Source organism: Loxodonta africana, chromosome 3 (assembly GCF_030014295.1).
Source record: "Loxodonta africana isolate mLoxAfr1 chromosome 3, mLoxAfr1.hap2, whole genome shotgun sequence".
Taxonomy (NCBI): Eukaryota; Metazoa; Chordata; class Mammalia; order Proboscidea; family Elephantidae; genus Loxodonta; species Loxodonta africana.
This window is the reverse complement of record NC_087344.1, coordinates 52,500,009-52,572,097: the sequence shown is the minus strand read 5'-3', so window position 1 is coordinate 52,572,097 and position 72,089 is coordinate 52,500,009.

The following is a 72,089-nucleotide window of genomic DNA, read 5'->3' as shown; positions in this document are numbered from 1 at the left end:
ACTCTGGAGTTATAAAGTTTTGCTTTCCTTCCCCTCCCAAAGCCCATGGTACCTATAAACAAACATCCTGATATACAAAGATAAATGGAAATCCTAGGTTCCAAAGCTGCAGAATCCAAACAAAGAAAAGGAGGGAGGGCAGGGGGTTGGGAGAAGGCAGACTTTGACAAAATCTACACCATGCTAGCTCCGTTCTCTGATCATGATCAATATGTTCTCCAAAGTGCCTTTTAAATTACTGTCTGAGGCAATGTGCCATATTTATGTATATACATGCTTAGAGGTGACACGAGGGAGAAATGCGATTTCTATTATGAAATCATAATGTGCATTTATCTTCAGGAATAACACATTGAAATGTTGGAGTGAGAAAAGTTGAAAAGCAATGTGTCTATAAATAAAGACCGCAGACATCCTGACATTTTACGATGTGGGGAATTTCGGTGAGAACTTCTCCTTTGGTTGGATCACCCAAGGGATCGTGTTCAAACTCCAGCTTCTTGGAAGACAGCATTGGGAAGTTCAAGAGCCTGCCTCCTGGGATCCAAAGCACAGGAAGTGGATGTTGCTTTTCTGACAGAGATGCGGGAGGGTTGGGCCAGGGCCAGGAAATGCGTGCCAAAAATCACTCTAAATTCAGTTCTCGCCCTGGCAGGAGTATTTTGGGATCCTCGGAACAAGGAGTATGTAGATTTCTGCAGCCAGGTTGTGGGACATGTGTTCTTCCTTCTCCCAGGGAATAATAGCCAAATGGCGTGAAAATCCAGGCAGATTCAGGTGAAGTTTTGGGACTCTTGGGACTCGCCTATTTCTTATAATGCATGTCACACTGATACCATGCCCTTGGACAGTGCCTGCAGAGTCCAGAAGCCATTGTGGACTTGACCTTCTAGACTCATGACCTGTGCAGCACCTTCTCCAAGGACAACAGGCAATTTAAATGCTGAGAAGAGGTGCGTGTGTGCAAGTTGGGTGGGGAGGGATTCTGTCGTCCATGTCTCTGACTTAGAATAAGGCAGAACAGAAATGCTACTCACATGGATTTTCTGCCATCCACTCATTTATTTATTCATTCATCAGCTCACTTGCTCATTTGCTCTGCAACCTTTTTTTTTTTTTTTTGGAATACCTTCTAAGTGCCACGCAGTGCTAGGAGCTGGGGAGATGAGACGCTTTGATATCCTCCCTGTCCTCAGGAACCTCACGGTACTCCAGACAGACAGGTGATTGGCAATTGCCAGGAAGAGAGAGGTGGGAAAAGTGCTCTGGTGCCTGGAAAGGGAGGCACGTCTGACGCATCCTAGGGAATCAGACAAGGCTTCCTGGAGAAACTGTCTAAAGTGGTCAGGTGGGAGAAGAGAGGAGATGCCAGGCAGAGAGGAGGGAAGATGGAAGGTCCCAAAATGCAAATGGGCTATGGCTAAATGCAAAGGAACCCCAGACTTGGAGACATTAGTCAATGTTTACTCCATACCGGCGGCAAGGGTCTTTATCAACCAACTATGTACGCACATACACACTAATGTCCTTCATATGAAGTAACTCCTCGCATGCATACAGCATTCTATCAGTTACATGGGGCCAGGATTTGAACTCAGGTCTGTCTGACCCCAGTTTACATGATGACTCATATTGAAATGGGCCCAGGTTTTTGCCAAGTTCAAGAGTGGACGCAAACCAAAACCCAGACTCACTGCCGTTGAGTTGATTCCAACTCATGGCAACCTCATGTGTTACAGAGTAGAAGTAAGTGCTTCCTAGAGTTTTAGTGGCTGTAATCTTTAAGGAAGCAGACCTCTGGGGCTTTCCTCCACATTGCCACTGAATGGGATTGAACTACCAACCTTTAGGTTAGTGGATGCCACCCAGGGACCTTAAGAGACACAGAGTCATAAGGAAATAAATAACAATGGGTCCTGTATGAGGCTGTCTGGCTTCTTAAAAAGTGCATAGACTTGAGAGTCAGACCCCCAATTCAAAATCAGCCCTGCCGCTGGGTGAGCCTAGAAAATCCCAGAGCCTGCATTTCCCTGCCTGTGCAAGGAAGCTGGAAAAATGATTCCTTCTTCAGAGGGCCATTGTGGGGATGAAGAAGAGAAGGTTTGTAAGGTGCCAAGCAGGTGTCTGGCACAGAAAAGGGGCTCAAATGTGTAGTTATCATTACTACAATTACTAGTAGTATGATATTTTATGATTACTACTATTATAGATCAGGGGCATTGGTGGTTCAGTGGTAGAATTCTCGCTTTCCATACAGGAGACCCAGGTTCAATTCCCAGCCAGTGCACCCCATGCACAGACACCACCCATCTGTCAATGAAGGCTTCCTTGTTGCTATGACTCTGAACAGGTTCCAATAGAGCTTCTAGACTCAGACAGACTAGGAGGAAAGGTCTCGTGATCTACTTCTTAAAATCAGCCCATGAAAACCCTATGGATCACAATGGTCCAATCCACAGCCCATCATGGGGATGGTACACGACCAGGCAGCATTTCGTTCCATTGTGCATGGGGTGGCCATGAGTCAGGGACCAACTCTAGGACAGCTAACAACTATAACACTACTATAGCTACAGTGGAGCAGTGGTAACAGGGCTGGGCTAGAACTCAGCAGTCCCTGAGTTCTCTGGGACTCAGTTGTTCCATCTTCAAAGTCTGGGGCTGCATTTGCTGGGTGCAGTGTCCCAGCCCCTGTTATCATGCTGTCCCCACACTGAGAAGGCCCAGTGGCCAAGCCCAGGAACCCAGCTGCTAGCAACGCCACTTGGGTGCTTTCCCATCAGCCTTGCTAATCACCTGGTCTCTCCAAAGTGGAACTACACCAAAGCCAATTACCCCTGTGCCTCCAAGTGTCAGGGTCGACACTCTGCAGAGGGGACCCAGCTTCCTGGGCAAGTCCTAATCTTCTTCAGGCTGGGGCATGGCCTCTGGGGCACCAGGCTTGGCTCACAACAGTGCAGGCTCCTGATCAACAAATCCTAACTGGAATTCCATGTTCATTACACCCCAGGCCCTGTATGCCACCCCATTTTACAGAACAAGAAAATAAAGCCCAGAAAGGGAAAGTGACTTGCCCAACACCATCCTAAAATTCGAAGCAGAGTCAGGATACTGCTGTGGATTCAGACAGATGTGGGCTCTGTGGCCTAAGAGAGCTGTTTCACCTCCCTGAGTCTGTTGTCATCTGGAAAAGGGAGAGCATATGGTGGCTGCCTCCTTCAACAGTGGGAAGGATTACCTGGGACCATTCGTGGGAGGTCCTTAGTGCAGCAGCTGGTATGTACTAACTACTCAATAAACGGTAGCTGCTTCCCTTGTTGTTACTTACCTTGTTATTACTGATCCTGTTTTTTAAAAGAAACCAGCTCACTGTCTGTGAAGGCTGTTTTTGCTAATCCTGGAAGTATTAGCGTTGGAAAGAAGCAGCTCAGAGTGGATGTGAGGCCATGGGGATGGGGGCACAGGGAAGGCTGAGACCATACCACCACCACTACCAGCAACAATACCAATAATAATAACAGCAGCAAATCCTTGAGTAATTCTTGCTTAGTATACACCAGGTACTAAGGTAAATGCCATACATTTATTAACTCATTTAATCCTCCCAACAGCCGTGTGAAGTAGGGACTATTATCCCATTATACAGATGATGAGATCAAGGCTTCTGGAAGCTTTACTCGTAACCCACCCCACCCCTGGGCCAGGACCCTCTGCCTTCCACAGCATTCTTGAGCAGGGTTGATGAGCTAATGCCCCTTGAGAAAAGGGAGTTTGAGAGGACAGTGCTTGGTGCTTTTTTGAATTTGCTTTGTGTTTGAGCAGAGGTGATGAGTGGCAGAGGTGAACTTCGAAGCAGGGCTGGCATGATCCCTGCCTACGAGATGCCCCCTCTGTCAGTGAGCTTATTTACTCAATACAGGCGTCTCTTAAGGACTTGCCAAATTCCCTGTCTCTGTGAGGAAGTGAAGACAATCGGGGTGTGGTCCCTTCTTCTTGTCCTGTAGGGGAGACAGGCGAGGGGGCAGATGAGTGAAAAGTTGGGGTGGTATGCTCTGTAATAGCCGGTTCCTTCCAGAGCACCCATCCAGGAGATGGGTGGTGGGTTTGCAAAGGGGCATGCAGGGGAAAGGAGCTCCATTCACTTAAAGAGGCGCTTCCTTAGATGTTTAGGCTGGGATAAGATGCAGGCTGCCCCAAGCTACTGAGGCCAGGACAGGACTTGGGGCAGAGGCTGAGTCCCTAACAGGGCCCTTGAGTGTCCAGGGAAAGACCAGAGCAGTGTCATCTTGAGTGGAGAGAGGCAGAGTCAGGCTCTGGCGGCCTGGAGGACAATAGCCTCCCAAACCGGGAGAAAGAAAGCCAAGGAGATTGTCAGCACTGCAGAAAGACAGAGAAGCTGGAGCCTGGCAGACAAAAGCCAAGGGAGTGGGGCAGAGCGAGGAGGAGAAGAGGCCCAGGGTAGAGATAAAGCTGGGAATGAAAAGGTGGGGGAAGGAAAGAAAGGAGACGGGTTGTCAGGGTTGTGAGGCTTAGGGCTGGGCAGAGCTGCTTTGTCTGGGGACAGAAAGGGATTGGAAGAGGGGCAAAGGTGTTTTTTTTGACATCTGTACCCACTCCCAAATGTCAGACCTGCCCCATGCCTGGGAGTTCCACCTCACCTAGATTCAAACCACCTCCGCCCGCCACGTTCCCATGTCTCTCATTTTTGGAGCCCTTAAAATGCCTCTGGATGATGTGAATGGTTTGCACTCAACTACTAACCTAAAAGTTGGCTGTTCCAGCCCACCCACTGGTGCTGCAGAAGAAAGGCCTGATGATCTGCTCCATAAAGATTATAGCCAAGTAATCCCCATGGTCCCCATGGAGCAGTTCTACTCTGTGACACATGGGGCCACCATGATCAGAATCAACTCAACAATGAGTTATGATGCCCTTATGCCCTTATCTCATTCATCATCCCCAAGCAAGGTAGGAATGATTACCTCCAATTTATAGATGACAAACAGAGACTCGAGGATGTGCAGACACTCACCCAGGGCTCCACACATGAGTCTGTCCCCTAAGCCTCACCATTCCTTCTTAGGGAGAGGGGGATGACCGGGCCTCCCATCTCTTCTGGGAACTGGGGCTCACAAAAGCAGCAGCGCCTAGTCGTAGAAGGGTCAGGAGGCCTGAGTTCTGGTCAGAGTCCCTTCTCTCCTTGAGCCTCAGTTTCTGCACCTGAGCAATGGGAATCCCAGCCTGTAACCCTGAGACTCTTGGGAGACTCCAAGGAGGCAGTGGCTGTGAATGTACTTCTCAAACAGGCTACTTCAATGCTATCATCTTCATCATCACCAACAGCATCATTCCTCATCATCTGCATCTCCCAACTCCACTACTCGCACCCACCCTTCCAGCTCTGCCTATTGGTCCCCCAGGCTCTCTGAACTTGGCGCTTTTTGAGTGGTGCCTGCTAGGGGCAGGATCTCCTGCTTCTCCCACCACTCATGTAGCTTAGCCTCCTCTTCCTTATTGCCTAGAGGTCGTTACTGTTTTTATGGCACAGATTTTTTCTTTCCTTTTTTTAATGGGGATTATTTTATAACTGGGAATAGTGCAGAGCTTAGAGCTGGCCAGGCCTTGTGTTTACGAGGGCTTTCAGGAAGGTTTACGAGCCCAGAGCCCCAGCCCTTCATTCTGGCTCCACTGGTCCAGGGCAGTGGGAGGTGGGGGTAAATTGAGCTGGAAAAGCTGTTTGTGGGTTTCCTTTCACCCTTCCTGGGGTCTTAGGCTGTTCCCAGGGTAGGGATCCATCTTGACTTGTTTGTGAAGAGGAGGCCAAGGGAGCACTGGGTCCTTAACTCACATGCGGTCTTGTGTATTTCTTTCCTCTCTCTGGGACTCAGCTTTTTTATCTTTAAAGTAAGGATATATACTTTGTGGGGTCATTGTGGGGATTCACGCATAGAGCAAAGTCTGGAACACAGAATATTGAATAGACATGAATGCCTCCACTCTTGCCCTGGGAAAGATGGATGGGTGACTAGTCCTGCTTTGCAATTATAACGTTCTATGATTCCGATTCCGTAACAATAACCACCAACATTTCCTGAATGCCCACTATTGTACTTATTTCTCACGATAACCAGGTAAGGTAGGTAATATCATCATCCCCATTTTACAGAGGAGAAAACCAAGGCTCAGAGAAGTCTTGTCAGCTGCCTAAGGTCACCCAGCTAGTCAGCACCTGGGCAGTATGACTCCAGAAATCATAACCTTGGATTTGAGTCTTGATCTAGGAACTGTGGCAGGAGAAAGAAATAAGAGTCTTGGCTCTTGGTACATAGGTCGGGGCGGGGGGGGTGGGCATCTGATGTGAAGAGGGGAAGTTCATCCTAGGTTATAGCAGGGAGTTCCTAGTCCCCAGAAGAACACCCATTTCCTACCCCCCGAAGACCCCTTCCAGACTAGACAGGGCCCTAGTGTCCAAAGACCTAGAAAAGTAGATCCAAGGCTGGACATCCAGGGTGACTCTGTTTTGGAGAGGGCTTCTCAACCCATGGTGAACCCTTGACTTCCATTTTGACCAAAGACAATATTTCAGAAATGGGCTGCTGCAAAAACAGGCACGCTTCTTGTAAGATATTAGGAAGAACATCGAAATACACTGAGAAGCAGCAAAAAAAAAAAAAAAAAAAAGTGCGATGATGCTTCACAGTGTCCTCTGGAGATTTTCTAAGGGGAGACTGATCTGCAGGGGTGCCCATATGCAGACAGGGGGCTGGAGTAGATGTTCTCACAGCCCCTTCTGCCTGGACCATGAACAGAAGACACCCACTGCCAAGCCAGTGTGAGACAACCGCGTCCCTGACCTCCAGGGTCTCTTCTGCTCCATGGTCTGTATTCTGCACCCACCCTGTGGCCTCTCTCTCCCCTGCTGGCCTCCTGGCCCCTGGAACAGCTATTTAACGGGTGGTGAGGCAGCACCAATAGTACACGGTTTTGTCTGCCAGCAGGACAGCTCCGGGAGCGGATGTAGCAATGCGGCTTGTGTATCCTGCTAAGAGATATTTAATAAATATGCAAATCACTGCCTCTACCTCCTCAGGCAGGTAAGGAGTGAGGAGAGGCTGGAGTTAAGTATTAAATCTCTGCATAGCATGGAATGCTCAGCAAAGAGACAGGGACTGGAGCTGAACTTCCTGGGAAAACATCCATCTGGCATCCTGGAGTCCCTGCTTGGAGGATGAAAGAGTAGGAGAGGAGGGAGACTTAGGGGTGGAAGCTAGAAAAAAAGGAGTACAAAGGGATGATTTTATTTAGGGAATCTGAGCGCTTCACAGATTTGAAGACAGCTTATTCATCCATGCAACCATTGCCCCACCCCCTATACTACGTGGATCCACCCATCCAGCTATTCAAACACTCCCACCCATCCCATCCTCCAAACCATCAACCCACCATCCAACTTTGCATCATCCACCCACTCATCCTTTCATGCAAACATCTGTTCACTCTTCCACAACCAAACATCCAGCCATCCACCCTTGTTTCATCCATCCTTCTGTCTATCCACCCATTCGTGCATAAATGCATCATTCGTCTATCCAGCCATCCACTCCACTATTAAACTGTCATCCAGCTATGTGCCTATCTAAACATCCATCTACCATTATCTTCCTATCCATCCATCCAGCCATCATCCATCCATCCATCCATCCATCCATCCAGCCAGCCAGCCAGCCAGCCAGCCAGCCAGCCAGCCAGCCAGCCAGCCAGCCAGCCAGCCAGCCATGTATAGACCTGTTCTAGACACCGGGAATGCAGAAACAACCGGACAAGTTCTCTTCCCTTGAGAAGTCTTTGGCATATCTATGGAGTACAAGCGTGAAAGGTAGAATGTGATTGAGGTACTTAATGCCTCCTGCTAAACATGGCTTAGGGGAAGATCTTATCTAAGATTTTCTCTCTTCTGGAAATCAAGGAACTGTTCCTAGACAAGGTAGCATTTCAACTGGAACGTCATTGATTGGTTACCTTCCTGACCCCAGCCCCAAAATCGCTCAGTTTACTGCACATATAGAGTAGACATCCTTCACACTGGGGCTGGAGAGATGCGTTAGTCATGGTCTCTTTCTCCAAGATGATCTTGATCTAGTGGGTGAGACAGAACCAAAACCAAACCAAACCCACTGCCGTAGAGTTGATTCTGACTCATAGTGATGTAGAAAGAATTAAATGCATACAATAACACAGGACCAAAAGGCACTGGGGCAGTAAAGTGGAGACCTTGAATGACCTTGAGTTCCTAGGGATGGATGAGATGAGACCAGGCCTTGAGCCATGTGGGGCATGTACACCTCACCTGGTATTCAGGCCATGGCTTAGAGGTGTCTGTCTTTACATTCTGGACATACAGGTCTGGCTAAATCTTGGGGTATGCACAAACTGAACTGTAAGGGAGAGGCTGTCTGCCCATCTCAGCACTACCTATTATGCCCTTGCTTGGTTTATTAACTTGCAAGTCACCAATAGCTTACTGAGAGCCTAGGTGGAAAGAGCACTGGTTTTAGAGTCTGGCAAACTTTCATCACAATTCAGGATCTACTCTTTACTAACTGTGCCACCCCTGAGCCAACATTTCCTCCTCTGCTAAAAGTGATAGTGATGCCTCCCTTGGAAGGGGTATGGATGGGAGATGAAATGGCCCCACAGGGGAGACCACTTAGTGAGCAGTGCTTAGCACATACAATAGGTCCACAGGCAGTGCTGGTGGGTGGCTCAACTCCTGGAGTTCAGAGCCTGAGTCTGGGTGTGTTCTGTAGATGGGGTCTACACCACCCTTCCTTCTGCCTACCTGCACTTGGGACAGCAGCCATCTCCTGATGAAGTCTCAGGGTGCCCCATCCATTCTCTCTCTGATTCATTAATTCACATTGCAAATGTAGGGAAGACAGTCTTCTTTGTCCAGGGACCAGTAGGGTATCCATGCACTTCCCATCCCTCTCACCACTTGTATTGTTCTTGTCATCAGGTGTCGTCAAGTCAGCTGCGACTCACAGTGACCCCATGTATAATAGAATAAAACGTTCCCCGGTCCTGCGCCATCCTCACAATTGTTGCTGTGTTTGAGCCCATTATTGCAGACACTGTGTCAATCATCTCTTGGGGGGTCTCCCTCTGTTTTTATTGCTGACCCACTACTAAGCATAATGTCCTTCTCCAGTGATTGGTCCCTCCTGATGACATGTCCAAAGTAAGTGAGGAGAGGTCTTGCTATCCTCACTTCTAAGGAGCATTCTGATTGAACGTCCCCCAAGACCACAAGTACCAGGCACTGAAATTTCCTAAAAGCACCCTCCCTCCCTGTAGTACTCTTCTCCTTCCTCCCCCAACCTTGCAAACTGAAATGGAATTAAGATATGTTTTTTGCCATCGTCTGCTATAGACTGTGTCTCCCAGGGAATCATGGGTAATCTCGGATGCAAATTTCCTATGCAAATCCAGCTGCCAGTTAAAATTAAGAGGAAGCCCAAGGCAGAAGCAGTTGCGGACTGTAACTGGAATCTCCGTGGAGCCTTGATTTAAATCTGCAAGTGATGCTGGCAGCTTTCAGGATGGAGCTCCTCATCTAGTCCTCAATTCCGAGGTTCGGTTTCTCAAAAACACACGTTTTTGTAAAGAAGGTGCAGGCCACTTACCAGGAAGACTTGCAGCAGTTTTTCAGGCTTTTTTTTTTATATCAATCTAATAGCTCTCAACCTGGAGCAATTTTGACCCCCCCAGGGGGCATTCAGGAGTCCCTGCGTGGCCAGAATGGTTAAGCACTTGACTTACAGCTGAAAGATTAGTGGTTTGAACCCACCCATGGGGTACTTTGGGAGACAGGCCTGACAACCTGGGTTACAGCCTTGAAAACCCTATGGCGCATACATGGGGTCACCATGGGTCGGAATTGACTTGATGGCAATTAAGAACAACAACAACGAGGGGACAGTTAGCAAAGTCTGGAGACATTTTGGTTGTCACAATCTGGTGGGTGCTGCTCAACATCCTATTTTGCATAGAACAGCCCCTGCAACAGAGAATTATCCAGCTCAACATGTCAGTGGTGCCAAAGTTGAGATACCTTGTTCCAAGTGGTTCTAACCTCATATTGGGGAATCTTGCCGGAATCCACAAGGGGAAGTGTTGGTGGAAGATTAGTTAGCTAGTCAGTCGTTACTTTTAGCTTGGAAGAAGGGAGCTGAATTAGTCAAGCTCACCTCTCTCCGCAGTTCACCGCCTGCTGTCCTTGCTCTCTTACCTAGGGCACATTCTCATTTTGCATAATTCGATTTTCTCCCTGATCTTCCTTCCATTGTCCCACCCCCCACCCCACTCCACAGCCCCATTCTCAGGCCTCTAATCTATGTTCTTAGATATGGATGTTTCCTGTAAAATATATGGCATTGTTTATCCTGCAAATGTGTTTTAATTTACATAAATTGTATTGGGCTATAGATCTCATTCTGTTGCTTAATTTTTTCACTTCAACACTGAGTTTTTAAGATCTACCTGTGTTGCTCTTCAGAAATCTTGGTTGCTGCCTCTGACTGCTGTAGAGACCCCAGAGAGAGCAGCCCTCCCCTGATGATGGACAACCAGGCTGCCTCCCATGACCCACCATGCAAACAAACATGTCCCACCATGCAAACAAAGCCGTGATGCCCAGGCTCACGTGTCCTCTGGCACCAGTGTGAGGGTTTCCCTGGGGCGTCCCAGGAGTGCCACGGAATGGTAGGATTCCAGGGTGTGTGCATACCTCATTATCCTAAATACTGCCAGGTTTCCCCAGAGTGTTGGCACTGCCACCAGCAGGGCTTGAGGGACCCCTTCCCCACATTGTCGCAGACGGCATGATCCAACTTTCTATTTTTTTTCTAATCTGATTGGTATGATATTGTTTTAATTTAGGGGAGGAAGCTGGAATTTTAAAAACTATTTTCTAGGACCTAAGGGGGCACTGGTGGTTCAGTGATAAAATTCTCATCTTCCATCCCAGAGACTCTGGTTCGATTCCCAAGCAAGGCACCTCATGCACAGCTGCCATTCATCTGTCACTGGAGGCGTGTGTGTTGCTGTGATGCGGAATAGGTTTCAGAAGAACTTCCAGATTAAGGTGGATTAGGAAGAAAAGCCTGGTGATCTACTTTGGAAAATCAGCCAATGAAAACCCTGTGGGCCACAGTGGTCTGATCTGCAATCGGTCACGGCTGAACAGAGCCAGGCAGGGTTTTGTTTTGTTGTGGATGGGTTGTAATGAATTGGGGGCCAATGTGATGACAGCTAACAGCAACAAGAATATGAAGGTACCTCAAGAGTGAGCTGGTTCTGGGGACATATCGTTCTACCCATTTACGGGTAAGGCAACTGAGGTTCAGAGAGCTCTAAACGCACAAAACAGTAAGCCATTCCTTCAGTCAATCAATATTTATTGGGGGGAGGGGTCTTCTCTGAGCTAAGCATTCGTGGCAGGGTGGTCGACACCATAGACACTTTCCCTTCCCTTGTGGAGCATATATGGAAGAGTAGAGAGAGACTAAACCATCATAGAAATGATGGATTAGCCCCCACTGTGACCAGTGCTACAAAATACCACTGCTACAAAATACTAGTGCTACAAAGGACACTGTGGTCAGAGGCGTCACCTCCTCCATCAGCCTGGGAGCTCCCTGAGGTCAGGGGAGGACTTCAGCTCCTCCATCAGCCTGGGAGCTTCCTGGTGGGGGAGGGGAGGAGTTGCTTCCTCCATCAGAATGGGATCTTCCTGAAGTCAGGGGCTTTACCTCCTCTGTCTGGGAGCTCCCCGAGGTCGGGAACTCTACCCTTCCCCCCATGCCCCTTTTCAGGCTAGGGGCTCTGTAAGGGCTGGGTTTCCCCCTTTCTACAAGGAGCTTCCTGTGGGTAGAGGGCCAGACTCCTTCCACTGTACCAGCAGGGCACCATGGCCCAGTGCTCTGCCTGAGGGTCTGAACTTTGGGTGATGTCCTCACCCAAATCATTTTATAGGAAGGGGCAAATGGAGGCCAATGTTCTGTCCCCCCAAACACACTTGCACACGTGTGCCTGTTTCTACAAACAACTACTGTATTCAGTGGTTGGCCACCTTGATTTTTTTCCTGGGCAGGAAGATGCCTTCTGATGCCTTGGGATACACAGATGTTCTTTTTTTCCTCCATGTTCCAAGAGAAATCCAGAAGGCAGGGACCAGCAATGACCCAGCCTCTAAAAACAGCAGCCATCTGGGGCTCAACCCCATGCCACTTCCCCATCCCATTCCTCTTTTCCATATCAGGCAATTTCTGAGGCTATGGAAGAGAGGTTCCCCCATCCCCAGGCCTGTGCTCATGTTCCCTGTTCTCCTTCTGGAGACCCTGTCTCCCCAAGAGCCTGCTCAGTCTTCCAGCCCTCAGGCTGTCTTCCTCCGACCCCAGTTAGCTGGGAGTCTGCCTGCAGAAGCTGCTGCCTTCCCAGCTCTGGTCCCCATGCTGCATACTGATCAGTCCAGGAGCCTGAGGCCATCAAACTTCAAAGGCTATATAAAATGTGTTTAGTGATTGTGTGTGTGTGTGTGTGTGTGTGTGTGTTTTAAAGTTAGCAAACTGTATTTTCAGGGAGAGGGCCAGAGCCACAGGGAGGAGGTAAAGCAAAAACAACCTAGGGAAAAGATTGCTGCTGTTAGAAGTGGGGAGGGCAGTGGTGGGTCAGTGGCAGATTTCTCACCTCCCGTGTAGGGAGACCTGTGTTGAATTCCCAGCCAAGGCACCTCAGCCACGTCCACCACCCGACTGTCAGTGGAGACTGGCATGTTGCTATGGTGCTGAACAGGTTTCAGTGAAGCTTCCAGACTAAAATGAACTAGGAAGAAAGGCCTGGTGATCAACGTCTGGAAATCAGCCAGTGAAAGCCATATGGATCAAAACACACCAATCTGCAACGTACCATGGGTATGGCACAGGACCAGGCAGTGTTTCATTCTGTTGTACGTGGGGTTACAATGACTTAGGGGCCAACTGGACAGCAGCTAACAACAGCAACAGGGAGAAGTGGAAGGGGAGGGACCTACTTCCAAGAAAAGGAGCAAACCTGGTACACCCGGTGGGCCCTGAGATGGGGGTTCTGATCCCTGTGCATTACCAGAATGAAAGTGAGTGGTGGGGCACGGAGCGGGGGCGGGGGGGAGCGGGATGGAAGCTCTGAGCCTGCGGCAGGAACCGCAGTTGGGGCCAAAATTCACCTCCAGCCATTTACAGGCCTAGAGGTTAAGACCACAGGTCTTGGAATCAAACAGCCCAGCGCCACTGGTGACCAGCTGTGAGGACTCATGCTGGCAACTTCTGATTTCTAAGCTTTAATTTCCTCAGCTATAAAATGAGGTAAACAATGATGCTTACCCTTCAGTGTTAGGAGAATCCAGTGGGATGATGGCCAGAGAGAATTTGGTGAGTGATGGGCATTTTTACAGAATGCAGGTTGAGCTCTGGTTTCTTGGCATCCCTGTGATTTCCAAGGCAAGGATGGACCCCCCAGCCAGAGGTGTCAGGCTCTGAAATCTCTCCCCTCCCAGATGAGGTCTTAGATAAGGAGGCCTTGGACCCAGGGTCTTATGTCTTTGGATCGGCTGAGCCCCAGATGGCTGCTGAGCACCTACTCAGTGTTGTTTCAACTCAATGCCATCTTGACCAAAGCCAGTCATGGGAGGAGGCAGGCTTGTTGTCTAACTGCAGGCTATGCATTATGGGAATGAAATAAAATTTTATTGAAATCAGACTGTACCAAGCATGGTGCCAAGAGGCATTTACCATGTGCCATTGAGCCCTGGTGGCACAATGGTTAAAACCTTGGCTGCTAACCGAAAGGTCAGTGGTTCAAACACACCACCCGCTAAAGAAAAGACCTGCTGATCTGCTCCCATAAAGATTTCACCCTAGGAAACTCTATGGGGCAGTTCTGCTCTGTCTCATAGGGTCACTATGAGTTAGAATCCACTCAACACCATGCAACAACACATCTCGATTATCTTCACCACCTCCCTGAGAGGTAGCACTCTGGCTTCCATGTTTCCAGTTGAAGTAACTGATGCCGAGGGGATGGAACTAAGTGCGAGGGAGTTCCAGGCATCCTTGCTCCTCCATCTTTTTTTAAGTCCCCCCTTCTGTCTTCTCCAAGTCCTGACCCTCCTTCAAGCTTATGTCGTCCAAATCTCAAAAGGCAGCCTTGGGGTGGAGGGTTCTGGCTGAGCAATGTGGGAAGGCCGGGAGAGCCAAAGCAAAATCAGGTAGGGAGCGAAACGCTCCCCCAAAGAGCCTGCAGTCCCTGCCATCTGCCCACGCCCCTGCGCCCGGGCCAGGTGAGTTATGGCCCCATTACCCAATGCAGAAATTTCATCTCTGATAAGACTTCTTATGAGCTCCTCCATGATGAAAGGAAATGGTAATTGCATTTTTAGTGCCCTGGAAAGGTAAAGAAAAAGTTTGCTTGGCTTCCATGCGTTCAGTTGCAGGGTTTGATCTGAAGCAGGATACCACTCTGTACATCAAACAGTGCAGCCTTTGACCAGATAATAGGAAACGTTGTGTGGAATGTAAACCAAAACACAGACCAAAGCTCCTCCCTCTGCCCACAGCCCGTTACGGGTGTTTAAGGGTCCAGGCCAGGAACAGGTGGGGCGGGATGGTGTCCGATGCCTCCAGGCAGTGGGCGGGCATCCGCTCCGATGGAGCAGGGCAGTGGTGGCGGCAGAGGCTTCTGAGTCAGAAGCCATGTTGCCAGGTTAACGCTCACTGGTTACCCTTATCCCAGAGGTGGTGAAAAACAACTGAAGGCTTTTGAGCACCTAACCAAAGAAACAGAACAAAACCAATTACTGCCGAGCTGATTCTAACTCATGGTGACCCCATGTGTTGCTGAGTAGAACTGCTACATAGGGTTTTTTCAAGGCTATAATTTTTCAGAAGCAGATCACTAGGTCTTTCTTCTAAGCCATCTCTGGGTGGGTTTGAACTGCAAACTTTTTGGTTAGTAGCCCAGGGCTTAACTGTTTGTGCCAGCACTTAAAAGAAAAAAAAAAAAAGAAAACAACCCATTGCTGTTGAGTCTATTCCGACTCATAGCAACCCTACAAGAGAGAGTAGGACTGCCCCATAGGGCTTCAAGGAGTGCCTGGTGGAGTCAAACTGCTGATTTTTTAAAGATTAGCAGCCTTAGCTCTTAACCACTAGGCCACCAGGGTTTCCAACAGCACTTAAGTGGCATAAAAAAAAAAAAAGTAGAATTCAGGGACTCCTTGTCTAGAATAGATTGGTTGGATTGCCAGGTTTAGCAAATAAAAGCATAGGATGAATAATTTTTTAGTATAAGTATGCCCCATGTGATATTTGACCATGTGATATTTGGGACATATTTATATTATAAAATTGTTGGTTTTTCATCTGAAATTCAAATTTAACTAGATGTCCTGTATCTTACCTGACAACTCTAACTGAAAGGGAAAAGAAGGAATTGGAAAATTCATATTTATGCTTTCTGGTATTTTAGTTAGTATTTTTATTTACTTTACTTTCTAGTATTTTATATTCAATGTGATATTGCCCCTTGAGTTACTGTTATAACTGTATAGAAACACACACACACACATGCACTCACATTGTCTCTCTCTCACACACATATACAAATCATGAATCCTCAGAAGTAGCCATTCAATAAATATGTAGTAAATGTCTATTGTGTGGCAAAAGCTTTGCTATGCACTGGAAATGATCTAAACATGACTTCAGGGGAGTATCCAGAAATATGTGTGTGTCTATTTCTCTAGTCCAACTTCGTGTCTCTGTTTACCTTTGTAAATACACACACATTTATTATATGTGCGTATGCATGTTCTTGTATTAGTATACAAATCTATATATATATCATAAAAAGCTTTAGGAATGGGTGAGATGAGGCATACAACAACAAATACCAACAAATAACAATATGGGCTGGCCAGTTCCCAACGGCTGGGGATGAGTATTCTAAACCAGCCATTGAACCAGCACCTATCAATCACTTGCTACTTGCAATGTGTATTTGCATACATGACCTCATTCAATTCTCTCAGCGAGCCTGTGAGCTCATCAATGAGATAGTCTCAAAGAGGTTATGTGACTTGCCCAAGGTCATGCAGCTAAGAGCTAACAGAGCCTGGTCATAAGCTAAGCCCCTTGCCTGGTACATGGTGAGCACTCAACAAATGCATGGTAGCTGGCCCATGGGTGAGGACAATCTGACTTCAAAGGCCACTATCTTTCTGCTGAATTATGGAACTCCAGATGACGGTCCATTGTTCTTCCTGAGTCCTCCCTTGAATGACCCCATCACCATGTTTTATCAAGATAAGGTCTGAATTTTTAAAAAAAGTCAGCCTTTTCCTTGGACAATGCCAGCTGGCATTGCCTTGTCATGAGGGGCTGCAGCTTCGTGGGCAATAGGATTTGGATGTGTGGCTGAGAACAGCGGCTGGGTCTGCAACCCAAAGTCTGATGCTGCTGGGGGCCAGAGCAAGATAAATCAATGCAGGGAGTGGATCCTCCAGACGAGGGGCTTCCAGCCTCCCTGTTCTTGGGAGGGATGGAGAGGGATTTGGAGGCATTGGGAGAGTAGAGTGGAGGACATCCCTGAACAGCCAATTAAACCACCTTTAATGGTTTCGAAGAATATACGTACAAGTCCAAACCAATCTCAAGACTTAGTGAAGCAGAGATAACCGGGGCTTTGACCGTGGAAGATAAACTAGCAAATTCTGAAATGCTGGCAATCCTGTTTTACATTAAGGCAACTGAAAATCAGCATGAATCCAGGTCCTTCTCTTATTGCTGTCTGATGCGTGGTTACCCACGAGAATATGCCCCAGCATCGAGGAGACAGGCTGGCAGAGAGAGGGTATGGAATGAAGGAATGAATGCCTTGCCCTAGGGCTCAGACCATCACCACCAAAAGGATAGAGGATAAGCAGATTAGGAAATTCAATAAGGAAAGTGGATATTTGGGATTCAAGAGGAAAATGTGGGCTATGTGCTGATTTACTCATTGATTTGTAAAATGCAATATTAAACAATTAATTTCATAAATGCTTCTTTCACTTGTGTAGACTGGGATTATGCTGCAAGGAAAGGTTTTTCATATCAGGCTCCCCAGGAGGCTGCTATCCAGTCTTCGAGTTGGTTGCCCTTGAGTCAGACAATCGCCCAAGATCCAATCATTTCCGACCCAAGGGGCAGGTTACAGGGCATGGAAACATGTTCTTCTTGCTCTAGAAACAGCCAGAGTGGGACTCTCTGAAGGGTCTGTGGGAGAAGTCACTCTATTAAGAGGAGCTTGTGATCAAGGTGCCACGATGGAGCTGGAAGGGGCTTTCTGCCCCTGCTGTGCCTTCTTGCTTTATCTACAGCTACGAAGACGCCCCTTCTTCTCTCTGCTCCTTCTGTGTGGTTTTCTAATTCAGCAGGAGGTGCTGGAGTTAGGCTGTCTCTGTTCAAACCCTGACTCCATCACTTCCTCGCTGTGCGACCTTGCACAGGCTCTTTAACCTTGCTGTGCGTCTGCTTTCTCTTCTGCAAAATGGGCACGATTACAAGAACCACCTCCCAGGGGTTAATGAGATGACGCACACAAAGCAGTACTCTTTATGTGGAGATCTTTAAAAAATTCCCCGTCCCTAAACTGATTAAAACAGAATATCTGGGGCCTGGGACTCAGGCATCTATTTTTTTTTTCAAGCTACTTCGAGTATGCAGCTGAAGTATGTACCATGGATATAAAGTTCTTAGCAAAATGTCAGGTACAAAGTAAGGGCTCAAGAAATATGAGCTATGGGAGCCCTGGTGAAGCAGTGGTTAAGTACTTGGCTGCTAACCAAAAAGGTCAGCAGTTTGAATGCACCGGATACTTCTTGGAAACCCTAAGAGGGCAATTCTACTCTGTCCTATAGGGTCACTATGAGTCGGAATCGACTTCACGTCAGTGGGTTTATTGTTATTATTTGGAATCCCTAGGTAGTGGAGATAGTTAACATCCTCTGCTGCTAACCGAAAGGTTGGAGGTTTGAATCCACCCAAAATTACCTCAGAAGAAAAGCCTGGTGATCTACTTCCAAAAAATCAGCTATCGAAAACCCTATGGACCACAGTTCTACTCTGACATACATGGGGTTACGATGAGTTGGAATCAACTCAACGGCCACTGGTTATTATTATTATTCAGGACCTATATAGTGGAGCTCCTTGTACGCATCAGGTCCTGCATTACCCCTAAACCAGAAAACGAGACTCGTTGCTGTCAAGTGCATTCTGGCTCATGGTGACTGCACGTGCTACAGAGTAGAACTGCTCCATAGAGTTTTCTTGGCTGTAATCTTTACAGAAGCCGATTGCCAGGCTTTTCTACTGTGGCACCGCTGAATGGGTTGGAACTACTAACCTTCAGGTTAGTAGCAGAGGGCGAAACCATTCGCACCGCCTGGGAATCTTGTGCTAGGCCCTGTTGCTGTGGGCCATCAAGGCAATTGTGAATCACAGCGACCCTATAGGACAGAGCAGAACTGCCTCATAGGGTTCGCAAGGTTTCTTTATTGAAGCAGATTGCCTCATCTTTCTCCTGGAGAGCAGCCGGTGGGTTTGAACTGCTGATCTTAAGATTCTCAGGCAAGCATTTAACCACTGTGCTGCCAGGGCTCCTTGTGCTGGGCCTTAGACCTGGAGAATGCAGTGGTTAAAAAGAAAGAAAGAGATCATCGGAAGATGGCGGACTAGGCAGACGTTACCTCGGATCCCTCTTACAACAAAGACACGGAAAAACAAGTGAATCGATCACATACATAACAATCTACGAACCCTGAACAACAAACACAGATTTAGAGACGGAGAACGAACTAATACGGGGAAGCAGCGATAGTTTCCAGAGCCTGGAGCCAGAGTACCAGTCAGGTACGGCACAAGCACAGAGACCTGCTCCACCCCCCTGAACTAACCCCGGGAGAGGGACCAGCCGGTTCCACGGGCGGCGTGGGACGCAGCCGGTAGGAGAAGTCCCCGGGAGGCAGTGACTGATCTTGGAGCAGAAAGAGCAGCATCCGAGCCGGAGAACCGTCCCGCAGGGATTTGGACTGCACGCAGGTACGCCATAAACACGGAGAGTTGCTCCACCCCCTGAACTAACCCCGGGAAGGGGACCAGCCGGGTCGCGCGGGCGGCGTGGGACGCAGCCGGTAGGAGAAGTCCCCGGGAGGCAGCGACTGGTATTGGAGTGGGGAGAACAGCGTTCCAGCCGGGACACTCGGTCGCGGCACAAGCACGGGGAGCTACTCCACCCATCTGAACTAACCCCGGGAGGGGGCCCACCTGGTTCACGGGGGCGGCACGGCCACACGGCTGGAGAGACGAGAAGTCCCCGGGAGGCAGCGACTGATTTTGGAGTTGAGAGTGCACCGTCCCAGTAGGGGAGCCTTGACGCTGGGCGTGGGGCTGGAAGCGGAGGATCTGACCGTGACTCCAGCGGGCCAGACCCCCTGGGGGCAATCTCCACACAGCCAGCACACATAGGCGACGCGCCCGCGGGAATCTCAGATATAATAGTCATTCCAAGCAAGACAAGCAACTCTGGCTATATTCTGAGGTGCTACTCTCCTATCTCTCTGTTCCCTCCCCCACCCTCCCCAGGCGGCTTCATTAACATCTGAATAGCCTGAGCCAGAGGGAGAACTCTGATAGGGATCTGACTGCAGTTTTTTTTTAGCGGATTTTCTGGAAAAACTAGTTTCCCAGTGATGGCTCGGAGACAACAATCCATATCAAACCACTTAAAGAAGCAGACCGTGACAGCTTCTCCAACCCCCCAAACAAAAGAATCAAAATCTTTCCCAAATGAAGATACAATTTTGGAATTATCAGATACAGAATATAAAAAACTAATTTACAGAATGCTTAATGATATCACAAATGAAATTAGGATATCTGCAGAAAAAGCCAAGGAACACACTGATAAAACTGTTGAAGAACTCAAAAAGATTATTCAAGAACATACTGGAAAAATTAATAAGTTGCAAGAATCCATAGAGAGACAACATGTAGAAATCCAAAAGATTAACAATAAAATAACAGAATTAGACAACACACTAGGAAGTCAGAGGAGCAGACTCGAGCAATTAGAATGCAGACTGGGACATCTGGAGGACCAGGGAATCAACACCAACATAGCTGAAAAAAAATCAGATAAAAGAATTAAAAAAAATGAAGAAACCCTAAGAATTATGTGGGACTCTATCAAGAAGGATAACCTGTGGGTGATTGGAGTCCCAGAACAGGGAGGGGGGACAGAAAACACAGAGAAAATAGTTGAAGAACTTCTGACAGAAAACTTCCCTGACATCATGAAAGACGAAAGGATATCTATCCAAGATGCTCATCGAACCCCATTTAAGATTGATACAAAAAGAAAAACACCAAGACATATTATCATCAAACTCACCAAAACCAAAGATAAACAGAAAATTTTAAAAGCAGCCAGGGAGAAAAGAAAGGTTTCCTTCAAGGGAGAATCAATAAGAATATGTTCTGACTACTCAGCAGAAACCATGCAGGCAAGAAGGGAATGGGACGACATATACAGAACACTGAAGGAGAAAAACTGCCAACCAAGGATCATATATCCAGCAAAACTCTCTCTGAAATATGAAGGCGAAATTAAGATATTTACAGACAAACACAAGTTTAGAGAATTTGCAAAAACCAAACCAAAGCTACAAGAAATACTAAAGGATATTGTTTGGTCAGAGAACCAATAATATCAGATATCAGCACAACACAAGGTCACAAAACAGAACGTCCTGATATCAACTCAAATAGGGAAATCACAAAAACAAACAAATTAAGATTAATTAAAAAAAAAAATACACATAACAGGGAATCATGGAAGTCAATAGGTAAAAGATCACAATAATCAAAAAGAGGGACTAAATACAGGAGGCATTGAACTGCCATATGGAGAGTGATACAAGGCGATATAGGACAATACAAGTTAGGTTTTTACTTAGTAAAATAGGGGTATATAATGAGGTAACCACAAAAAGGTATAACAACTCTATAACTCAAGATAAAAGCCAAGAAAAACGTAACGACTCAACTAACATAAAGTCAAACACTATGAAAATGAGGATCTCACAATTTACTAAGAAAAACGCCTCAGCACAAAAAAGTATGTGGAAAAATGAAATTGTCAACAACACACATAAAAAGGCATCAAAATGACAGCACTAAAAACTTATTTATCTATAATTACCCTGAATGTAAATGGACTAAATGCACCAATAAAGAGACAGAGAGTCACAGACTGGATAAAGAAACACGATCCATCTATATGCTGCCTACAAGAGACACACCTTAGACTTAGAGACACAAACAAACTAAAACTCAAAGGATGGAAAAAAGTATATCAAGCAAACAATAAGCAAAAAAGAAGAGGAGTAGCAATATTAATTTCTGACAAAATAGACTTTAGACTTAAATCCACCACAAAGGATAAAGAAGGACACTATATAATGATAAAAGGGACAATTGATCAGGAAGACATAACCATATTAAATATTTACGCACCCAATGACAGGGCTGCAAGATACATAAATCAAATTTTATCAGAACTGAAAAGCAAGATAGATACCTCCACAATTATAGTAGGAGACTTCAACACACCACTTTCGGAGAAGGACAGGACATCCAGTAAGAAGCTCAACAGAGACACGGAAGATCTAATTACAACAATCAACCAACTTGACCTCATTGACTTATACAGAACTCTCCACCCAACTGCTGCAAAGTATACTTTTTTTTCCAGCGCACATGGAACATTCTCTAGAATAGACCACATATTAGGTCATAAAACAAACCTTTGCAGAGTCCAAAACATCGAAATATTACAAAGCATCTTCTCAGACCACAAGGCAATAAAACTAGAGATCAATAACAGAAAAACGAGGGAAAAGAAATCAAATACTTGGAAAATGAACAATACCCTCCTGAAAAAAGACTGGGTTATAGAAGACATCAAGGAGGGAATAAGGAAATTCACAGAAAGCAACGAGAATGAAAATACTTCCTATCAAAACCTCTGGGACACAGCAAAAGCAGTGCTCAGAGGCCAATTTATATCAATAAATGCACACATACAAAAAGAAGAAAGAGCCAAAATCAGAGAACTGTCCCTACAACTTGAACAAATAGAAAGTGAGCAACAAAAGAATCCATCAGGCACCAGAAGAAAACAAATAATAAAAATTAGAGCTGAACTAAATGAATTAGAGAACAGAAAAACAATCGAAAGAATTAACAAAGCCAAAAGCTGGTTCTTTGAAAAAATTAACAAAATTGATAAACCATTGGCTAGACTGACTAAAGAAATACAGGAAAGGAAACAAATAACCCGAATAAGAAATGAGAAGGACCACATCACAACAGAACCAAATGAAATTAAAAGAATCATTTCAGATTATTATGAAAAATTGTACTCTAACAAATTTGAAAACCTAGAAGAAATGGATGAATTCCTGGAAAAACACTACCTACCTAAACTAACACATTCAGAAGTAGAACAACTAAATAGACCCATAACAAAAAAAGAGATTGAAACGGTAATCAAAAAACTCCCAACAAAAAAAAGTCCTGGCCCGGACGGCTTCACTGCAGAGTTCTACCAAATTTTCAGAGAAGAGTTAACACCACTACTACTAAAGGTATTCCAAAGCATAGAAAATGACGGAATACTACCCAACTCATTCTATGAAGCCACCATCTCCCTGATACCAAAACCAGGTAAAGACATTACAAAAAAAGAAAATTATAGACCTATATCCCTCATGAACATTGATGCAAAAATCCTCAACAAAATTCTAGCCAATAGAATCCAACGACACATCAAAAAAATAATTCACCCTGATCAAGTGGGATTTATACCAGGTATGCAAGGCTGGTTTAATATCAGAAAAACCATTAATGTAATCCATCACATAAATAAATCAAAAGACAAAAACCACATGATCTTATCAATTGATGCAGAAAAGGCATTTGACAAAGTCCAACACCCATTCATGATAAAAACTCTTACCAAAATAGGAATTGAAGGAAAATTCCTCAACATAATAAAGGGCATCTATGCAAAGCCAACAGCCAATATCACTCTAAATGGAGAGAACCTGAAAGCATTTCCCTTGAGAACGGGAACCAGACAAGGATGCCCTTTATCACCGCTCTTATTCAACATCGTGTTGGAAGTCTTAGCCAGGGCAATCAGGCTAGACAAAGAAATAAAAGGTATCCGGATTGGCAAGGAAGAAGTAAAGTTATCACTATTTGCAGATGACATGATTATATACACAGAAAACCCTAAGGAATCCTCCAGAAAACTACTGAAACTAATAGAAGAGTTTGGCAGAGTCTCAGGTTATAAAATAAACATACAAAAATCACTTGGATTCCTCTACATCAACAAAAAGAACACCGAAGAGGAAATTACCAAATCAATACCATTCACAATAGCCCCCAAGAAGATAAGATACTTGGGAATAAATCTTACCAAGGATGTAAAAGACCTATACAAAGAAAACTACAAAGCTCTACTACAAGAAATTCAAAAGGACATACTTAAGTGGAAAAACATACCTTGCTCATGGATAGGAAGACTTAACATAGTAAAAATGTCTATTCTACCAAAAGCCATCTATACATTTAACGCACTCCCGATCCAAATTCCAGTGTCATATTTTAAGGGGATAGAGAAACAAATCACCAATTTCATATGGAAGGGAAAGAAGCCCCGGATAAGCAAAGCACTACTGAAAAAGAAGAAGAAAGTGGGAGGCCTCACCTTATCTGACTTCAGAACCTATTATACAGCCACAGTAGTCAAAACAGCCTGGTATTGGTACAACAACAGACACATAGACCAATGGAACAGAATTGAGAACCCAGACATAGATCCATCCACGTATGAGCAGCTGATATTTGACAAAGGACCAGTGTCAATTAACTGGGGAAAAGATAGCCTTTTTAACAAATGGTGCTGGCATAACTGGATATCCATTTGCAAAAAAATGAAACAGGACCCATACCTCACACCATGCACAAAAACTAACTCCAAGTGGATCAAAGACCTAAACATAAAGACTAAAACGATAAAGATCATGGAAGAAAAAATTGGGACAACCCTAGGAGCCCTAATACAAGGTATAAACAGAATACAAAACATTACCAAAAATGATGAAGAGAAACCCGATAACTGGGAGCTCCTAAAAATCAAACACCTATGCTCATCTAAAGACTTCACCAAAAGAGTAAAAAGACCACCTACAGATTGGGAAAGAATTTTCAGCTATGACATTTCCGACCAGCGCCTGATCTCTAAAATCTACATGATTCTGTCAAAACTCAACCACAAAAAGACAAACAACCCAATCAAGAAGTGGGCAAAGGATATGAACACACATTTCTCTAAAGAAGATATTCAGGCAGCCAACAGATACATGAGAAAATGCTCTCGATCATTAGCCATTAGAGAAATGCAAATTAAAACTACGATGAGATTCCATCTCACACCAGCAAGGCTGGCATTAATCCAAAAAACACAAAATAATAAATGTTGGAGAGGCTGCGGAGAGATTGGAACTCTCATACACTGCTGGTGGGAATGTAAAATGGTACAACCACTTTGGAAATCTATCTGGCGTTATCTTAAACAGTTAGAAATAGAACTACCATACAACCCAGAAATCCCACTCCTAGGAATATACCCTAGAGATACAAGAGCCTTCATACAAACAGATATATGCACACCCATGTTTATTGCAGCTCTGTTTACAATAGCAAAAAGTTGGAAGCAACCAAGGTGTCCATCAACGGATGAATGGGTAAATGAATTGTGGTATATTCACACAATGGAATACTACGCATCGATAAAGAACAGTGACGAATCTCTGAAACATTTCATAACATGGAGGAACCTGGAAGGCATTATGCTGAGCGAAATGAGTCAGAGGCAAAAGGACAAATATTGTATAAGACCACTATTATAAGATCTTGAGAAATAGTAAACCTGAGAAGAACACATACTTTTGTGGTTATGAGGGGGGGAGGGAGGGAGGGTGGGAGAGGGTTTTTTATTGATTAATCAGTAGATAAGAACTGCTTTAGGTGAAGGGAAAGACAACACTCAATACATGGAAGGTCAGCTCAATTGGACTGGACCAAAAGCAAAGAAGTTTCCGGGATAAAATAAATGCTTCAAAGGTCAGCGGAGCAAGCGCAGGGGTCTGGGGAACAAGGTTTGCGGGGACTTCTAAGTCAATTGGCAAAATAATTCTATTATGAAATCATTCTGCATCCCACTTTGAAATGTGGCGTCTGGGGTCTTAAATGCTAACAAGCAGCCATCTAAGATGCAGCAATTGGTCTCAACCCACCTGGAGCAAAGGAAAATGAAGAACACCAAGCTCACATGACAACTAAGAGCCCAAGAGACAGAAAGGGCCACATGAACCAGAGACCTACATCATCCTGAGACCAGAAGAACTAGTTGGTGCCCGGCCACAATCGATGACTGCCCTGACAGGGAGCTCAGCAGAGGACCCCTGAGGGAGCAGGAGATCAGTGGGATGCAGACCCCAAATTCTCATAAGAAGACCAAACTTAATGGTCTGACTGAGACTGGAGGAATCCCGGCGGCCATGCTCCCCAGACCTTCAGTTGACACAGGACAGGAACCATCCCCGTAGACAACTCATCAGAAATGAAAGGGACTGGTCAGCGGGTGGGAGAGAGATGCTGATGAAGAGTGAGCTAATTATATCAGGTGGACACTTGAGATTGTGTTGGCAACTCTTGCCTGGAGGGGGGATGGGAGGATAGAGAGAGAGGGAAGCCGGCAAAATTGTCAAGAAAGGAGAGACTGAAAGGGCTGACTCAAGACGGGGAGAGTAAGTGGGAGTAGGGAGTGAGATGTATGTAAACTTATATGTGACAGACTGATTGGATTTGTAAACGTTCACTTGAAGCTTAATAAAAGTTATTATAAAAAAAAAAGAAAATATCATCAAAAAAAAAAAAAAAAAGAAAGAAAGAAAGGAAGACATGGATCTTGCCCTCCTAGACCGCACAGCCCTGATCTGACTCTGTCTATAATGAGCCAGCTCTGCCAGGTACAATCACAAATGCTCTTATCCTCCCTCAAGTGAGATGTTACCCCCAAATCACATTTGATCATACTCCATTAAGACAATTCAGTGCCCCCAAAGATGACATGCCTTCTCCCAGAGCTCCTGGACCTTCTTAGAATTTCATTAAGGATTTTGGAAAGCCCACTGTGAATTCCCAGACCCAATGGCCACCTTAGTTCTGAATGAACATGAGCACATCTCAGATGGTTCAGGCATGGAAGAACCTGGATGACCAGTGAGTGTGGCAAAAGGTGGGCAATTGGAGGAGACATCAAGCTCCTCCTCCTGAGCTGACCATCTGTATCATTTGGAACCGGTGACAGGTGTGGAGTGGAGGAGTTGGGCTTTGGAATCCAGTTTTCACCTTTGCACCGTGCCTTCTAGCTGCGTAACCTTGGACAAACTGCTTGATATCGCTGAGCTTCATGTTCTTAGAAGGAGCACTGCTGGTTTGGCAGTTAAGTGCTCGGCTGCTAACCAAAAGTTTGGTGGTTCGAACCCACCAGCCGCTCCTGGAGAGAAAGATGTGGCCATCTGCTCCTGTAAAGATTTACAGCCTTAGAAATCCTATGGGGGCAGTTCTACTCTGTCCTATAGGGTCGCTGTGAGTCAAAATGGACTTGACAGCGTGGTGGTGCATATTCTTAATATAAGGAGAATCATACCTACAGTTCTGAGTGATTGTGGGGATTAAATGATGCACAAAGACAACACTGCAGTGTTTAGCACATAAAAGGGACTCTGTAAGTACTCCATCCTGCCAACTCCCATGTCCAACGTCCTTTCCCCACCACCTATGTGAGCCCAGCTGCTGATTTGTTGCTGTATGGCTGGTTTGATGCCCAGAGAGATGCTAATTGGAGGGTTCTTTGATGTGTTCACTAAGAAGTGTCCAGCAGGGCCTCTCCTGGCAGCTCTTTGTTGGTGGCTGGTTTTAGTGACTGTCAGAATGCCAAGGTCATCCAATTGCTTCTCCTTCAGGACTCTCTCTAGTTCAGAGTCACCATAAATCCACATGGAACTTAACCAAGTTGAGTAGTGTTCCTGGGGGCCTGTGCTCCCACTTGGGGATCATCTGGTGCAGTGATTCGGGGCACAGGCTCTTGGATTTTTGCCTTGTGCTAGCTTGTAGCCTTGGGCAAATCTTCGCATCTCTCTGGGCTTCCTTTTCCACACCCCCAAAATCATTCCAAACCCCCTGGAGATTTTGGAGAAGGGTATGCTGCCCTCCAGCTGCACTGGCCTTCTTTCTTTGCTTCAAACACATCAAGCTACCACATCCCACTTCCAGGTCTTTGCACTCACTGTTCCCTCTGCCTGGAACTCCTTCTAGGGCTCCTTTTCATGTTTCAGATTTCAACTTAAGGGCCACCTCCTCAGACAGGCCTTCTGTGGCCTCCCAGCTAAAGTAGTCCCCCATCCCATCAGCCTCTTTTCTTTTCTCCCCAGCCCTGTGCAGATCAGAACGTACCTTGTTTATGGATTTTTTATTAGCTTATTCTCTGTGTCCCCAGTGGAAACTCCTTGAAAGCAGAAACTACCTTTTTAGATTTACCACTGTATCCCCATCAGTACCTGGCACATAGTAGGTGCTCAGCAAATATTTCCGGAAAGAATAAATGAATGAATGACGGTGACTATAGTAATAATACTATCTATGGATCTCCTAGGACATGCCAGTCACTGTTCTAGGCATTAACTTATTTGCTTCTTATCTTTAAAAAGGAGGAGGCTGGGGTACAGAAAGGTTAAGTTTCATGCCCAGGGTTATGCCTGGTACAGCTAGGATTTGAACTTATGCAGTTGGGCTCCAGAGCCAGCAAGTCTGAATAAGTGAATGAGTGAGTTAGTGGATGAAGCACTTAACACAAAGCCTAGGACGCAGTAAGTTCTCTGTATCTGGTGCCGATGATTAGTATCTAAATATCGCACACTCCCTCCTACCTGCAAAAACTACTTTGCATGTCCCTGAGGGTTCCAGCGCCCCACCATTCCCCCACCATTCCATCTACGGTGTCCATGTCTCTGTGATCAAATTACAGAATATACATGTATATATTCAAAGATACAGTTGTACATTTTAAGCAGCCAGAAGCTAAATATTTAAAGGAACCATGTAAATTATTGACTCGCCTCTGCAGTGGGTTCTTTTCTCCGGTCCTCCCTGGCCTCACGCTCATCCTCCAGCCCCAGATTCTCTTCCCCGAATCTCGACACCCATCTCTCTCACTCTCCCCCCAGAAAGGCTGGGCCCTTGAAATGGGATATCCGGGCAAGGGGCAGGGGTACAGGGTCCGAGTCCCACGCAGATCTCTGTATACTCAGAACCACAAGCGATTGCTGGGGTTTTAAGGTCTGGTCTGTCTGTCTTCCTCAGGGGCTGGTGGGCACACTCTGGCTAGATGTTACCAGTTTCCATTAATCTCAATTGCAGGAACATATAATGATCACCTACTGTATACAAGAAGTCCCCGAGTGGTGCAAACAGCTCAATCGGCTGGTAACAGAAAGGTTGGAGGTGCTTCAGAAGAAAGGCCTGGCCATCTACTTCAGAAAAATCAGCCACTGAAAACACTATGGAGCACAGTTCTACTCTGACACACGAGTCGCCATGTGTCAGGGTCGACTCACCTGCAACTGGCATGATATTGTAGGTAAAGTCATCACCACCACCATCCTCATCATCAGAAACTACCATTACTGAGAACTTCCTGGGTATGTGAATCATCTAAGTCCCACACCTCCACTTGCTACGCTCTCTGATCCCATGTTAATTACTTATCCTCCCTGGGCCTTACTTTCCTTTCTGTAAATTGAGTATAATAATAGCACTTTCTTATAGGGATTGTGCAGAGGAGCAAATGAGTGTTATCTTGATCATCTTTTATAAAATTAGTCCTGAACTCTGATCCTCCTTACCTGGCCCTACTCTTATTTCCCCCATAGCATTCATGCCTTTCTAACAAACTAAAACTTGACTTATTTGTTACACATAGTATTTATTGTTTGTCTTTCCCCCACTGGGATATAAGCTCCGCAAGGCTAGAGATATTTACCTCTTTTATTCATGGAAGTATTCCAAGTATCTGGAATAATGCCCGGCCCATGGTACCATCATCTGGAGTATAGATAATCCAGGCACACAGAAAGTTCTCAGTAATGCTCGCTTCTGATGATGATGATGATGGTGATGATGACGATGATGATGGTGGTGGTGGTGGTGGTGGTACGGATGATGATGATGAAGCATTTATTGAATGAATGAAATAATGCCCCAAAGAGCACAGTAAGCACTAAGTATATGTCAGCTACCATTACGGCTATTATTTCATCAAAGCTTCACGTCACCATGCCTATAAGTCAGGTGCTGTTATTATCCCCATTTTGCAGAGGTGGAAGCCGAGGCCCAGGAAAGGCCTCAGACAGACCTTGTCATCATGAGGCTTATGATCAGGGCGATAAAGAACAGGACCCGGCTCTCTTGTAGGAAGGAACCCAAAAGGAAAGGGACAGCCTTGGAAACCAGCATTCCTAATTGCCAACTGTATGCCAGGCCCATGCTGGCAGGAGTGTACAGTTTAGCCCCAGTCCAGCTCAGTTCCATTTAACAGGTGGACACACTGAGGCTCTGATGCTTTTCAGTGACTCCCCACAGAAAGGACTGAGTCAAAGCCCCTTCCCTGGCCTCCTGAGCCTTGCAGGCCCCAGTCTTGCCCACATCACTCACCTCATTTCATGCCCCCTGGTGCTGCACCTCCTCACACCCTTCAGTCTCTCAACTCCAACCTCGCTGGTCTTGGGTCCCTGAGAGGGCCAGGCTCTCCTTCGCCACCAAGACCTTCATATTTGATCTTTCCTCTGTCCAGATGCCTGGCTAATTTCAACCCACATTTTTTCCTCTAAGAACTTACCCTGACCTCTCCAACCCCACTAGGACATGTGCCCTTATGGGCCCTGCCATGGGCTCTTAAACCCCATAGTCTCCTACTCATTGCCCTCCACACACTTCACTGTGCCAGATGAGGGTCCCTCTTTCCCAGTGTCCCTTAGTCTCCGTGGAGATTAGGAGGCGGTTCTTATACTCACTGTCCCACCCCTAGATCCCACTACAATGCCTAGCTCTTGGTAGGAACTTTCTAGGACATGGGTCAACGAACGGGATCTTGCCCGAGGTGTCTCATCTTATAACATTACCAGGAAATTCAGACTAGATTGACGTGGAAGTAAATGCCTCTGAGGTTTGGTTTCTAGAGAAGGCTTCGTGGCTGAGGAAAATTTGAAGGAAGCCCTGAAGAAGGTATATAACTTTGACAGTCTGAGATAAAGGAGAAGAGCATCTTAAGTGGACCAACAGAAAGAGTGAACGTTTAGAGGTCAGAACAGGCAGGTTTGGATTAGGAGCCAGGCCAGCTCAGCCCACGTCACAGTCTTCCCCATTTGCGGATTAGCTAGAGAGGTTGGGATCATAATGTAGAAGGCTTTGAAAGCCAAACTAAGGAAATTGCCTGTATTCTTCTAGAAAATGGGTAACTCTTGCTGTTTAATCAAAGCCGTGCTTTAGGAGCATCGCCCTGGCCAGAGTGGGACAGATCAAGGTGGAGAGTCTAAAAATAAGGACAATGTCTAGATAGCCTTACACTTTCTAGACACAGGGTGTTCTGACCTAGGACAGCAGCAGCAAACATAAGGAGGAAAGATCAGATACAAAGGAAATGTTTTGGATTAGATTTGGTGGCTGGCTGCTCGAAGTGGATAATGGCCAGAGAGACATCCACGCTGCCTTCAGGGAAGCAGCTACGTACTGAGATGCCTCAGCTTCCGGAGGGAGACAGGCATCTCGGTCCCTGTAGTCAGGGCTGCTGAAGGGTCAGTCATCTGGGAAATAGCAGAGGTCACCTCCAGCCTCGCCTCATCACCAGCGACTGCCAGGTAATGATTCAGTACAAATAAGAGGGAGGAAGAAGGCACCTTCGACGAGGACCCTGACGCGAGAAAGAATCCCAAATAAATGGGTCCTTTGATCATTGGACTGATTTCTGCAAAGGCTTGTTAGCTCCAAGAAGATCAAATGGGGAAGATAATGAGCAATTTTCAGGTAATAGGTGCAGCATATGAGATGACAACCCAATTTAGTCAGATTCTTAATCAAGTCAGAATCCCTGACTTGACGGTATTTGCGGAGCCTATTACTCCATTATGCTGAGTGCTTTGCTATCTATGGTCTCCAGATTTCCAGTCGTTAGAGGTATTTATCTCCATGCGATTTAATTAAAGTCTAGTGTTTAATGACACAATGTGAGCTAATTACTTCTTGTTGGTTGTTGAGGGTGTTTCCCCCTCTCCCCCTTTTGCAAAAAAGCAAAAATCTCATTACGTCACTTGTCAAAGGGAAGGTGAAAGATGGGGGCTGGATGGGGCTGGGGGTGAACCTGGTGACAGATTGGACATCTAGGCTTCTGAGAAAAGCAACGAGACCCTTTGTCCCTTGGACCCTTTATGCTGTGTAATGTGTTAGTATCATCAGGGGATAAGCCCTTCTCTGTAGTCCTACTGTGGATCAAGGACTCTGCACCATGCTTGGCACCTAGGAGATGCTCACTAAACATTGGCCTGTGTTATTGTTGCTGTTATTATTAGGGTGCACACTGTGATCAGCTGGTCTACCCACAGATGAGGAATGAGGATGGGCCACACCAAAGTGTAGTGTTTTATGGGTAAAATCCTAGGTCTATTGCTGGGATCCTGGTGGTTTTTTTCTGAGTCCCTGTCATCACTGGACACGTATGGAGGTGAAATCTCAGAGTTTAGCCTCATCCTGAAACACCAGGACTGGAGCAACTGACCAGCTTCTGATGAGGTGGTCCGTTCATGGCATCCACAGAGATGCAAAAAGCCTGGTCTTTGTCGTTTGACTGCCTTACCCATGCCAGCCCTGCCATTCCACAGCTGAGACCTTGGGAGAATCATTTACTCTCGCTGAGCCTCAGTTTCCTCATCTGTTCGATGGACCCTTTGAGATCCAATGAGGATTCAAAGAGAGGAAACTTGAAAACACCTTTGTCTGGCACATATTAGGGCTCCATGAACAGCAGCTTGGATGATTATTATCATCTCTGTTCACAGAAATACTTCTCCCAGGCAGGAGCCCAGCAGTTTGTGGCAGTAAGGGTTTGAGGGTCAAGGGGGCTTTCTGGGGGAAGACAAGAGCCACCATGGAGAAGAGGAGCATCCCCCACCAATAGATGATAACTGGCTAGAACCACTGGTGTATTAGACCCCAGCCCATCAAGCCACAGTGTCAGAGGAGTTCAGAACCCAGAGAAGAAACAAAAAAAATTGTGTGGTCAAAGTCCATCCAAGGCCCATTGAGCCAAGAAGGGGGTGTGCTAAGTCTTGAAAACTTTGTGGGTAACCAGGGTCCCAGGTCTGCTGGGCACCAAAGAACTTGTAGAGTGGCAGTTTCTGCTGCTGTAAGTTGGGTTCACCTTTAGATACCACCAGATAGATGGGATGGGAAGGTCTCCTTGGATGACCTATGCTCTCAGGAAGCTGGAGCAAGCAGAGGCAGGGTCTGTGGAGGTGGTAGGTCTGGATGCCCAGAGCGGCTGGGACACACTTGGTGGGCAATAGAGGACAAAGGTGAAGAGCACTGTCTTTGCAATCAAGTCGGGCTGGAGTCCTCTTTCTTCCATGTCATGGAGCAGATCACATCACCAATCCAAGTCCCATTTCCCCACACTTGTGAAGTGGGATAAGACTAGGACTTTACGCTATTGTATTGTAAGGATGAAATAATATGTGCCTGATACATAAAAAAAAAAAAAAATTTTTTTTTTTTGATACATATGAAGAGCTTAATAAATTTTTAGTTATTGTTGTTCCTAAGGGAGCAGGGCAATCGGTACACTAAGACCCTGTCTCTGGAAGCCCTGAACTGGGGCACGAAGAGAAGTGTTCAGTTGATCTTATGTGGGTTTCAAAATGTCACAGGGACTCGACATTTATTTAACTCAACCTCCTTCCTGCTGTCTTGCCCTCAGTTCCCTTGGCGAGGCCAGGTGGTTTCCCATCACAAAGAGAGACCCCTTTTGAGAGTCTTCCTTCCACTCCTGACGAATGGTGGGTGGCATTGGAGAGGGCCCAGGTGGCACTGAGGGACTGCCCTGCCCATTGTGTCCTTTGAGGAAAGGGGCCACTAGTGAGTCTTTGTGCAGAGCGGCTTTGGCCTGTGCCATGGGCATGGAGCCATTACTACCCACAGTGGCATCAGATGGGATCAGGGTCAGTGCCAGAGCCTGTAAGGGAAGCCTATGGCCTCCAAGGAGACCTTAAGAGGAGTTTCCTGCCCAGTAACGATGGAGATAAAGACCAACAGAGAAATCAGATTCTCTCTCCTAGGAGATTATTTAAATTAGCTAGTGCTGCTATAACAGAGGAAACCCTGGTGGTGTAGTGGTTAAGTGCTACGGCTGCCAACCAAAAGGTTGGCAGTTTGAATCTGCCAGGCACTCCTTAGAAACTCTATGAGGGAGTTTTACTCTGTCCTGTAGGGTCATTATGAGTCGGAATCTATTCGACGGCAACAGAACAAGGGGCTATAACACAAATATCACAAGTGGGTGGCTTTAACAAACAGAAACTTATTTTCTCACAGTTTAGGAGGCTAGAAGTCTGAATTCAGGGAGCCGGCTCTGGAGCAAGGCTCTCTCTCTCTGTCTGCTCTGGGAAGGTCCTTGTCTCTTTTCAGCTTCTGTTCCTCAGTTTCTTGTCAATATTCATGTGGCCTGGCATCTATCTTCCTCCAGCTCTACTTGCTTAATCTGCTGTTTTATGCCTCAAAAGAGATTGATTTAAAACACACCCTACACTAATGTTGCCTCATTAACATAAGAAAGAAAACCCATTCCCAAATGGGATTATAACTACAGGTACCCCCCAAAAAAAACCCAAACCCATTGCCATCAAGTGAATTCCGACTCATGGCGACCTATAGGACAGAGTGGAACTGCCTCATAGAGTTTCCAAGGAGCGCCTGGTGGATTTGAACTGCAGAACTTTTGGTTAGCAGCCGTTAGCAGTTAACCACTATGCCATCACAGGCATAGGGGTTAGGATTTACAACACATATTTTGGGGGAACTCAACTCAATCCATAACAGAGGTCTAGATGCTGGGGGTCCAAAGAATGTGGGTCACTCTAAGTTGGGGTATTCTGGACTAGTGTTGAGCATTTGTTTCTGCTTTCCAGGAGCCCAGCAAATGCCAGATTGTACGGCCATGCTAGCTCCCTGTCCGTTCTATCCTGCAGTAATCCCATCACCAAAGGTAACCTGGACAGGATTCATTCTTGAAACCTTAGAAAGCCAAACTGATACAGTCCCTGCAGGGGTTGCATATGAGACCCACTCCTGACCTCCAAGAAGCTCCTGCCTAGTAGGAGACAGACGTCGAGCACATCATTGCAATAACTTGTGATTTGTGACAAAATAAAAGCAAAGGACAGAGGAAGAGGCTGGGTTCCCCAGCTGGTAAGGGAAGGTTTCATGGGAAGATGATGTTGGAACTGAGTCTTGGATGGGTTTGTTAGAGGAAGGCAGGCTTCTGGGGAGAGGGAACACAGTGTGCAAAGGCACAGAGGGCTGAGATAGTGGTAGTTTCCAGACACTGAAAAGAAACTGTGTGACGGATCAAGCACAAGGGCCAGAGGGAGGAATGGTGGGTAATAAAATCAGAGAAAAGGATTTCAAACAAACAAACCAGTTGCCATCAAGTCCATTCCAACTCATGGCAATCATGTGTGTGTCAGAGCAGAACTATGCTCCACGGGGTTTTCAACGGCTGTAATCTTGTAGAAGTAGATCATCTGCCCTTTCTTCTAGGTGTCTCTGGGTGGACTTGAACTGCCCACCTTTCAGTTAAGTTTGAGCCACCCAGGGACTCTAAGCAAAACATGAGGGTAGATTATACCATCTTTGCAGAGGACCAGGGACTGCAGCCCTCTTGTGTGTGGTCTTTTCTTGAGCTCAGACAATGCCTAGATGCTAGACATTTAATGAAGGCCCACTCAGGTGGGATTTCTGGAGGGGGGAGGGGTGGCAGCTCGCTGGGGTGGCCCTAGGTGAACATCGCTTGCTGACCCCACCTGACACAAATTCACTCACCACCCCCAGCACCAAGACCTTGGCCTCAGGTCAACTGTGGAGAAAGCAAAATGATGGAGACCAGCTTGCCATGAACCCCAGAGATTCCAGGAGTGTGCTCACCTTTCCTCCTGCAGGAGAGAGACCTGGAAAATCACCAAGCAACAGCTAAAGAAAGTGGAGAAGAAGGAGAGGCCTTTGGATCCAAGGGGCTCTGGGACTCAAAAGCAGCAGCTTGAAAGGTTTTATGGAAGTTTCTTCAAGGAAACAGGTATCTTCACTGACACTTGCCAAGGCATTTTCTCCCACAACAAGCTTCTTTATTCAACCAAACAAAGAAACCGTCACACACAGAGGAGTGAGGAGAGCTGTCAGATGCTGTTCTGGGGAGAAATGAAAGAGGTTTTTGCGGAAGCTAAAGCACATAAAAGCTCAAGGTCAAGACAGAGGCCCCCCTTCCGGCTGTTCTGCAGTGTGCAGGGCATTCAAGATGGCTGCCCCACCGAATGCTCCCTCTCTCAGGGCTGTGGAGGCATTGGCCTCCAGAAGGGTAAGGTTGCCTGGGCAAAGGCTGTCTCCCCCTTGAGCTTCAACAGTCCACACAGCCATCCTTGTGGTCTCTGCAGTTCAGTATCTGTTCTCTGAGAAATGAAATGAGAATGTTTCCCTCCCAAACTCGTGTCTTTCCAGACTGGAATGGGAGTGGGAAGGCAAAGAAACAACTACAGCCCCCTCAGAGAAGCATCACGGAGTCGGCCACATTGAGGACTAGTCCTGAGACTGAATGACCTCTGTCCATCTCACTGTTCTTCACATTCCCACCTCTCAGTCTCTGCCTTCTTCTTCCCTCTGCCTCTTTGCATAGGAATCATCCAGAAAAGCAGTGCCACTGGTTTGCATCTTTCTGTGGCCTCCAGGCGGATCCCCACGATAATAAAAACAATAAAGATGATAAGAAACATCTGTGGAGGGTTTTACCATTTACAAACTCTTTCAATTCCTTGTATCATTTGTCCCTACAAAACATTTCAGGGTTATTCTCCTTCCCTTATTTCCCTGGGTGGTGCAAATGGCTAAGCACTGGACTACTAACCGAAAGGTTGGCAGTTCAAATCAACCCAGAGGCTCCCTGGAACACAGGCCTGGTGATCTGCTCCGAAAAGTTCACAGCCTTGAAAACCCTATGGAGCAGTTCTATTCTGTACATGGGGTTCATCATGAGTCAGAATCAACTCAAGGACAACAAACAACAAAAACAATCCCCTTTTTGCAGATAAGGGAATGGAGCCTCAGGTGATTGAACAACTTGCCTAAGGACACACCATTGGTCAGAATCGAGCCAATACTTCAACCCTGAACTGTTACAAATTTCTGATTCTTCCCATATCCATGCACACAGTGCAGTGGCTTTATTGCCAAGTTCTAACATCAGGGTAAGGAGTTCTGGTGGCACAGTGGTTAAGCGCTCAGCAGATAACCGTAAGGTCGGTGGTCCTAACCCACCAGCCACTCTGGAAGAAAGATATGGCAGTCTGCTTCTGAAAAGATGACAGCCTTGGAAACCCTATGGGGCCGTTCTACGCTGTCCTGTAGAGTCGCTAGGAGTCGGAATCATGGGTTAGGGTAACATCAGAGAGAAAGTCCGAGGCTGGCCTGAGTTTTGGCTGGAGGAAGAGAGAACTCACGAGAAGACACCCCCCCTTAGGTTGCTCCTCTACTTATCTCAGTTTGACCATTAAACGTTCTATGGAGTGTGGCACCTGCTTCCATCACAGCTTTAACAAGTATCAATTCAACATGGAGATTTAGGAGGTGTTAAAAAGGCTTCTCTTACCCCTTTCTAAGCTAGTTAAGAGCTCTTGAATCGGAGAGACTCAAGACTAAACTTTGTTCCCCCCTCTTACTGTGTGATCTTGGGCAAGTCCCTTGACCTCTCTGAGCCTCAAGTTCCCACTGCAAAATGGAGATACTAATGCTGTCTACTACAGAAGGATGGTGTGAGGATTCCATATGATAATATATATAAAGCTTTTAGCCCAGTGCCTGGCACATAATAAATGCCCAATAAATGGTAGTTATTATGGGGGAGTCCCTGGGTGATGCAAAGTGCTTGGCTATTAATCAATAGGTTGGAGGGTTGAGTCCGCCCACAGGTGTCTTAAAAGAAAGGCCTGGTGATCTGCTTCCAGAAAATCAGCCACTGAAAACCCTATGGAGCAGAGTTCTGCTCTGACGTACGTGGGGTTGCCGTAAGTCAGAATCAACTCAAAAGGAACTGGTTCTGGTTTATCGTCATTGGAATAATGATGTTAACAGTGATGATTACACTGGTTAACTATTGCTCCAGATCAAAGAACCACAACATTTCTGGGGCATACAACAGCAGGCATTTAATTAGCTCATGGCTGAGGATTGGCTGAGGACTCGCTGACCTAGGCTGGGCTCCTCTGGAGCTGCACTGCTCCAGGAGGCTCTCAGCCTCTTCCTGGGCCCAGCAGGCTCATGCGATGGCAGAGACCAAGGAGCACAAGCTGAACTGCACAAATGGCACTTCAAGTCTCTGCTAGTGTCACATCTGCTTACCTCCCATTGGCCAAAGCAAGGCACATGACTGAGCCTCAACTCAAGAGGTAGAGACGTATGCTCACACACAAAACGAAGGCATTGCAAAGATGCGTGCCAAAGAATGGGGATGTATAATGGTCTTATTACCAGAGAGTCAGTGAAGAGACAGACCCATAATCCAATCTTCCCCAATGAACAGCTCAAATGGGCTTTCTTTCACACATACCAATCAAGTACAGAATTAAGACTATGATTATAGCGGAACCAGCTTCTTGTCTTCCTTGCCACAATGATTTCTCCTAATAAATTGTGTGCCTTCCAGTCAGGTGGATATACAGAAGGTTTCTTCTGTCTGTACGTGTAATTCAGGTACTGTTGGGCAAGTATGCATGTATAGTCATATGTGCATGCCTTGTAAATATGATGTCAGCTTTGATGTATATGTGCAGACCACCTGGAGACCAAATGACCAGGATAAGAAGGCCATTTGGAACATAGCCATATAAAGAACAACTAAAAGACCAATGGAGATTCGCAAAAACTGCTGGTGAGTGTACGAATTAGGTTCTATCACTTTGGAAAGTAGCTTGGCATTGTCTGATAAAGTCGAAGTTACCCACATCCTATGATTTGAGAGAAACCCTTGGACATATGACCAAGGTACGTGTACCAGAATATTCATAGCAAAATGGTGTATCATAAGCAAAACATAGACACAACCCATGTCCATCAGCAACAGAATGAATAAGTAAATGGTAATCAGTCATATAATGGAATACTATACAGCAGTGAACTATAGCTATAAGCAACAACATGGATGAATCTTGTAAAAGAAATATGAATCACAAAAAGCAAGGCACAAACGATCACCACATTATTACTTCATTTATGTAAAGCTCATGACAGGCAAAACTATATTGTTTAGGCATGGATACGTAAATAATGACACTACAAAGAAAAGCCAGGAAATGATACCATAAAAGCCAGGATGGTGGATACAGCTGCGCAACAGGGAGGGATCATTGGTAGGGACCACAAGGACATCTGGAGATGGCAAAGGTCTAGCTCCTGGCCTGGAAGGAGTTATATGGGACTCAGGTTAGAGTTATTTATTGAAAAGAGCCTTGATAACTTGTGTACTTTTCTATACACAAGATTATGTACTTTTGCACAATAAGAAGGTGTGTTCTTATGATCGGCTAGAAGAAGTAAGGGTGTTTGGTTCAAAGAAGAGAAAACATGGGATGAATGTGAAGCCTATCTTAAAATATTTGGAAGACTGGGATGGGGAAGGAAGATTATCATCTTTCTACACAGCTCCAAAGGAGGAAGGGATCAGAACCAAAGAGCAGGTGCTTCAGGCGGACAAGATTTGGTTCACTATAAGGAAGAATTTCCAATAAGCAGAAATATTCCAAGATGGAGTGCATTTGGGGGAGATAAGTTCCTTTTTATTTAATTAAAGGATTCGAAAGCACACTGATGGAAAGCTGGGCAAGGATCTAGGAGGATGAATCAATGTCAGAGAGGCCTGGGCAGGGAAGGCTGAGGTTGACCAACTCTGAGAGGCGAGGGCAGTGTGGATGAGTGAGGCTTTTATAGCCAGCCAGACCTGAGTTTGACACCCTGGTTCTACTACTAATTAGCTAAATGACCTTGGGAAAGTTACTGGACCTTTCTGAGCTCCCATGTCCTACTGAAAATACTACACATAAATTACATAGTACAATGCCTGGCACTTCAAAAGTCCTCAATAATTGATGGTCATCATTGTTGTTGTTATTGTTGTCCTTAGGTGCTGTCGAGTCCATTCCAACTCCTAGCGACCCCATATACTACAGAATGAAACACTGCCCGGTCCTGCGCCATGCCCACAATTATTGTTATGCTTGAGCCCATTGTTGCAGCCACTGTGTTGAGGGTCTTCCTCTTTTTCACTGACCCTCTTCCTTACCAAGCATGATGTCCTTCTCCAGGGACTGATTCCTCCTGACAACATGTCCAAAGTATGTAAGACCCAGTCTCACCATCCTTGCTGCTAAGGAGTATTCTTGTTGTACTTCTTCCAAGACAGATTTGTTCGTTCCTTTGGCAGTCCATAGTATATTCAGTATTCTTCGCCAACACCACAATTCAAAGGTGTCAATTCTTCGGTCTTCCTTACCCATTGTCCAGCTTTTGCATGCGTATGATGACACTGAAAATACCATGGCTTGGACCAGGAGGAGCACCTTAGTCTTCAAGGTGACATCTTTGTTTTTTAACACTTTAAAGAGGTCTGTCACAGCAGATTTGCCCAATGCAAAGTGCCTTTTGATTTCTTAATTGCTGCTTCCATGGGTGCTGATTGCAGATCCAAGTAAAATGAAATCCTTAACATCTTCAATCTTTTCTCTGTTTGTCACGATGTTGCTCATTGGTCCAGTTGTGAGGATTTTTGGTATTCTTTATGTTGAGGTGCAATCCGTACTGAAGGCTGTGGTCTTTGATCTTCAACAGTAAGTGCCTCAAGTCCTTTTCACTTTCAGCAAGCAAGGTTTTGTCATCTGCATAACGCAGGTTGTTAATGAGTCTTCCTCCAATCCTGATGCCCCGTTCTTCTTCATACAGTCCAGCTTCTCAGATTATTTGCTCAGCGTATAGACTGAATAGGTGTGGTGAAAGGATACAACCCTGACACACACTGATAGTCATTATTGTTAATGAAAACATTTTTTTTTTCAAACTTGGAGATTCTAAGAGCCTCTGAATACCTAAGATGTGTTGAATTAGTCAGGCTTCTGTTGCAAGAAAGCTGCACGTTGCTGTTGCTGTTGTTAGCTGCTGTTAAGTCGGCTCTGACTCATGGCGCCCCTACTATAACAGAATGAAATGTTGCCTGATCCTGTACCATCTTCATCATTGCTGGTATGTTTGAGTCCATTGTTGCGGCTATTAAATCCATATGCCAACCCCCTCAATCACAATGGCTTACGAAAACAAGCATTTATTTCATGCTTATGGGTCTGTGAGCAACTCTGCTGATCTGTGCTCCAGGCTTCAGGCCCCAGGCCCCAGGCCCCAGCTGCTGGTCAAGTTCAGGTCTGTTGCACATATCTCTGGTCCTAAGACTGAGCAGTGTCCTGTTCACAATGGAGGTTAGAAGCTCCACGAGGGACAAGTGGAGACACACAATGTCTGTTAAGGCCTCAGCTTGAACTGCCCTGGGAGTCCCTGGGTAGTGCAAACAATTAATGCACTCAGCTGCTAACTGAGGTACCTCAGAAGAAAGTCCTGGCAACTACTTCTGAAAAATCAGCTGTCAAAAACCCTATAGAGCACAGTTCAACTCTAACACACAAAGGATGGCCCTGAGGTGGAATCAACTTGATAGCAACTGGTTTGGTGGAGCTGCCTCACTGTCACCTCTTCCCATATTTCATCTGCCTGAGCAAGTCAATGGCTGCGCCCGAAGTCAATGGTGCAGGAATGTGTGTCACGTCTACCTGTCGTGAGATCACACGGCAAAGGGCAGCGCAGGGCAGTGAAGAATGAGGAATAGTCGCCCTATCTATCACATGCATGTACAGGGAATATTTAAAAGGGACTTTGTTTAACATGAAAGGATTTGCTTTTGAAAAAATCTATGTGATCAAGAACCTGGTGGCTATAAAAGATGAGGTTCAAAAATTCAGCCTAACAGTTAACAGTGGAAACTTAATTTTCTCATTTTATTGGCTTATATAGTAAAATCATTGCATAGCTGATTAGTTTTAATGTTCCATGGTATGTCATCGAGGAGGTAAATTCAGAGCTCTGGAGCTTTCCTCCTGATCCTGGTTCTCACCTGTTGGCCAAAGGACTCCGAGACTCAGCTGTTCCCTGGCTGGAAATTGCTTTTGCCTTTTTTATACCCCGGGACTCTTTGGCAAGTTGAGATTGCTGTTCAAGGACCTATCTGGTTTCTTTATCAAGCAAAGGTGTTTGAAGGGGAGGCCACAGGAGCCTGGGTTTAGGTAGGGCAAGAAGCCAGGTGTGACTGGGCAGAACATGGTCCTATTCTCCTTGGAAGAATTTTAACTGTCTCAACTAGAGGGAAAACGAGGTGGACAGGGTCTCAGGCCATACCTGTGGATGTCATGGGGTGGGGCCAGGGCATTACTTAGAGAAGAGCTCTTGCTTATCAATCACTATTATTTTAACCATTTCTTTCCATTTCTGATCAGAATGGCTTGGCCTACATGTAACTAAAATTCATCTCAACTGGTTTAAGCAAAAATTGGCTCATAAAGCCTGGCAGGGAATGGACCGCTCATAGCGAAGGGGGATTTTGTAAATGAAAAAGGGGTGAAGAGTGCTGGACAGAAAAAAAAAAAAACATGTCCACTGTACTCCCCCTTCACCAGGTACTCAAGGTACGCATGGGCTTATTTGTGCTTACTTACTAATCTATAGTGCATAATTTCAACTGTTTTTCACCACATCTCTGGTGCGGTCAAATCCATGTGAAGCTGTGCACTACAGGTTAGTGAATAAAGACAAGTAAGCTGTGAGTGCCTCGCTTATGTGTTAATCCACCCCTGCCCTTCACCAACACAACCCCCCACTCCGACCCACCAACAGCAAGCCTGTGCGTATAAAAACAGTTTCTAAATGTTCGTTTCTTTTTGAGAATGGGTCTACTGGGTGTGGAGAAACTAATGAGAAATTTTCACTTTCTGACCATTTTGCTAATGTGGAAATTCAGGGTGGGAGGCAGCTCTGGGTGGGCAGAAGATGGTGGAACAAGGGAGTCCTGTGGTCTCCTGACAACACACGGGACTTGGATCCCAGGGGCCCGAGTTTGATATCCAGTGAGCCACCTGATGACTGTATGACCTAGATCAAGCCTCCCTAAACCTTTTGACCTTCAGTTTCTTTATCATTAAAACCCAGGTAGCGAGTATACCGGGGAGCAGTTGTGGTTCAGTGGTAGAATCCTCACCTTCCATACAGGAGACCCGGGTTCGATTCCTGGCCAACGTACCTCGTGTGCAGCCACCACCTGTCCGTCAGTGGAGGCTTGTGTGTTGCTATGATGCTGAACAGGTTTTAGCTGAGCTTCCAGACTAAGAGGGACCAGGAAGAAAGGCCTGGTGATCTACTTCCAAAAATCATCCAATGAAAACCCTGTGAATCACAATGGTCTAATCCACAACCCATCATGGGGATGACCCACGACTGGGCAGTATTTTGTTCTGTTGTGCATGGGGTTGCCAGGAGTCAGGGGCCGATTTGACAGCAACTAACAAGAATACCTCCTGTACAGTGTGGTTTTGAGAGTCTGCAGTAAGCATAAAGTCTCCAAATAGTACAAAAAGCCACTGCCTTTTCCAGCAAGCACGAGTTCCCCTTAAGACCAAGAGGTACTTCTAACTGACCACATAGATGCTGGGGCACAGAGCTTTATTTCTTTGGGCTCCCACCACGTGATTTCTTCTAGCCTGTCAGAAAGACTGGCTCGGGTAGAAAGACAGAAGGCTTGTGCCCAGGAGGTCCATCAGACCCCGGTCCAGTGGGAATCCCTTTTTTCTCATTAGTGCTTCTTCCATGGCTGGCATCTCCGGCACAGAGGATGTTGGCTGAGAGCGCATGTCTCTTGCCATTCTGTTATCACTAAGTCACTTCTAGACAGGTGGCAGGAGGAACATGTGGCTCACTATGGCTCCTAGGAGGGACAGGCGTGTTTGCCTGCTCCACTGGTTTTGGGGGATATGGTGGGAGCTCTGGTTTATGGGTGGAGCCAGGAAGAGAGACAAGAGAGCCATGCAGCTTTGCACGGGCTCAAAGGATGCACCATGGGAGGTATGTAGGATACCTAGGACAGATCTCATGGAGAGGTAGGAACCTGGATCTGCCACTGACTTACCATAGGAGCAGGTAAAAGTCACTTCACCTCTCTGTACCCTGTCTCCAAATAGGGCCAGACTCGGAGACTCCCAAAGTTTCTTCTGGAGTCCCTGGGTTGTGCAAACAATTAATGTGCTCAGTTGTTAACCCAAAGGTTACCAGTTCAAGTCCACCCAGAGGCACCTTGGAAGAAAGGCCTGGCGATCTACTTCTGAAAAATCAGACATTGAAAACCCTGGGGAGCAGAGTTCTACTCTGACACACATGGAGTTGTCATGAGTTGGGGTCAACTCAATGGCAACTAGTAAAGATAAAGGTAAAGTTCCTCCCAGAGAGGCATGCGGCATAGTGGTTAGGAGGGAAACTCAAGGCCCCACATCCACAGCTTGACCACTGTCTCTGCCAGCTTACGCACTTCAAGACTTAAATGCTCTATGCCTCAGTTTCCTCAGCAGAAAAACAATCACGCCAACTCTGTGGGTTGTCACCAGGAGGGTACACGTTTGGAGCAGCCCCGGCACAGAATAAATCCTCCATCCATGTTAGCTACCATTCGTATTATTCCAGCTTAAGATACTAAACCACTTTGCTCCTTTTTTCAGCATGATTTATGTTTTTAGGTTGTGAGGGCTATTAGGTTGACTACGTGAGTGTGTAATATATGGGATGGGGGAAGCAGAAAAAGCACAATCTATGCAGAGATGCCGGGCGATGTGGCAACTGGAAGGAATCCAGGAAACAGCCTCGGATGCATTAAAGGGCTAGAGACGGCATCTCCTGGGGAAGAAGGCTGCGAGCGGATTATTTACTAGAGCAGAGGTGGGGAGGTTTCAGGGAAGGGTGCCCAGGCACCAGCTCTCCTGTACTGTGAGAAACTTTGGGGGTGAGGCTCCAGCTGAGCTTCCGGATGATTAAGTGGGAAGCAGAGAGCTGGTTGGATTGTCACCCACCTAGCAGAAGGAGGTGCGTCAGTACCTGGCCGATAGGATTTAAATCCAGGTGTCAGTTTTTATCTCACAAAGTCCACTTCTTCAACCCTTTCAAAAAAGCCAAACCAGGTGCCGTCTAATCGATTCCAACTCATAGCAACCCTGTAGGACAGGGCAGAACTGCCCTATAGGGACTCCAAGGAGGGGCTGGTGTATTCGAACTGCCGACCTTTTGGTTAGCAGCCAAGCTCTTAACCATTATGCCACCAGGACTCCACTTCACCCCTTGTGACCTCCCTAAATAAGACATGAAGGTAATATACTGGTTCTCAGAGTCCTCATATCTGGGAGAAATGTAATGAGAAACTTCAGGGAGATTTCAGGAAACTTTAAAACAATAATGCATTTCATCTTGTGTGACCTTGAAATTGTGATTGCCCCCCCCCCGAACCTTAGTTTCTCATTGCATAATAGGGGGGTGGCATGAGATCACAGGTAATGTTAACTGCACTTATTGAACACCTGGATAACATGCCAGGCTTTGGGGGGGGCCTTTCATGCATTATGACTAACTCTTGCAACATCAAAAAGTAGATAGCCCTAGCCCCATTTTACAGAAGGGAAAATAGGGTCGGAGAGGATAACTAACTCACCCGAGGCATGTGAATAATAATTAGTAGGCCAGCATTCAAAGTCAAGTCGACCTGACCCCAAAGCCACAGTTGTCTGGAACCTGATGACCTAAAAATAACTGAGAAAGCAAAGGTCTGTCAACAGATCACCTCCTGTCTCCGTGATACTGGACATCCTGGCTGGCTTTTATTTCCTGAATTGACCATTGACTGTAACTCTTGAAACAATGTTACAGCCAGCAGAACAAAGCAATGGGAGGATCAGACCCTTGGGTGATTCAAGGTCAAGGGACCCACTCGCCGATCTCAAGGTTTGGGGCCAGCTTTTCATCTGGCCAGGAAAATGCATGCTTAAGGGGCTGTGGTTCTGGGTAACTGCATGACTCTGGTCTGGGGCTCACCTTCCTAGACTCTGTCCCCAAATCAGGGCCCTGGATTAGTCAGGATGGGATAAGTAATGCTGCAGTAACAATGAAGCCCAACCTCAATGGTGGAAACCAACAAAGGTTTGTTCCTTTCTTTTGCTGTACGTGCATTGCAGTGGGGCCTCTATGCTGCCTCATCATCACTCCAGGACCCATTCAGGCTGGCAGAGTAACCACATCTGCACATGATTCTGCAATCACTGAGCAGAGGGAAGAAAATTCTAGAAAGTTTTGTACTGGTCCAGTGCAAGGGCACCAGCCAGAAAGCGACACACATCACTTTCCCTGACAATTCAATGGCCCCACCAACCACAAAAGAGCCAGAAAGTGCAAGCCCACCGTGTGCTCACGGGGTGAGAATGGGAAATACGTGATGAACAGCAGTGATGACCACCATGACCCCTTCTGAGCCCCACGAGCCCGTGTCTTGATCCCAGTCTCCTGCCAGGCCTCTACACTCCTTCTCCCCATCTTGAGTGGCATCCCAGTGTGTGCGAGAGAGAGGGGGAGAGAGAATGCAACCCTCAGCTCTTCCCTCAAGAAACAAATGACTCCCTGACATCCGCAGCCCATTACCTAGGTAATTCAGTCTCTGTAGCCTTTCTCATTACACACAAACCAATGTTATTATTATTGTTTATCATTTATATGACATGGCAAGTATGTGCAGTTCCCATTTCTGCTTTAGATGGGCCCTGCTCGGCTCTCAGTTCCACCATCACTTCCTCCACTCTCACCCCCTGCCCTTGGGCCTCCTTTCCTGTTGCCCTGGCTCCTGCATTTCTCCATCCTCCCTGGTCTCTCTGTCTGCCCGCCGCAGCCCTCAATATCACAGCAGCTCCCTGGGCAAGCTTTCCTCTCTGTGGCTGGCATGTTAGCAGCCCAGACAGGAAAGGGAAAAGGCAACTCACATTTGAGCACCTACTGTTCACACAGCATCATGTCCGCTTGTATGCCTGGGTGACCATCCTCAGATTAAGCAGGCAAAGTGGAAACTTTCACCCACATAGTGCAGATAAGGAAACTGAGACTCAGGCTTTAAAATTATTTACATAAGATCCCACAGCACACCAACCACACGTGGCAGAACTAAGTCCTAAGACGTGAAAACCACCAAGAGAAAGCTTGGAGATGAAGCAGCGCTTCTGCAGGCATAAATGATCATGTCTGTGAACTTGGTGGCGAGCGGAGCTCGTGGAATGACCCCTGGGCTTGGAGTCAGAGTCCTGGGTTTGGGGATTGATGCCCCCCTTCTCCCACTATGTGAACCTGAGAGAGGTACTTTACCTTCCTGAGACTCTGTTTCCCCTGCTGGGAAATGGGGCTCACTATTCCTACCCTGGAGTTTCTGGATGATACAAATGGTTAACACACTCGGCTGCTAACCGAAAGATTAGAGGTTCAAGTCCACCCAGAGGTGCTTTGGGAGAAAGGCCTAGCAATCTACTTCCCTGAAATCAGCCATTGAAAACCCTATGGAGTGCAGTTCTACTCCAACACACATGGGGTCACCATGAGTTGAAGTCGACTAAACAACAACTGGTTATTGGTTATTGATCCTGTACTCACTACAAGCCCCTCTGCTAAGCACCTCCCTTCCCGCCCCCCTTCCTTGGATTGCTAGCCATTGTCCAGGTTTCACTGGAAGCTCATCCTTCTCAAAGGACCCTCAGAGGCCTCCCATCTGGAAAGTATCCTTCCCACCTGGAATTTCATTCCTCCCTCTGTGTGCCTCCTCTGAATTTTGAAACTGCTGTTTTTTACATCCTTATAACTACCCTGGTGGGAATGGAATATTTCCGTTTTACAGGTGAGAAAGTGGAGACTCAGAGGGATGAAATAAATGTCCAGATTCAAACCCAAGCCTGTCTCCCTCCAAAGCCCATGCTCTCTGTATTGTGCCATGTATCCTTGTTTCTCTCTTCTTTAGGCTTCAGTTGTTTGTGGACATATCCTACCTCTCCTTCACGCAGGTAGATCCTGGATCCCCTCTTCTCTGCGTGTCTGCTAGACTGCGAGCTTCTGGGGGGCAGGGACAATGTCTGCTTTGCCATCTTTGGATCCCCCTCACCTAGAACCTGAGTCACATGTGTTCAGAGTAGAACTGTGCTCCATGGGGTTTTAAATGACTGCATTTTTGACGGTAGATTGCCAGGCCTTTCTTCCAAGTTGCCTCTGAGTGGACTCAAACTTTTAACCTTTCAGTTAGCAGCCTAGCATATTAACCATTGGCACCAGCCAGGGACTCCTCACCTAGAACTGTACCTGGGGTATAATAGGTGCTCAATAAACACAACAGGTGAGTGAGTGAATGAACAGCAGTGTTCCATGGGACCTGGCAGACAATAAACCACAGTAACTGTCTGTGGAAGGAAGGGAGGAAGGAAGAGAGGAGACCTTCTCAAGGAGCCCGCAGTCAATCCCACTCACATGGCTGCAGATAATAACCCATCTTGTTTTTCCCTAAATTCCTCGAGGGAGCCAATCCTTCTCTGAGGACCCTAGAAGATGACTTTCACTGGGACTGGACTCATGGTCACCCTCCTCTCATCTGCCTGGAGCCCCATGCTCCTCCCCAGGGTCTGAACAGTTTCTGGTCATCAATTTAGGCAGTTTGGAGCTTGTTAAGGGCTCAGAAAGATCATGCTAATGAGGAGGTCAGCCGACAGGCAGCCCAAAGCAGGGGGTGAGCACAGGGCAGGGAGTCCCAGGGGACATCCCCACCCACCTCTGTGCACCTGCATCAGCCTCAGCTTCTCCAGCTGGAGCCCAGGGCTGGGCTTGTCCATTTCCTGCCTTTTTGGAGGGACTGCTGCACAGGGTCCTAGAGGAGACACAATGAAGGAGGCAACAGGAAGAGCCAGATCCTAGCCCACACTCCTTGCCCTTTACTTCTAGATGGCCATGATGCGTTGGCTACCTGGCGTGTGCATGGCCCATGCCAGACCCTGGTTCCACCAATAAGAAAACCCAATCCCTGCCCTTGAAGGGGGTGCAATCTAAGCAGGAGAGGGAGGACTCCTCTGAGGTGGTGACTTTGGAGCTGGAAGTTGATGGCTGAGTTGTTTGGGGCCCTGTCCTGATCTTTGGTATCATCCCCTCACCCCTAGCTGACTTCTGTCCCTCCCAGTGTGCAAAGTGACCTCTTCTTCCAGACATGGGCATTGTTTTCTCTGTGGATAATCCTGCCGGGGGGAAACCCCTTCCCTGGGCCTTTCCCGGAGGCCCACAGCACGTCTGGGTCTCCAGGAGGCCACTGTGAAGTCTAGAGGGGTTGGAAATTCCCCCAATGCCTGGGGCGAGGGGCATTGGCTAAAGACCAGCTGCGAAAATTAGAGCTGAGCTATGGATTGGAGAGCAGGTTTTCCCCAGTAGAAGGTCTATTGTTGGGTCGGCTACAAAGACATTTTAGCAAGTGCTGTCTTAGGATGGGAGTCCCTGGGTGGCACAAACGGTTAAGAGCTGGGCTGCTAGCCAAATGACTGGAGGCTCCAACCCACCCACCCTAGAGGTACCTTGGAAGAAAGGCCTGGAGATCCACTTCTGAAGGGTCATAGCCATGAAAATCCTATGGGGTGCAGTTCTACGCTGCAACACATGAAGTCACCATGAGTTGGAATTCACTTGATGGCAACCAGTTTCCTTTTTTTTTACTTTTGCCCTAGGATGAGGACAAGCCATGTCTGCCACTGTCTGTACTTCCAGATGTGGAGGATGGGCCTGTCTGAAAGGGATCCAGGCTTCTTTCCACTTTTCACCACCATCATCATCACCAGTGTCACTATTGTCATCGTAATCTCTTTCACCATCACCTGCGCCATCACTGCCATTGCCACCTTCATCACTACCACCATCATCACCATTATCCTACTGCCACTATCGCTGTTGCTATGACAATTCTACATTACTGTCAACACTGTCATCATCTCCACGGGCACCACAACCACAGCCATTGTAACAACTCAGGCCTATCACCACCGTCACCGAAAATTCTTCACCACTGCTCCTAACCATCACCACTCCTTACCCCCAGATTTAACAATCCATGCCAACGATTGGAAAACCTTCAGGTTCTGTTCATTTCTACTCTCTGTGTTGCCTCTGGGACCAGGGGATCCTGGATGAAGTCTGTGTTGTGATCCTGCATACACAGGCCATGTTGAACCAACCATGGACCTCAAAGGAACTAGGCTTGGCAAGTTGGGCGTGTCCATGGTGGCAGCTGGACTTCTAAGTGACCAGTACTTCCTCCCCCACCCACGATGCACCCCCCAGACTCTTGACCTTTGAGAAATAGGGAGTCTCAGATAGCCCTTCCTCTGCCCACCCCCACCACCCCTGCACTGATTATATTGTCTCTTTTTGGGTACCTCTCCTCTGCCAGACTATGAACCCGTCAAGGGCAGGTCTGTAACTTCTTCATCTGCTTGCCCAACATGAAGCTCAGAGCCTGGAACTTAGCAGTTATCAGGGAATGTGTATCGGCCTGGGATGTTGAAACAGGAAAGAACATTTTCTCATCAGACCCCTGCCAGTCTGGCTGGGCATCAGTGCTTCCTTCTAGCAGAAGCATACTGCCCGGTAGAAGCGCCTGCGTGGTCAGGCCCCTGCGGTGCTGGCTCCGCCACGCCTGGCTGCAGGTGGGCCTGTGTCAGCAGCACAAATGAGGTCACTTACCAGCCTGCCTGCACCCCCTTCCCCCCCTCCCCCCGCCAGAGCCTCACACACACTTGTCAATGAGATGTTGTTTTCAAATGTGTCGCCCAGGAAATTGGTATGAGTTTTTTTCTCTCTCCTTTTTTTCCTCTGCTTTCTCTGTCTGGCTCAGGAGAGTGCTTGCAGCTGTTACAGTAGCAGGCTGGGGAGGTGCATGGGCACCCTAGCTACTGAGCAGCCGGCATCCTTGAGCCACCCAGCTCAGCTGGAGATATGGCCAAGTGCTCTGGCCACTTCCTCTAGGGCCCTGTCACTGGAAGCCAGACACAGCAGGGCTGGGCTCTTTCCTTGGGGGACCCAGAGAGTACAGCTGCTATACATACCAACTCTTCCAAACTCTGCTTTCTCCCCTGTTCTCAGCTCTCCCCTCCATCATCTAAGACTATGCCCGGCCATTACCTACCCTGGAGTTCTCATTCCTCCAGGAAGCCCACCTGGATTACCTCACCTTTTCTACCACCTCCCAGTGCAACCTGTGACTACCTGGTAAGCTTCCCAGAGGCTAGTAATATGTCTTGTGTATGGTTCTTTCAAAGGAGCCCTGGTGGAGCAGTGGCTAAGTCCTTGGCTGCTAACCAAAGGTTGTTGGTTCGAACTCACCAGCCGCTCTGAGGAAGAAAGATGTAGCAGTCTGCCCCTGTAAAGAGTACAGCCTTGGAAACCCTGTGAGGCATTTCTACTCTGTCTTCCAGAATCTCTATGAGTCAAAATCGACTTGACGGCAACAGGTTTGGTTTTGGGGTTAAGATTCTTTCAATCAACACTTCCTGAGCATCCACTAAGTGTCAGACCCTGGAGTAATGATGGTGTCCTCATTTCCTGGTGCCGCCATAACAAAACATATCACAGAAATTTATTTCTTCACAGTTCTAGAGTCTAGAAGTTCAAATTCAAGGCGTCGGCTCTAGAGAAAAATCCTTGTTTGTCTCTTTCGGCTTCTAGTCCAAAACCAAAAAACCAAACTCAGTGCCGTCGAGTCAATTCTGACACATAGCGACCCTATAGGACAGAGTAGAACTGCCCCGTAGAGTTTCCAAGGAGCACCTGGCGGATTCGAACTGCCGACAGCTTCTAGTAGCTGCCAGCAATCCTTGGCATCCTGGGGCTTCTAGATGCCTCTGCCCCCATCTCCGCATGATCTCTTCCCCACTGTGTGTGTCTCTGTGTCTATTCTGTTCTTTTTATAAGTCACCACTCAGAAGGGTGAGGTTAGGGCTCACCCCACTCCAGTACGACCTCATCAACATAACTAAAGAAAACCCGTATTTCCAAACAGGGTCATATTTACAGATTCAGGGTTAGAACCTCCACACTTCTTTTGGGGGGACAAAATTCAATCCATGACAGATGGTAAACAAGACAGACATGGTCGCTGCCCTCAAAGAGCTTATAATTGGAGAGAAAGAGGTTATATTATAATTTAAAAAACCATAATGTAAGTTATCATTATATACAAATAATAAATAAATAGCTGTAAATGATGCTAAGAGTCATCGAGGCATAAAGGCCATGAAAGAATAGAGATTATCAGGGGAGAGGAGGAACTGCCTGGGGAGGGGCCCTCAGGGAGGGTCTCTCTAGGGTGCTGACATTTGACCTGAAACTTGAAGGATGAAGAGAAGAAGGCCATAGTGGAAAGAAGAGGGTGGTGGCGTTTCAGGCAGTGGCCTGAGACTGTGTGGTTGAGAGTGAGGATGAGGAGGTATCCTGGGAGACCAAAGTCGGGCAGGGGGTGGAAGGGTCCAATCATGCTCAGAAAGGGCTGTGGGTTTTGCTCAGGTGCAATGGGGATGTTTGGAAGGGCTTTAGGCAGACAATCCTTGTTTTATAACCAGAGCTTATACCAGGCACATAGAAGGCATGCAGGTAGTATCTGCTGAATAAATGAGGAAAGATTTTGTCAGTTAACTGCACCTTTCTGCTGAGTCCAAGTTGGCTTTTCTAGCCTATTAGGATGTGTATTGTGATCTTGGGTCAGGGCTGGGCCTGTCTATTCATTGGAGCCTCAGGGAGATCAAGACCTTCTAAGTACCTAGAGATGGGCTGGTCTATGTGCTGGGGGCCTTCAGCAGATCTCTCTCCCTCTCTCTTTCTCCCCCTGCCCCTCACCTTCTCTCCTCCTCCCTCCTTTCTCTCTCCCTTCCTCCCTTTCCTCCCTCCTTCCTTCTGTTTCTCCTTCCCTGAAATCTGGTGACGGTCCCTTCTCCTTCCTCCATTCCCGGAGTCTGTCCCCTCACAGATGCCGACATGAGACACCTCTGCAAAGTCAGGAAGGCACAAAACCTCTGCAGAAACTGGCTACAGTCACAATTGTATCTGGAATCCGCTTTAAACGAGAACATGGAACATGTCCAAGGCTCCGGAAACAGACACGCCCGGCTTCAAATCCCACTCCTCCACTAATGAGCTGTGTGACCACCCTCAAGTTGCTCAACCTCCCTAAACCTCAGTGTTCTTGCCTGTGAAATGGGTGTCTTGAGAACTGCATGAAATAAGGCAGTTACAGCCTTTTGCAGAGTGTCTTGCTCTAGGCAAATGCTCCTGCAGTGGCAGCTGCCATTCTTATTACTACTGTTGTTATGTCATTGTTAGCTGCGGTCAAGTGGGTTCCAACTCATGGTGACCCCATGTACACAGAGGAGAACTGCTCCATAGGGTTTTCAAGGCTGTGGCCTTTTGGAAGCAGATCGCCAAGCTTGTCTTCCAAGGTGCCTCTGGATGGGTTCAAACTGCCAACGTTTTGGCTAGTAGCTGAGCGCTTAACTGTTTGCACCACTTCCCCCCCCCCCAAAAAAAACCCCATGGCCGTCAAGTCGATTCCAACTCATAGCAACCCTATAGAACAGAGCAGAACTGCCCCACAGGGTTTCCAAAGAGTAGCTGGTGGATTTGAACTGCTAACCTTTTGATTAGCAGATATACCATTTAACGACTGCACCATCAGAGCTCCCCCCACCGCCCAGGGCTCCCTCTTTACTACTATAGTTGTGTAACCCTCATGATGACCCTGCAGGAAAGATATGTTATCTCCACTTTGCAAATGGGAGAACTGAGGCCAAAAGATGAGGCCACCAGCCTCAGGTAACTTCTGACTCCTGGCCTACACCCTTGCAGGTGGCCCCATCTCCCACCAGTGTGGTAAGGCTGCACTCTCTGGGGAGGCAGGAGCTGCAGCTTCCCAAATGCCATTTATTCCGGACAGTAGCTGGAGTGAACACACTCCACCGGACTCCCAGTGGGCCGTCTTCTCTGATTGTTTCCCAGCTGAGTTCCACATACAAGGAAAGGAGCAGGCAGGGCCCAGAGGAACCCTGGAGAAGCCTTCTGCTGACAAATACAATGCGCTTTTACCAAATTACCAATTCCCAGCACTTCCCATTAACGAGTGATTCCGTGCAAGGCAGGCACGCTAACAAGACACTTCTGAACCCCTGTCCACGTCTTCCACTGCCAATGCTGGAGGCATGAAAGCTAATGTTGGGGGGAGGGGGGGCTTCTTAATTATGGAGGGGGCTCAAGAAGGACTTCTCCATCCTTTGCAGATCTTCAATAAACCTTTTAACATGCTTAAAAAAATTAATGAAGAGAAAAAAATTAAAAGCCTCTCTTTCGAGGTTTTGGCAGCTTTGATTAGTGGTTCTGAAAGCTTTAAACAGCCACTTAATTGGTGAGCCTCTGACAGCTGTGAGTGGAAGGCAGGCACGCAGTGGACCACACTGGCCTTTTTCCCTTCTGTGCACCTTTTCAAGATTGCTCTTTGGCCCCAGACACGCTGACCCCCCTTCTGCTGCCCGTGGCACCCTGCGGACACAGCCATGCCAAGCGGGCAGATGGATGCAGAGAACTTTCAGGTTATGACGGATCCTTGGGATATGCCAGGGCAGTATCTAGAAGGGGAGTCGACTGAGTACACTGGGATGGGCCAGGGGAACAGGTGAATTTACGTGTACTGTAACATTCTCTCTGGAGCTACTTGCTGCCTTGCCTTCAGTTCAGGCCTCTGTCATTGGGAGGAACTCATGGTGTCCCTATAAGAGCGTGCACTTGGGAGTCAGGCAGGTGTGGGTTTGAATGGTGAATCAGTTCACAATTGGTGCCTATTCAATTTTGTGAGTTTTGCAAAGGATGACCTTCTCCCAGCCACAGTTTCAACATCTATAAATCGGGGGCAAATCATGACCGTTTCATAGGGTCATTAGAAGTAAATAGTCAAATGCATGTGATGTTCCTGACACATAGCAAGTGCTCTAAAAAGATGCATTTCCCCCATTCTCAGCTTCTCTTCATTACCCTTTTTTTCCTTGGGTATCAGGAGTCATACAAAATACCAGTCACAAATAAGGGATGGGAAAGGCATGGCTAGGATATGTGAGAAACACAAGGGCTTTAGACAACAGCAAGCATATTATTTGTAAGGACCCAAACAATAATGGGATTATGTCAGCTACATTAATAGAGATAGACATCTAGAATGTGGGAGGTGATTTTCTTACTATACTGTATACTCTATTACCCCGCACCTGGAGAAGTGACGCTATACTGTGGGTAAGATATTAGCAAGGAGATGGGATCTAGAGACAGCATCAAGGATGGGTAGAGGGACTTCAAATCAGACCATGTGCAGTGTAATTGAAGGAACTGTGCAACCTGAGGAGAGATGGGATGGAGTGGACCGGGGGAAGGAGATAGTGGCTGTTCTTCAAATGTCTGGCATGCAGTATCTGAGAACAGTAAAGTTTTTCTATGTGGTCCTAACTGGAGGGTGGAAACACCAAAAGCTAAATTTTGGCTAAACAGACATTTATAAGAAGGCATTGGTAGTTGAGTGGTGGAATTCTTACCTTCCACGTGGGAGACCCACAACAGCCACCACCTGTCTGCCAGTAGGGGCTTGAATGTTGCTATGACGCTGAACAGGTTTCAGCAGAGCTTCCAGACTAAGGCAGACTAGGAAGAAAGGCCTGGCAATTTACTTCTAAAATCAGCCAGTGAAAACCCAGTGGAGCACAATGGTCTGATCTGTAACTGATCATAGGGATGCCGCAGGACCAGGCAGCATTTTGGTCCATTGTGCATGGGGTCACCATGAGTAAAGGGTCAACTCAACGGTAGTTCACAACAACATATACATATAAAGAAAATGTTTTTAAAAGTTAGAGCTCAGCTAATTGTGGAATTTACTCATTTATGCAGCAATATGTGCCAGGCACTGTCCTCTACCCTGGGAATTAAGGAATGAACAGAATGAAGTTCTCCGCCTCAAGGAACTTACCTTCTAATGGGCAGGGGCTGCTCTGGAGGTGGTGAGTCCCTGGTGACATAGTCTGGAAAGCCTCTTGGAGAGGCTGCAGTGGGAGGGAGCATCAAGTGAAGGCTGGACTGAGCAGCCTTGAACCCTGGGATTCCCTGACTTTCAGATGGCCATTGCCAAGGTCTGGCCCCAGAGACAGCAACTGGCTGGTGAAAGCTTTCCCTTGTCTAGGTGGTGGTGAGGCCCTGACCTCTGGATTTGGGACTCATGAGCGTAGTGGTAGTGGTGATGGGGGTGAAGCTGTGACATATAAAAAGTAAATATATATCCCTCTATCCATTTTTCTCACTTTTGCCTGCCCTTACTTCTAGGACCGGCACCCTGATTTCCCTTGGGTAAGCCCTTCTCAGTCCAGGTGGCTTGGGTGGGGTTATCCCTTCTTTTGCTCTAGGAATGGTCATGTGATCCAGGCCTGTTCAATCAGAGCATCTCCTCCTGGCTACATTGATTGGTTCAGGGATGGGCATGTGGCCCAAGCTGGGCCAATGGGAGTCCATGGAAATCAGTGTTGGACTTTAGCAAGAATTATTGAAAAAGAAGAGTCCTGGACAGCACAAAGGTCCTTGGGTGGCACAAGAGGTTTGCTATTGGCTACTAACCTAAAAGTTGACAGTTCAAACCCTCCCAGCAGTGCCACAGAAGAAAAGTCTGGAGATCCGCTTCCATAAAGATTACAGCCAAGAAAACCCTATGGAGCAATTCTACTCTGTAACCTATGGAGTAGCCATGAGTCGGAATTGACTTGATGGCAACTGGTTTCTGGGTGGTGCAAACAGTTAAGTGCTCAGCTACTAACTGAAAGGTTGGCAGTTCAAATCCACCAAGAGGTGCCTCAGAAGAAAGGCCTGGCAATCTACTTCTAAAAAATCAGCCATTGAAAACCCTATGGCATACGGTTCTATTTTCACACACATGGGATTGCCATGAGTTGGAATCGACTTGAAGTCAACTGATTTGGGTTTTTATTTTTTTTTTGGTTGAAAAAGAAGCCAATACTTTCCCACTAAGAGGGTAGAATGGAAACTCCTGGCAGCCATCTTGCCACTATGAGGGGAAGTCCTGAGAACACAGACAACACAAAGGAAAGCAGGGCCACGCAGTGGAGAGAGAAGAGGAAGTCCTGACAATATTTTTGGAGCCATGTGGATCCTTCTGGGCCTGCAGCTCTGCTCCAGACTTACCTGTTCCTGGCCTAACAGCTCACCTGTTGTGGCTGTTGTTTGAGCCAGTCTGAATGACATATTTTCTGTCACTTGCTTCCCAAAGCAAGTGATGGCGGGAGCTCTGTGAAGTATGATACATGTTGTCTCCTCTCCTGGCTAATCTCAGAGGAGTAGGAGGGAACCATTTCATGAAGGAGCAAGAGGGGACCAAGGTGGCATCACAGGGGCCTCCCTGAAAGGGATTAGAGTGGGACCCTTGCAGAAATGTGACACGGGGCGGGGATCCTTCCATCAAGCTGCTGTGATTCTGGAAGCAGGGGGCAGATTAAAATGTCTCTGAAAATGTGTTATTGCTGTGCTCTGTGACTATCTGAGGGGGTCATTTTTTGCTCCCCCCTCCACCGCAGCCTGTCCCACCGGCACTATGAGTCAGGCTGTGGAGGACCCTAGGGACGGACAGCTGCTGAGTCCTCCAATCAACATCATCATCATTATTATTTTTACATTACAAAAACACCTTCAGAGATTATTAAAATCTCTAGCAAGGACAAGCAGGCCTGCAGACTGGGTGCCTGATGGTTCCCTTGTGATAGCCCCTGACAGGGCACTTGAATTGAATAATAATGCTAATTTGTACCTAATGAGCTTCCCTCTTCAGCTAGCAGGTCAGAGAGGGGTGATGCCAGGAGGGCGTCTGGAGGGCTGAGGCCTGTGATGCTGGTTCCCGAGGTGGAGAGGGAGCCCCAGCCCCTGCCCCCAGACGCTGCAGGGATGGGGTTGGGGCCTGTCTGGCTCTGTCTTGGCTAGGAGAGGGAGTGAAAAGGCAGGGAAATCCAGCCAGGCCAGAAAGTCTTGCTGTGTCTCCACCCCCAGTATCTAACCACAGTAGACCCTGATGTAGAGGGCTAGCCTGAAAGGGCGCGGTGGAGGTGGGAGCCGGCCGAGGCCTCTGCAGCCGTCCATGGGCTCCCCTGAACCCCTGGGAAGCTCTGGCAGCCTCTGGGGAAGCTGCATGGTACTCAGGAGGGGAAATGGCACCTGGCTGTAGCAGAGCAGTGAGGCCAGGAGGACTCAGGGGGTGGGTCCCCAGGAGAGAGCACAGAGTGAGGCAGTAGGAGGCCCAGGGACCCATCTATCTCATTGAACTGTGGGCTGCCCTTGAGCTGCAAGATTCTTCCGGTGCTTTTAATCCAGTGACTTCATACTGTACATGGAGAAGCCCCAGAACCTCAGGCATGGACGGAGGTGCAGGTGGAGTTCAGGGGGGAGTGGACAGGGGAGTAGAACAGGAGGCATCCTGCCCTTTTCCCTGGAACAGCTCTGCTCTAGTCTGTGTTACAACCTGGGGCTCCATCTCAGACTCATTCAAAGGAAAGATTCCAGGGCTAAAAAACAAAAACGTTTGAAAACCACTAACAGTGCATGCCCCCCTTTTGCAGACGGTTAAATGGAGACCCAGAAAAAAGAAGCCACATCTTTTGAGCTAGCATATTTTTATCCCCCAGCAGGACACAGGTGGATCTAGCCACAGCCTGGAAGCTTGCTGAGCTGAGGCTGGGACAATGCCTTGGGGAGAGAAGCTGGAGCTCATGGGAATGTGGACAGGATCCTCTGGAATCTCAATCCTACCCAGCAAAGCTACAGAAGAAAGGCCTGGCAATCTGCTTCCATAAAGACTGCAGTAAAAAAAAAAAACCTGTGGAGCAGTTCTACACTGCAACACTTGGGGTCGCCAAGAGTTGTAATCAACTCTAGGGCAACTGGTTTGGTTTTTGGTTTGGGGCTCTCACAAGGAGGCCAGAGAAGCTGAGACAACAGGAAAGCTGAGCCCTGAGGCCCCCAGCAGTCTGAATCGATGCACGAAGATCAAGACACATTTCCGCCGGCTCAAGCCAATGTCAAGTCCTGGGACTGGTTGTTCAGAGAATTACATCTGATCCACAGCAGCGAGAGAGGCAGGGTTCCACCTCCCTGGGGTTGTGGGCAGGGGTTGTCTCTAGTGGTCATCTGAGAATCTCAGCCTGGAACCTCATGTGGAACTAGACATCCTGGTAGAAGAAACGGGAGTATCTCAGGGGTACTTGATGGGGTCTGTTGTGTTATTGCTCCACCTACACACCACCAGAGCCATTCCTTCCAAATCATGCAATCCCTCTCTGGCAGGCTGAGTGTTCCTGGCCCTGTGCTCCCATCACGGCTGTGGTCCACTTCAGACAGCTGCCTGCACAGGTGGGACAGCTGCAACAGGCCAAGGCTGGCACCACCAACGTGCCAAGCACTTACGGAGCCATTTCATCCTCACCATGAGGCCAGATGAGGAGGAAGGATCCCGAGGCTTAGAGAGGTGAGGGGACATCCCATGGAGGGTAGGAAGCTTGTGGAAGAGCTGGGTATAGAAGCAGATCTCTGGCTCCTATCTGAGTGCTCAAACCCTCCCCCATGATACCCCTTCTTGCATTGCCCACAAGGATGCCCACGATGAGATGCCTTCCACTTTGAGCCTGGGAGAACCCCCTGGAAAATGTTCGCTGTTGTCATGCTGCCCCAAGCATTCCAGAATGGCTTTTCCCAAAGATATTCCATTGGCTATTCATGGAAATCTCCAAACGTTGCTGGCTTGTAACAATAAAGATTTGCTTCCCAATCCAACTGTGTCCAATGGAGGCTGAGAGGGAGACTGCCCATCATAGTCACTCATAACCCCTTCTCAACATATGCTTCCTAGCAGGGGGAGATGAAGTCCCAAGGATGTCACACTAGCAATTAAATGCTCTATTCTGTAAGTGATGCACATTGCTTTCACTAGCAACTCTTTGGCCAGAACTAGTCACATGGTCCTACTCATCCACTAAGGGACAGGAAGTGCACTACTGCCATGTGCCCAGCAGGCAGAGAGCTAGAAAATGTGAACAACCACCACGCCAGGGGGTTCTATGGTCTGCAGAACATATGCTGACATTCTGTGGGATGCTGTGGCTCTGTAGATCCCAATTTGGGGCAGTTGACTCTAGGTTATCCAGTGCTAACTTCAGTCTGGACCGCAGGCAGATCTACAACAGGATCTCCGTAGTTCTTTCCTCCCTCCTTTCACTGACATCCCAGTAACACCAGTTGCCAGTATCCTCCAATCTCCCCTCAGTGTAACTTCCCCTTGTCACTTCGCATTAAACACAGGCTAAGCCCTCTCCATGAGCCACCTTCTGAGAAGGACCTCTCATCACAGGCATCTCAGTGATTGTCTGACAACAAAGGTGGCTGTAATTACCAGGAACACAAAATGGGACCCAAGCCCTCAGTCCCCTACAATAAACAATCCCTGTATGCACCTGTCTGAGGTCTAACTTTAGCCCATGTGAGTCAGAGCAAAGTTGCAGAGAGCCACAGAATTAGAAGCTGGTGTTTGTGGTCAATACCACACTTTGCGAGCATCCAGCTTAGCATCTTCCAAGGGGTTCTCTAAGGGTCAGGGGATACCGGTGGAGGATTCTCATCTCAGGCATCCTCATGGTCAATGAGAATGAGAAGTCCATGCTCGGTGTTGCCCAGATGGATGAGGGGCAGTGAAGTCCGGTGGTTAAGAGCATGGGCACTGGATCACACAAACTAGCTGTGTGAGCTTGAGCAGAATGTGAGACCTCTCTGATCCCCAGTTTCCTCATTTAAAATGCAGAGATTAACAAGATTCAATAAGACTGTTGTTGTCAGTTGGTGTGTAATCAGCTCTGACTCTTGGTAACCTTATGTATAAAAGAACAAAACATTGCCTGGTCCTGCGCCATCTTCATGACTGCCAATATGTTTGAGCTCATTGTTGCAGCTATTGTGACAATTCATCTCATTGAGAGTTTTCCTTGGCTGCCTGCTTTATCAAACATGATGTCCTTTTCTAGAGATTGTCTTTCCTGATGGTGTGTTCAAAGTAAACAAGCCGAAGTTCAATAAGGTAAACCAAACCAAACTCGTTGCTGTTGAGTCTATTCTGACTCATAGTGACACTGTGTACAACAGAACGAAACAGCGCCCAGTCCTGTGCCATCCTCACCATCTTTGTTATGCTTGAGACCATTTTTGTAGCCACCGTGTCAATCTATCTTGTTGAGGGTCTTCATCTTTTTCGCTGACCCTCTACTTTACCAAGCATGGTGTCCTTCTCCAGGGACTGATCCCTCCCAATTACATGTCCAAAGTATCTAAGATGTAGTCTCGCCATCTTTGCTTCTAAGGAGCATTCTGGTTGTACTTCTTCCAAGACAGATTCGTCCATTCTTTTGGTAGTCCATGATATACTCAATATTTTTCACCAACACCAGAATTCGAAGGCATCAATTCTCTCCAGTCTTCCTTGTTCATTGTCCAGCTTTTGCGTGCATATGAGACAATTGAAAACAACATGACTTGGGTCAGCCTCACTTTAGTCTTCAAGGTGACATCTTTGCTTTTCAACACTTTAAAGAGGTCTTTTGCAGCAGATTTGCCCAATGCAATGCATCTTTTGATTTCTTGACTGCTGCTTCCATAGGTGTTGATTGTGGATCCAAGTAAGATGAAATCCCTGACAACTTCAATCTTTTCTCCATTTATCATGATGTTGCTCATTGGTCCAGTTGTGAGGATTTTTGTTTTCTTTCCGTTGAGGTGTAATCCATACTAAAGGCTGTGGTCTTTGATCTTCATTGGTAAGTGCTTCAAGTCCTCTTCACTTTCAGCAAGCAATGTTGTGTCATCTGCATATCACAGGCTGTTAGTCTTCCTCCAATCCTGATGCCATGATCTTCTTCATATAGTCCAGCTTCTCAGATTATTTGTTCAGCATACAGAATGAATAGGTATGGTGAAAGGATACAACCCCGATGCACACCTTTCCTGACTTTAAACCACACAGTATCCCCTTGTTCAATAAGGTAAGGAAGTACTGGATAAATCAGGTATGACTCTATCATATTCATATTGTTGTTGAATGGTTGTCATTGTCATTACTAACATATGATGAAAGGAGGACTGGTAGAGATGGGATTCAGGAGGCCTAGACTCCGTGCCCAGATCTGCCCCTAACTTGCCATGTGCCATTGGTGTTCCATCTCTCTTGGCCTTAGTTTACCCCATGTAAAATGGGAAAATCCCCCATGTCATTAACAAGGTCTATGAGGCTCCTGTCAAATCTGCAGCCTTATCTTGCACCTCTCTCCCTGCTGTTCTCCTCATCCCAGTCAGACTGGGCTTTTTACTTTCAATAGCTCAGATTTTATATCAGTCAGCTATAGGCACACTAATGCTGCATAACGAACAAGCTGAAAACCCCGTGGCTTACAATGACAAGCAATTATTCTCATAGTCATGGGTCTGCAAGTTGGCTGAGGTTTGGCTGATCTAGGCTGGCCTTAGCTGGATGGTTCTGCTTCAGGCTATGGGTTGTTTGGGTTTGACTCCACGCTATAGGTTGGGCTCAGATCTGCTCTGTGTTATTCCTTCTGAAGCCCAGGGAGGCTCTTCCCATGGTGGGTCACCAGAACACAACAGACCTCTCAGACTAGCCCTCTTCTGACATCACATCTGGCCAAGCAAGTCATAGGGCCAAGCCCAATGGAACAGAAAAGTACACACTACCCATGTGAAAGGGGGAAGGAGAATGGAAGTGAACATTGGTTTAAAAACCATCCAAACTGTCACAGACAGGCTATGGTTCTCCCAGTGCCCTCCCCACGCAACTCTGGTGCAGGGCCTTCACACATGCTGTTCACTTTGCCTGGAACACTCAGTCTGTACCATTCAGATCTCTGCTTGTACATCATCTTCATTAGAGGAGCTGCCTTTAACATCAAAGTCTAGATTCAACTTGTCATTCTTTGCCCACAGTCCTTGTGGGTCTTATTTCCCCACACTCACCGTGGTTGTTCTAGGTATTATTTAATGGCACTTGGCATCTATTCTGAACCACTTCTTGTTGCCCCCTGTATCTCATGGCCTAGAAGGCTAAACTCCTATTTCCCAGATTCCTTGCAACCAGGATTCAGGATAAGATGATGTTTCCACCCATGGGGTATGCGTGCATAATATTTAGAAGGTAAAAGTGAGGTAAATGCCATCCCTCTGTGGCTTCTGATGATCTCTGCTGATTACTGAATTAACCTCTCTGAGACTTAGTTTTCTTATTTACAAAATGGGGAAAATAATAGCAATCTTGCAGGGAAGTAAGTCTCTTTACACAGTCAGTGTTTAATAATTGGTTGTTTTTCTTCACAAAGGCTAATATGGGGCAGTTTTTGCCTAGGAGCTCCCATTTCAACTGTCAGAAACCTTAGGGTCCTCTGGGGGCTGTGTAGGCTGAGGCACCTTGTTGCTCCCAAGCATGAGCCCTTCGTGGGGCCCTCAGACAACCATCCTTTGGTGGGAATGTTTTGGTGGGCCCTTTGGACTTCATGCTAGATTTAGAATGGTTTGGGCTCTGCTGTACCACAGGACCGTTCTGGGTTCATAGCTCTGAGAGCCTTGGATTGTGATCCTCAAAAGCTTTGGTCTATCACTTCTCAAGATGCATCTGTGCTTCAGCAGACAAGGCATGCTGTTCAGATTCCAGGTGGCAGCATTATTGCTGTGATGGGAGGAGGCTCATTCACAACATATATGACCTTGTGACAGAGACAAGATGAACTAAACAAGTGAAGATTCCCCAAAATGTTGTCTTTGCCAGTTAAGATTCCTTTCCACACACACACACCCCTCAATGATTGTCCTGTTTTTGCAGGCTGGTGCAGAAGGCTGGATAAAGAAATGGGGAGTAAATGGAGAAAGACTCAGCCCAAAAGGCTATACTGTTCCACATGGGGAAGAGGGGGAAGAAGGAGAAAGAATCTCAATGCCAGGGTTTAGAGAGAGAGAATTGAGGGAGGGAATGGAGTCAAAGATTATGGAAAACTGACTTCCCCTGCCCTTTCCAGCTCAGAATGTTTCTCCCACAAGCCAGATGCAGAAGCTGAAATATCTACTTTTTCAGATTTCTTGGGTATAACGAGACATGTGTCACAGAGGACAAGTGGCAGAGGCCTAACGGGTTTGGGGGGAGGTAGGGCAAATACCCCGAGCTCATTAGCAGTTTCTAGAAACTCTGGTGGCATAGTGGTTAAGAGCTGTGGCTGCTAACCAATATGTCAACAGTTCAAATCCACCAGGCTCTCCTTGGAAACTCTATGGGGCAGTTCTACTCTGTCCTGTAGGTTCGCTATGAGTCAGAATCGACTCGACAGCAATAGGTTTGGTGTTTTGGTTTTTTTTTTTTTAGTTGTGGCACAGTGGTTAAGAGCTCAGCTGCTAAACCAAAGGTCAGCAGTTCGAATCCACCAGTTGCTCCTTGGAAACCCTATGGGGTAGTTCTACTCTGTCTTATAGGGTCACTATGAGTTGAAATCGACCCAGTGGGTGACGGGTTTGGTTTTTTTTAATTGGCCATCACAGTTTCCATTGCCAGCTGTGGAGAGATCATTCAGCAATTGAGCATTAATTGCCTTAGGTGCTATTTTCTATAGTTAGACCCCTGACAAGAGGACATACTAATTCATCGTGACCCAGGAAGCTGCGGGGAAGGACCAAAGGACCTGGTTGTTTTGAGGAAGAGAGTAGCTCAGGAAAGATGTGGGATGCAGCCTTACAAGAGGGCTGACAGCGCTGGGCTTAGTATGGGGGCCTCAGGAAAACTTAGAATGTTGAATATAAGCTTCTTAGATGTCTCAAATTTGTCAGCACCTCTCCTTCCCACTCAGGCCATCCTTGCCAGAACCTTGGGCTGTAATGATGAAGTTCTTCACATACCTTTGAGAGCTTTTTGGCAACCTCTCCTGACCTGTGGAATCTGCCTGGCCCTGCCCCAGGTGCTCATGGGTGGTAAGATGGACTAGTGTTAGAGCAGGGTCTTTAGAGTCAGGAGACCTGGGTTCAAGTCTCAGTTGTGCCATTTCCAGCTAGAAGTATTGGGCAACTCCTCTAACCTCCCGAAGGCTCAGTTTCTTCACCTACAAAAAGGGAGAGCAGTATTTCCCTCACAGGGTTGCTCTGGGTACAAAACCACAGGGCTCTTGGAAAGGCTTAGAATAATGGCTGGATCATGGGAAGCCTCAGTGTATGATGGTTACTATTTTCAGTGGCAGTGCTACCCAGCCTGTCCCATCCTATGCTCCCTGGGCTGTGCTCACACAATAACCCTGCCCACCCCACATGCCACCTCATACTCCCCATGGGCCCCAAGCCCTTCTCCCAACGTTCGCTATCTCCGTGACACCCTTGGCTCTAGGAGCTAATTTTAATGAAGAAGACTGATTAATACCAAATTATTACCTTTCTTTTGTGTCCCTTTTTTCGTTTAGGTCTGGAAACAAAAGACATTCTTGAGCTCAAGTCAAACGTTTACCAAATTAATTCTCCTCAAGAAATTGTTTGAGATTTCAAGGGTTGGTGGTGTTTTCTTTTTTTTCTCCTCTCCTTAGTTATACTACATCATAAAGTAATTGCCTGATTAAGGGACGCGAAGCTTGGAGAGTGACACATTTTTTAAAATTAGAATGCGCCTGCCAACGGACACAGTTATGCAACTGGTTTTCTCTTTCCCAAACAACTTGATTCTCAAGGAGAAATGACAGAAGCAACAAGGGCAGGCAAAAAAACCAAGACACAGGAAGCAGGGGAGCATGGAGGGGAAAGTGTGCCTTTGGAGGACCTGTTCTGCCCCATTTGCCCAGGACATTTCTCCTTACATCCCCTTCTAGGATCCCAGGGGCCTCCCACCCCACCTTTGTTTATCCAAACCTGTTCTCAGAAAGGTCAAGAGTGGAAATTCTTGCTAAGATATCTATTCAAACAACCCTGACTCAACTACTAGTGGGACCCATGCCCCATGCTTTGGGCATAAAGAGACATGTATGATTTGGGCCCTACCACCAGGGATTGTCCAGGCCATCAAAGGTGATAAAACCATCAACAAATAACTCTGTTATGATGGGTAAATGTCCTGGGAAGGTCTTGGGTAGGGCTAATCTCACCTACTGCCACTGTCCCCGTGTTTACCCGTGTGGTTCTGTCCTGTGCCCTCCACCACTCCAAACTCAGGACACCTGGGAACTTTGCCCTCACACTTCCTTCTTAGAATGCTCTTCCTCTAGAGCTTTTTACAACTGCCTCTTTCACACCAAGTATCCCCTCCTCCAAGAGACTTTCTCTGACCATCCAAGCTAAAGAAGCATCCCTCCCACATCCAGTCACTCCCTCTTCCCTCTTTTAATATGTTCACAGCACTGGTTGCAACCTGACTGCTCCTTTTCTGTCTGTTTCTCTGTTTATGGTCTGTAACTCTGAGGGGCAGCTTCCTCTGTCTTGTTCTCCTCTGTTTTTCCATTGCCTAAAACAGGGTATGGCATATTATCCTGTTGACCTCGTTGCCGTTGAGTCAATTCTGACTCATGACAACCCTACAGGACAGAGTAGAACTGCCACATGGGGTTTACAAGGAGCAGCTGGTAGATTTGAGCTGCCAACTTTTTGGTTAACAGCCAAGTTCTTAACCACTGTGCCACCAGGGCTCCAGCCTATTATCAGTATCTAATAAATATGTTCTGATGAACAGATAACTGGATGAATGAATGAATGAATGAATGAATGCAACTGCTTAACTATTGTTCCACAAAAAGGACTCATTCTTTTCTCAGGGGTCACATCTTTTATTTACTTTTTTTTTTAATTTTATCGTTGTGAAAATATACATAACAGAACATATGCCATCTCAATTTCTACACGTACAGTTCAGTGACATTGATTCTATTCTTCAAGTTGTGTAACCATTCTCTCTGTCCTCTTCCAAATCATTCCACCACCATTAAAATAAACTCAACGCCCCTTAAGCAAAATCTTCCTCTTCCCCCCATCACTAATAATTGTCCTGGTGGCGAAGTGGTTAAGCATTTGACTGCTAACCAAAAGGTAGGCTGTTTCAACCCACCAGCCGCTCCTCAGGAGAAAGATATGGCAGTCTGCTTCCATAAAGACTACAGCCTTGGAAACACTATGGGGCAGTTCTACTCTGTCCTATAGGGTCGCTTCAAGTCACTATCAACTTTAAGGAAACGGGTTATATATTTGTTTAAAAGACCCCTGGTGGTGCAATGGTTAAGCACATTGCTATCAACAGAAGAATTGGTGGTTCGCACCCACTGGCAGCTCTGAGGGAGAAAAGACTGGGCTATCTGCACCTGTATAGATTCTTGTTGCCTGACTCATAACACCCTACAGGACAGAGTAGAACTTTCCACAGGGTTTCCTAGGCTGTAATCTTTAAGGGAACTGATTGCCAGATTTTTTTCCCCTTGAAACCACTGGTGGGTTCAAACCACTGACCTTTCAGTTAGCAGCTGAGTGCTTTAGCCATCGCATCACCAGAGCTCCTCTAAACAAATATGTGTATATAGGAAACCCTATTTTTTTTTTTATAGTGTCGCTATGTGCCAGAAACGACTCAACAGCACACAACAACATCTATTTGCTTATCTCATATAAGTGAGATCATACAGTATTCGTCCTTTTGAGACTGACTTATTTCACTTGGCCTGATGTTTTCAAGGTCCATTCGTGTTGCGGCATGTGTTAAACTTTATTTCGCATTATGGCTGAGTGGTATTTCTTTGTGTGTATATACCGCATTTCGATTATCCATTCGTCTATTGATGGACATTTTGGTTGCTTCCTCCTTTTGGCTACTGTGAAAAATGCTGTAATGAACATTGATGTACAGGTTTCTGTTTGTGTTCCTCCCTTCACTTCACGGGTCCTATCTTTAAGCTTCTCCTGACCCAGGTTCCTGGCAGTCTAAGGGAAAAAAGGGTCAGGTTGGCCATCAGGAGACATGAGTTGAAATTCTGCCCCCAACTCCCTGAGTGATGGTGGCTGAGTCACTGCCCTTCTCTTGGTCTTATGTTCCCATCTGAAATATGAAGAATTTGGGTTAGATGATCTGGGAGACTCCTCCTAACTCACTCCCTGTGGGAGTCTATAAAATAAGCCTGAAGAAGCCAGTCACAAAATACCACATACGATATGATTCCATTGATACGAAATGTCCAGAAAAGGAAAATTCATAAAGACAGAAAATGGTTGCCAGGGATGGGGGTCAAGAAGGTGGTAGTAAAGGATGCTGAGTTTCTTTTTGGGGTCATGAAAATGGTCTGAAATTGACTGTGGTGATAGCTTCATGATTTTGTGAATGTTCTGAAACCCAATGAATTACAAAGAAAAAAAATTAAAAGTAAGTGTCCCCAGAGGACTGGGAATATTTGATTAGGGTGGTGGTCCCAGGAACTGTACCCAGTAGGCAGACATCTATATAATCCCCTCAAGCCACTAAGGGTTCTTTGGAGGCAAGAGAGGAGTCAGGGTCAAGGATGGGGCTCCTGGACTCTGCCTCAGATAGCTTAGTGAAGGGCTAGAGAAGGATCTACCATCTCTCCTGGCACTTCATTTTCAAAACTAATTTGAAATTCCCGTCAGTGAGGAAATCTGTCTCCCGCCTTTGTCAAGTGCCAACCCAGCTTCTCAGGATGAGGAGGCCAGTTCCAACAAGGCCTGGCCTGCATCCACATGCTAATAAGACTAACCCTTACCTAGCACTCACCAGGCAACAGGCACTGTTCTAAGCCCTGTACATATGGGTAATCCTCCTGATAACCATAGTAGGCAAAACCCCATTTTACAGATTAGGAAACTGGGGCATGGCAAATGTCAGTGATTTGCTCCAGTTCACATGGTGAGGAGATGACAGAGCCAGGACTGGAGCCCAGCAGTCTGGGCCTGGAGTCCGTCCTTTTAACCCTGATACCTGCTGCCACTCACCCTGGGAGCAGAGGCAGGTGACAGCCAATATGCTGGCGGGGCTACCCCCCCCCTGGTTTCAAGTGCAGCTGAGGAATTGGGGGTTTTGGCTCTTGCTAAGTCTTTGCACCATGGGGTAACATGAGCAGCTCCAGAGTGTGAGGCCAGAGCCCCAGTGCTGTCACGGAGCAACTTTGTGGTCCTGACTTACCAATGACCAGAACCTTCATCACAACGAGGGGTAACTTTTATTAGGCACCAAAGATGAGCCGAGACACCCCCCCCCCACCCCACATGAGTTATCCCCATGCAAGTCTTACAGCCATCCTTGGAGAGAAGCATTATAGCTCCACATTACAGATGAGAAAACTGAGGTTTCGAGAGTGCGAAGCCACACTCTCAGATTCAAATCCAGCTCTGTCCCCCTCCCAAGCCCACCCTCCTTCCACAGCGCCACACAAGCACCACCTCCTTGTTAGCTATGAGCACTTAGCAAGTTCTCTCTGGCAGGGTAGTTATGAGGATTCAATGAGAATATAATAATAATATCCAATAATAAGGTCCAACTCATAGCATCCATATAGGACAGAGTAGTACAAAAAAAAAAAAAAAGTACTGCACCCCCATGGAGTTTTCAACGAGCGCTTAGTGGATTTGAACTGCTGACCTTTTGGTTAGCAGCCGTACCACTTAACCACTATGCCACCAAGGTTTCCTAAATAATACAGTATAATATTATTTAATATAAAACGATATATAAAAATACTATTATTATATTATATAACTCCACTAGAAGATAATAAAATAGAATATGCCCCTCTAGAATGTAGGCACAGGAGCCCTGGTGGCACAGTGGTTAAGTGCTTGGCTGCTAACCAAAAGGTCAGAGGTTCGAACCCACTGGCCGCTCCTCAGGAGAAAGACACGGCAGCCTGCTTCCATAAAGAATTCAGCCTTGGAGACCCTATAGAGCAGTTCTACTCTGTCCTGTAGTGTCACTATGAGTAGAAATCAACTGGAAGGTAACAGATGTGGTAGAATATGCGTGAGGGCAGTAGTGATTCAGCAGTAGAATTCTCCCCTTCCCTACAGGAGACCTGGGCTCAATTTTCAGCCCTTGCAAGTCATGCATAGCCACTGGCCATCTGATAGTGCGGGGGCACATATTGCTACAACGCTGAACAGGTTTCAGCGGAGCTTCCAGGTTAACATGGACTAGGAAGAAAGGCCTGACAACCTACTTCAGAAAATCAGTCAACTAAAACCCTGTGGCTCACAATGGTCTGATCTGCAATGGATCATGGGGATGGTGCAGGATGGGGCAGTGTATTGTCTTGTAGTGCATGGGGTCACCATAAGTTGGGGACCAACTCAATGACAGCTAACAACAACAATTAGAATGTAAGTTCCATGGCACTAAAGCAAGCCCAGCATTAATAAAAGAGTAATACAAACAGTAGGTATTCAAAAGCTTTACTGAGGACTTCTGGCCAACATGGCACCATAGAGGCACCACGCCATCCCTCCACAGCAAAGACCCAAAAAACTGAGTAAAACAGAGACAAATGCCAATCCTGGAACCCAAAGTGTCAACTGAAGAGATAAAGAACTCAGCCAAGCACTGGATGGAATAAGAAACTAAGACAGCTCGAGGTGAGATACGTGTGTAGGTTCCCTACCAGCTAATACAGCTCAGATTCACCATCTTGGACTCCTGTCAGAGATTGCCAGACAGGGAGCTTGGGAAAGCAGCTTCAAGGAGCTCCCAGCAGGAGACAGAGGACCCAGTAACCAGTTATACATGCTTTCCCACCCACAATCTTCTCCCCGTTGCTCTACCCCCACACTTTCTGGCTGGCTTCGGTGGCTCAGCTGGCCAGGAAGTGTAGCGTTCATGCCACTTGGGTTCACCCTGCCCACATGGGAGACCAGTGGATGGGGGAGTATAGGAAAGCAGCTTCACAAAGTTCCGAGCAGGAGACAGATCACCTGGTAACTCCTGATATATGCTTTCCTAACCCCTATCCTTCCTCCCTTCTCACCTTGGCCTCCTCTGATTCCCACTGGCCACAGTCTCTTGGCTGGAAGGCAACTGCTTCAGCCCTGAGCAACTTGGATTCACCCTGCCCACACTGGCCAGCTCCCTGAGTGGCATTTGTCTGTTGCTGGGGTTGCTTTTTTCTGCTTCTTTTAGTTTCTTCCATGCCTCCCACCATCACCCCTTCTTTCTCTCAAACACCTGGCTCTGTGTGCTATCTTTGCTTCTTCTTGAAAGGCTGTGAAGTGCTGCTCGACTGGGGAACAACTCCCCTGGCCCATGACACCACATCGGAGGGAACGCTGGAGCTTTTGTTTGTTTGTTTTGCTTTGTTCTCATTTGTTTTGCTTGTTTGTTTTCTTTTTCTTTTTCAGGCTTGGGAGCCCGTTCTAGCCAAGCTGCACTGCACAGCTTAGGAGCCACTTCCTCAGTCTGCACAACTGCATCAGAGGGATCTCTGGGGGAATTTATTTTTTCTTTCTTTTTTTCCTTTCTGTCTTTCTTCATTTCTCAGTTCTCATCTCTCTATATTTACCTTCTTTTCCTGTCTCCTGAATACCTGGCACTGTGTAACATACATACCTCCCCTAGCCAGGCTATACTGTGCAGCCTTCTGCAGTCTTTGCAGTCATACTGGTGGGATCTCTGGGGGCTTTTCATTTCTTTCTTTTTCCAAATTTTTGTCTAGTTATTTTTTTCCTTTTCCCTTTTTTTTTTCTTTTTGTTTTTCTCCATTTCTCTATTTCTCATGTCTCCACTCCAATGGAAAGCTGCTTTAGTACTTTTTTTTTTTTGCTCCTGTTTCTCTCTCCTCTTTTCCTTACCCATATTAGCTCCACACTTCACAACTTCCCCCCTCCTTCCTGCCTACCTCTACCATGCACTGAACATCACACCCCCGAGCAGCAGAGGCATAGCTACAGGAACCTACCCAGCACTGATTTCTGGGCCACCCTGTTGGCTCTAGTACATGCCACAAACAACCCATCCCAGTTCCTCCACTTCATCTGCACCTGCCCTGCTGCACCATAGCTCAGTGACTGGCTCTGCCTATTGGACAAGGAGGAGAAAATTATCATGACCACAGATGAGCAAACAACTCTCCTGCTCAGACAAAATCAAATAAAACAAAAAGCAGGATGATACAAACAGATCAACAATCAATAAATGAAGAAAATTACTGAATGTCCTGAAGAGAGCAGACA